General features: G+C 53.6%; 1 protein-coding gene across 3 annotated transcripts; it reads left to right on the plus strand.

Moving 5' to 3' along the window:
• Window positions 1-17,589: 17,589 nt before the first annotated feature.
• Window positions 17,590-51,771, plus strand: MAP2K3 (mitogen-activated protein kinase kinase 3). Of its 3 annotated transcripts, none has more exons than XM_017861378.1 (12): window positions 17,590-17,872; window positions 34,600-34,666; window positions 35,065-35,113; window positions 36,743-36,856; window positions 37,072-37,191; window positions 38,374-38,490; window positions 39,413-39,464; window positions 40,664-40,791; window positions 41,275-41,352; window positions 48,647-48,786; window positions 50,034-50,079; window positions 50,691-51,771. In XM_017861378.1, exons 1-12 carry the CDS (start codon window positions 17,824-17,826, stop codon window positions 50,772-50,774), a joined length of 1,044 nt encoding a protein of 347 aa, XP_017716867.1. In that variant the 5' UTR covers window positions 17,590-17,823; the 3' UTR covers window positions 50,775-51,771. The 3 variants fall into 3 exon arrangements, with proteins under 3 accessions (XP_017716867.1, XP_017716868.1, XP_017716869.1); XM_017861380.1 differs by lacking the exon at window positions 17,590-17,872 and adding an exon at window positions 18,132-18,232; XM_017861379.1 differs by lacking the exon at window positions 37,072-37,191.
• Window positions 51,772-69,864: the final 18,093 nt, after the last annotated feature.

Consider the following 69,864-nt stretch of genomic DNA (forward strand, 5'->3'; position numbering starts at 1 on the left):
AGTCCCAGCTATTCAGGAGGCTGAGCACAAGAATCGCTTAAACCCGGAAGGGGTAGGTTGCAGTGAGCAGAGATGGCGCTACTCCACTCCAGCCTGGGTTACAGAGGCCGGGCGCAGTGGCTCATGCCTATAATCCCAGCACTTTGGGAGGCTGAGGAGAGTGGATCACAAGGTCAGGAGTTCAAGACCAGCTTGGCCAATATGTTGAAACCTCGTCTCTACTAAAAATGCAAACATTAGCTGGGCGTAGTGGCAGTCGCCTGTAGTCCCTGCTACTCAGGAGGCTGAGGCAGGAGAATCGCTTGAACTCAGGAGGAGAAGGTTTCAGTGAGCCAAGATCGCACCACTGCACTCCAGTCTGGGCGACAGAGTGAGACTCCGTCTCAAAAAAAAAAAAAAAAAAAGATTCAGAAAACAGCACATAGCTGTGTGTAGAGAGGGGAGTGTGCACGTGGGCAGAGTGTCAGCACCGGGCAGGTTGCTGTGGATTCTGCTCTTGACTTACTGTGTGCTTAAATTTTACATAAATGAAAATTCAGAGGAAAAGCGGGAAAAAGTGACCACGGGGTGAAACAAAACATATGGGTGCTAGAAATGGCCCCTGGTTTGTGACATGTCATTCAGCCCAATCCTCCCCCAATGCAGGATGGGAAAACTGAGGCCCAGAGGCGGAGGGTCTCTTCTCAGAGCCGACTTCCCTCCCTAATTCTGTCTTCCTCATGCCGCGTGCAAGCAGGTGTTTGGGCAAGAGAGGCTGATTTGGCCCTTCCTGTCCCTTTGTCTTTTCTCTTCCTGCCAGAGCTCTGTGAGGGTGGTTCTGTTGCAGCCCATTTCACAGAGGTGGAAGCTGAGGGCCTGAGAACAGAAGTTACCTGCCTGAGCCGCACATTGAGTTGGGGTGGGAAGCTGGTCCCCAGGCCTCCACCTTCCTCTGATCCCTAGATCAAGGGCAATGGCTTTGGATTAGTAGGTCTGGCCCGGCACCCAGTTTTGCTGTGTGACCTTGGGGGATTCGTCTGACCTCTCTGTGCTGCTCCAGGGGTGAGGAGTTAATGAGGAGACCCATGAGAAGCTCCTGCCTTGCTGCTGCACACGGTCAGTTGTGTCACATGTTCCTCTGTCCCTGCAGTCTCTGGAATCTCAGAATCTCCAGGGATTGACATGGTCCCCGCCCCGCCTTGTTGCTGTTTCCCTCTAGCCTGCTTATCGGTTTCTGCATGTCTCCTCCTGTCAGGGTTTGCCACTAGCCAGGCTCTGGCCCTGAGGAATGGCATGAACTAGTGGAATTTCAGGCAGTAAGAGGCAGAGCGACTGGGGAGATATACGGGATATTCTCACCCCTTATCTGGAATGTCCTTTTTCTCACACTCCTTTTGGCAAACTCCTATTCATCCTCTGAAGCCCAGGTTAAATATCCTCACTCTGAGAAGCTTTTCCCCATCCTCAGCCCAGGTTGGGTCAGGCACCAGCCGGTGGCTCCCGCAGTCCCTCTGAGTGTCACCATTATGTGGGTGTGGGTTTTCCTGCTCCGTCGCCTGAGAGGGCCTGGGTTTTGCTTGTCCCCCTAACCATTTTAAAGAACGAGAAACTGAGACCAGACTGTAGTCATACAGCAAATGCAGGGCAGACTCCTGGGGGTGAGAGTGCAGGCAAATCCCGGTCTCACCACAGACTCTCTCTCTGCTTGACCTTGGGCCCATCATGTCACCCCCGAGCCTCAGTTTCCTTATGTGTAACATGGCAGTAATGGCCCCAAATGCTCACCGTTCCTTCCCTTCATTGAAAGGGCTTCTCTGTTCCTCCTTCAGCTTTAATGAAGGATAATTTACATATAATAAAATGCAGCCATTTAAGTGCATGATTTGATGATGTTTGACAAATGTATACAGTTGTGTAATCACCACTGCAACCATCATACACAACATTTCCTTTATTCCCACATTTCCCTGGGGCCCCTTTGCAGTTGGTCCCCTCCCCACCCCAGTCCCTTGCCACTACTGATGGCTCTGTGCCCCTGTGGTTTTGCTTTTTCCAGAATGTGCTGTGAATGGAATCATATTGTAGGCAGCCTTTTGAATCTGGCTTTTCTTTCGGCAGAATGCATCTGAGCTCCATCTGTGCTGTGGCATGTTTTGGGAGTGTATTCCTTTCCTGTCACTGAGTAGTATTGCATTGATGGATATATACCATGTTTTGTTTATCCCTTTCCAAGTTCATAGACAGCTGAGTTCTTCCTAGGTTTTATCTATAGTGGAAAAAGCTGTTACTGACATTTGTGTTCAGGTTCGTGTGTGTGTAAACAGTTATTTCTCTTGGGAGTGAAATGGCTGAGTCCTAAGTAGGTATATTTAACTTTATAAGAAATTGTCAAACTGTTTTCCAAAGTGATCCTGCCATTTCACATTCCCACAGCAATGTATGAGAGTTCTGGTTTCTGCACATCTTCACCAATACTTGGAATTATCTTTTTTTTTTTTTGTTTTTTTTTGAGACAGAGTCTTACTCTGTCACCCAGGCTGGAGTGCAATGGCGCGATCTCGGCTCACTGCAACCTCTGCCTCCTGGGTTCAAGCGATTCTCCTGCCTCAGCCTCCTGAGTAGCTGGGATTACAAGTGCACCCCCACGCCCGGCTAATTTTTGCGTTTTTAGTAGAGATGGGGTTTCACCATGTTGGTCTCCATCTCCTGATCTCGTGATCCACCCACCTCAGCCTCCCAAAATGCTGGGATTACAGGCGTGAGCCACCACGCCCGGCCTGGAATTATCTTATTATTATTTTTTTACACTTTATTTATTTTTGAGAGAGGGTTTTGCTCTGTCACTCAGGCTGGAGGGTAGTGGCACACTCATGGCTCACTGCAGTCTCAAACTCCCAGGCTCAAGTGATCCTCCTGCCTCAGCCTCCCGAATAGCTGGGACCACAGGTGGGTGCCACCATACCCAGCTAATTTGTTCTTTCTTTCTCTCTCTCTCTCTCTCTCTCTCTCTCCTTCCTTCCTTCACTTCCTTCCTTCCTCTTACTTCCTTCCTTCCTCCCTTCCTCCTCCCTCCTCCCGTCCTCCTCCCTCCTTCCTTCTCTCTTTGCGTTCTCTCTCTCTCTCTCTCATCCTCGTCTCTCTCTCTTCTCTCTCTCCTCTCTCTCTCTCTTTTTGAGACAAAATCTTGCTCTGTCACCCAGGCTGGAGTACAATGGTGCAATCTTGGCTCATTGCAACCTCCACCTCCCGGGTTCCAGTGATTCTCCTGCCTCAGCCTCTGAGTAGCTGGGATTACAGGCACCTGCCATCATGCCCTGCTAATTTTTGTATTTTTCAGTAGAGATGGGGTTTCACCATGTTGGCCAGGCTAGTCTCAAACTCCTGACCTCAGGTGATCTGCCCACCTCGGCCTCCCAAAGTGCTGGGATTATAGGCGTGAGCCACCGTGCCCGGCCTTTACACCCAGTGAATTTTTTATTTTTTGTAGAGATTGGGTCTTGCTGTGTTGTTCAGGCTGTGTCAGTCATTTTAATTTTCACCTAATAGGTGTGTAGTGGTTTCATTGTGGTTTTTTTTTTTTTTTTTTTGAGACGGAGTCTCGCTTGTCACCCAGGCTGGAGTGCAGTGGCCGGATCTCAGCTCACTGCAAGCTCCGCCTCCCGGGTTCACACCATTCTCCTGCCTCAGCCTCCCGAATAGCTGGGACTACAGGCGCCCGCCACCTCGCCCGGCTAGTTTTTTTGTATTTTTTTTAGTAGAGACGGGGTTTCACCATGTTAGCCAGGATGGTCTCGATCTCCTGACCTCGTGATCCACCCGTCTCGGCCTCCCAAAGTACTGGGATTACAGGCTTGAGCCACCGCGCCCGGCCTCATTGTGGTTTTAACTGCATTCCACTGATGACTCCCAGGGTTGAGTCTCTTTCCAAATAAGTGCATGGAAAAGAGACTCCCCATCCATATGTCTTCCTTGGGGAGGTGTCTGTTCAGATCTTTAGCACATTTTTCAGTCATTTTAATTTTCACCTTCGTAATAGGTGTGCGGTGGTTTCATTTTGGTTTTAACTGCACTCTGCTGATGACTCCCAGGTTGGGTCTCTTTCCATGTGCTTATCTGCCATCCACATGTCTTCCATGGGGAGGTGTCTGTTCAGATCTTTAGCACGTTTTTCTTTTTTTCTTTCTCTTTTTTTTTTTTTTTTTTTTGAGATGGCGTTTCGCTCTGTCGCCCAGGCTGGAGTGTAGTGGCATGATCTCGGCTCACTGCAACCTCTGCTTCCTGGGTTCAAGCGATTCTCCTGCCTCAGCCTCCTGAGTAGCTGAGACTACAGGTGCACACCACCATGCCTGGCTAATTTTTGTATTTTTAGTGGAGACGGGGTTTCACCATGTTGGCCAGGCTGGTCTTGAACTCCTGACCTCATGATCCACCTGCCTTGGCTGCCCAAAGTGCTGGGATTACAGGCGTGAGCCACCACGCCCAGCCATAGCACATTTGTCTTTTTCTTTCTTTTTTTTCTTTTTTTGAGACAGAATCTCATTCTGTTGCCCAGGCTGGAGTGCAGTGATGTGATCTCGGCTCACTGCAAACTCCGCCTCCCGGGTTCACACCATTCTCTTGCCTCAGCCTCCTGAGCAGCTGGGACTACAGGTGCCCACCACCACACCCGGCTAATTTTTTGTAATTTTTATTAGAGACAGGGTTTCACCGTGCTAGCCAGGATGGTCTCGATCTCCTGACCCCGTGATCCGCCTGCCTCAGCCTCTCAAAGTGCTGGGATTACAGGTGTGAGCCACCACACGTGGCCCATAGCACATTTTTCATTGTGTTGTTCTCTTACTATTGAGTTGTAGGAGTTGTTTGCATGCTCTGGGTGCAAGCCTTGCATCTAGGAAATATTCTGCCAAGATCTTCTCTCAGGGTTGTTTTGAGCATTAAATGACATCTTCAACACCCAGTAGTGGGTGCTCTTATCATTATTATGATTACTACTATTATTTATCACTTCATTTTGTCATTGTGGATATGATGATGTGTCTCCCAGCCCAGAACTGCTGGGAGCACCTGCCCATGGAGCTTCTTTGGTGCCCCATACCTACCAGTCGGGTCCCCTCCAGCAGGCCCCCCCGAAGGATCCCCAGTTTCCATCAGAGCACCGGGATGTGCCCTGTGTGTTGTTTATAATACTTACTTATCAAAACCAGCCAGCTGACTTAGGCTGCTCGGCTGCACTGCTCATGGGAGGAGAGGCCTGGGAGGTGGCCTCGCCCTCCCCGACTTGTGGGAGAGACATCATAGCCCTCCCCATCACCTGGCCTGCACCCACAGCCCAGTGTGCTGGGTGTCTGCAGACATCTCCCATTCATTAGAGCCATACCATAGCACCTGGGTCTAGGTTCTGATTCCCATTTGCCAGATGAGACAACAGTCTCAAAGAGGCCACGTGGTTGCCAAGAGTCCCACAGCCAAGAAGGTTGGCATTGAGATACGATTGCAGGGTCTCTGGCTCTCACGTCATCACTTGCTTACATTCTCACTCCGCAAACCCTCATCCACCTCTCCTGCTGCCCGCCCAAGTGGGAGAGCAGCCAGAGGCAGGCAGCGACTATTGAGCACCCAGCAGGTATGAAGCACCAGACTGCATAAATGATCTCGCTCCAGGGAGGTGGCTGTTATTGTGTTATTGTCCAGTTTTACAGACCAGGAAACTGAGGCTTAAAGAGTCCTAGTGACTCACTCAATAAATTAGTGGCAGAGCAGGATTTGAACCCAGGCGCACTGTTTCGTCAGCCAGAGTGGCTGACTGCTGGGCCAAACTGAATCCATGGGCTGTATCCGTTCAGTGGGATGGGCCCCAATCTGGCCCACAGTTCTGGGAGCACACAAACTGTGCGTGTGCTCTCACCAACCATCACAAAGGTCCTCCAGGAGGCCCTGCCATTCTCATTCACCCTTGAAATCCCCTTTCCTTCCCCACTCAAGCTCATGTGGCCCCATCTCTGAACCTTGTTCCGTGCAGGGCTGCTTCCTGCACCAGCGTCCCCACCCAAGCAGCTACTAAGAACCAGAACTCCATCTGGAGGCTCGCAGCAGCCCTTGAGGGAGACTGGCCAAGGCGGCCCAGCCCTTCCAACTGCGGGAGGCCTGGAGGCCTGCAGGTGCCTTTCTCTTCCTCTGGATGACACTAGGAACCCAAAGATACATCTGGCCTGCACCTGCAGGCTCAAGGTCAGTACAGGGTTTGCAGGAACCCAGAGGAGCCAGTGGTAATACCACCTGGAGCATCAGGGAAGGCTGCTTAGGGGAGGTGGTGCTGGCATGTGGCCTAGAAAGATGACGTGGTCATTAACCTATCGACTCCACATTTCTCCACCAAGCTGTATCTCCCCTTCCCACACCCGCTGCCCTGCCTTGTTTTAACTTTGTGATTGGCAGGCTCCCCAACCCTAATCTAGAAGAGGCTCCAAGCCTCCCCATCACCCTGGCCTCCTCTCTCAGCCTCCTTCTACTGCCCACCTGCCACCACAACCTCAGAATCTTTCTCAGGTCCCGTCCCCTCCCCACTGGAGGAGGAAGCCTCCGCCAGGGGCCCTGCTCTAGGAAACATGCTGACAGACTGTGAAGTGTGGCAGATGGCCCTGTGAATGGTCACAGTTCACAATAAATGCCAGGAGTGCGGAGGTTTTAGAGAATGGCTGCAAATTCTCTGTCATTCCTCCATTGAGAGGCAGGGTCTATGTCTCCTCCCTTATATCTAAATGGGCTACTTCAACCCACGGAGTGAGGCAGAAGTGATGCTGGGAGGCTGTCTATGCTACATCAGGCCATGCAGCTTCATCTGGTTCTCTTGGGACACTCGTGCTCCATGCCTGTTGCCATGTTATGAGGAAGTCATAGGCAGAGGCTGGGTGGAGGTGCTCCAGTCCGCTGTCAGGCAGGCCCAGAGTCCTCCTGGCCCAGGTGAGAAGGAGGTAACTATGCAGGTGAAGGAACCTGCACATGAATCCCGCCAAGGCTGGGACCTTATAGCACAGGGACAGGCCATCCCTACTGTGCCAGCTGTTTCATACCCCTGAGTTTAGGGTAGTTTGTGACACAGCAGGAGATAAGCAAAGAGGGGATTTTGTGACTTCCCCCAACCCTGGTCATCATTCCTTTCTCAACACGTATCTGCTGGAACCCATGAGGGGATAGGGGTTGTACAGGCAGCTCAAGGTCAAATCCTAGATCCACTGTTTTCTCTGTCCCTGTAAAACAGTGGGGGCAGGATTAGAATCAGGGCACATTTGACAGGACCCCCTGCACTACCCCCAAGCCACTGCACACACCCTAGCCCCTGACAACATTTGAGTCTGGGGTCTCAGGTCACTAGTTGGTGACATGTTCCTCCTGGCTCTGGCTTCCCATGAGGACCTCAATTTGGGTAATTCTGGAAGGCTGCATGGAAGAGGCAGGATTTGAGCTGTAAAGAATAGGCAGAGTTGAAATAATTGTGATATTGTTTATGTTAAAATACTATATTAACAATTATATTTATTGTATTAACATTAAAATACTATAAATTTAATATATCCTGAAAATAATACTTTTTGCAGAAATGTTTGACAGAAAAAGTATAAAGAAAAAACAAAACAATCTTTGTAATTTCAGTGCCCAGAAATCATCATGGCTGATGTGTTGGTGTATTTCCTACATTTCTACCATCCAACTCAGACCAGGCTGCAGCCTTTAGCAAGCTTTCCCAGCTCATGCAGGGCAGAGACCAGCTGGCAGGAGAGATCCCATCACCAGCAGAAGTGCCCATGTTTGGGCCATGTGGCCTCCAAGGAGGGTGCCAGCTCAGTGCCCTCCGTGCCCAGACAGAACTACTTAGGGTCCCCAGGCCAAGGCTGCTCCTTCTCTGCCCTGCACCGACTGCCGCAGAGGCTCTCACAACCATTCCTCCTGCCTCAAGCCATTCACGTCGGAATCACCTTGGGTAAGGTGGACTCTGCAACTTCGACCTCGACCTCTCGGATTCAAGCATTTCTCCTGCCTCAGCCTCCCGAGTAGCTGGGAGTACAGACTCGCGCCACTACGCCCAGCTAAATTTTTTTGTATTTTTAGTAGAGACTAAAAAATCCATGGGTTTTTGCCATGTTGGTCAGGCTGGTCTCGAACTCCTGAACCTCAGGTGATCCGCCTGCCTCGGCCTCCCAAAGTCCTGGGATTACAGGTATGAGCCACCGCGCCTGGCCGACTTGATCTGTTGTATAGGGACATCCTTGAAGATGGTGCATCCTTCCTGCTGCAGACTATTCTTGGCTCTCAAGTCTCCAAGCACAAACAATAACCCGTAGACTCAGGACAGTGTAAATCTATCCTCAGGAGGGCAAAGGAAGCCACTTCTCTAAGCACGCCGGGGCATCCTGGCGGCCGCTCAACAGATGTCTGGATCAGTCTGAATCCTGGGCACCCGGGAGAGGAAATGAATTCCCTTCATCAGCGGCCTCAAGAGCACCCAGCAGCCCTCCTCCACCGGGGACAAATTATTCTCTCCACCCAAGAATGTTTGCAATCCTTCGGATGGCAGTTTTCCAAGACCAACCACTTGAATGCCCTCTCTACCCTCATACAAGCAAGACCTATTCCTTGCTGGGAAAGTATGGGGTGTGTGACCGTCTTGAACCTTTAAAGGGCTGGACCCATAGCTGCTGCACCCGGGGGCACAGCTGATGGGAGAGGAGAAGCGGCCTCTTCTCTGCATGGGGATGTGGGGAGCCGCTCAGGGAGAGAAAACGAGGCCTTTACAGCACCGGTTTAACAGCGTCGGCCACGCCACTCCCCGCACAGATCTTAGGCTTCGCTTTGGGTCCGGCTCCATGCCCGCCGGACGTCCCCACGGTCCGCGGCCCTCGGGAGGCCAGGCCCTGGGGGCTGAGCTCTGATCTGGGACCGGAGGCCACACTCACAGGCAAGTCCGGAGGGCTCTGCCCGGGGCATGTGCGCTCCCTCAGCCGGCCCTGCGCAGACCCCGGGGCTCCACACCACCCCGCTAGCGGCTGAGAACCTGGAGGCGGCAGCTGCACACTCGCCCTTGCGGCTTGCCCTGCGACCTGCGCGGCCATGTGAGCCAGCGCAGCCAATCAGAGGCTCACCCTGGACTCCGTCCCGGGCTGGGGGGCGTGGCTGGGGGCGTGGCTGGAGCGTGGCTGGAGGGCGTGGGCGGGAGGTATCCGCGGCCTGTCTGCGCTGCCGCCTTTGCTCCCGCGTCTGTGTAGGAGGTTGTGGCCGGCCGGCGAGTCCGCGAGTGACTTAACATTCTCTAAAAATACTCCATTTTTGAACTTCGACTACCTGGGCTGGCCTGCTCACTGTGTCCCTGCTCTCCTCTGCTTCTCTGCTCCTTCGGTCTTGTGTGCTGGGGACAAGTGGGCCTTTCCAGTTTCCTGCAGCCGCCTTTGGTCTGTAGGAAGGCAGTGGCGCAGGGAGCGTTGGGAGCCCGCGGCTGCAGGGCTCAAGGCGGCGACGGCGAAGCGGCCTGCCCCACCCGCCACCCCTACCCGCAGGATGCGCATCGCCGGTGCAGCCCGGGTCCTGACCCCCACCCCCCCCAACAGACCCAGTTCCGCCGCGACCTGGCAGCTGCACCTCTTCGGCCCTTTGAGCTCTTCCCTCCTTATTTCTCAGTTGCATTCTACACTGAGATTCTTTTATTTCTTTGCGATTTTAGACGGTATCCGCCGGCTCTCTACCATGGACACTCAGTGAGGATTTGGTTCTCTTAGGTATGAACCCTGTGCTTCGCCTCCTGTGAGCTCCAAGTCTCATTTCATCAGTTTTGGGATGCATCAGTATTTGGTGTTTACACTATTATGGTTATGTAAATATTGTTCCCAGCTGAGCTGTGCAGTACACTGTGACAACATTTTCTATTTTGTGTTGTTTGTTTTCCTGGGAATTCGTAATAGCCTGTTTTCTTCTTGCATCAAGCTGGACACTCAGTGGATCCTTTCAAATATAGAGACATGACCTTCGGTTCTGGGAAGCTGGAAGGCTGTTTTTACAAGCTCTCAACTCATCTTGTTTCCGTCCCCACCTGCCCCTCCACTTCCAGAGGGACCTTGTGACTCCCAGGCTGTGTTTCTGGGGGGCCTCTGGCTTTGAATGGTCCCCTCGACATGCAGAATTTGGTTGCGGCTTCCTCCACTCTGCCTAGGTGATTGCTATTAATTTTCCAGCTTTGAAAATTCTGTAGGCTGGACACGGTGGTTCGCGTCTGTAATCCCAGCACTTTGGGAGGCTGAGTTAGGAAGATCACTTGAGTCCAGGAATTCGAGACCAGCCTGGGCAACGTGGCAAGACCCCGTCTCTACAAAAAAAATGTAAAATTAGTGGCACGTGGTGGTGCACGCTTGTGGGCCCAGCTACTCTGGAGCTTGAAGCGGGAGGATCACTTGAGTCCAGGAGGTTGAGGCTGCAGTGAGCAGCGATTACGCCACTGCAATCCAGTCTGGGTGCTAGAGAGAGACCCTGTCTCCAAAAAAAAAAAGTTCTGTAAACTTTTTGTCCTTGTCATTGACTTTCTTTGTCATTGACTTTCTTTATAAGTTTGCGACTTAAACATTTTTCCATATATTGTCATCTTAGTGGGATTAGGAGAGGGAAAGGAGAAAAATATCCTTATTCATTCCATGTTAGCTAGAAGTACCTCTCACTCTCTGAGCACCTGCTGTGCGCCACAGCCTATTTTAAGCCAGCCCTCATCCCCAGTTTCACATAGCTCTTTCTGTCACCCAGTCCTGAGCAGAGAAGACACTTCCTCCAGGAAGGTCTCTCTGACCACCCAGTGCTTCTCTGCTACCTCACTCAGCTCTACTTTGGTTCATACCCTTACTGCTATTTGAAATTATAGATTACGTTCATCCATGCTGAATTTGCCTTATTTCTCAAGCTCCTCCAGAAGACTTGCCCCATAAAGGCAGGAGGTTTTCACTGCCCCGTGAAGGCAGGGACCTGTCTGTCTTGCTTTTCACTGTATCCTCAGTGCTTCCCGTAGTGTCAGGCAAAACCAGATGCTGAGGAAGCACATGGAATGGATGGATGGGTTTGAGCATGACACCACTTCAGGATTGCTTAAGAAAAAGCTAATAATGGTCCAAGCTTACTGGGAATGAAAGACCCTGCCATGAAAGGGTGAGACATTCATCGTGGGAGGGACATAAGCACAGGCTTGGATGGCCGAAAAGGGACAGAAGCACTGATGGGAACGGATAGGGTGACCTCCAAGGCCTGGCTGAGACAAATCATTGGCTCAAGGTTACTTGGCTACTTCCTGGCTTAGATTAGAAAACAGCCCTTTGAAGGCAGATATGCTGGACGCACCTGTGTGGTGGAGTAAGCCCCATTGGGATGCTTCTGCCTCTCTGCTCCCTGGTTGTGTGATCTCGTGGGCAAGTTGCTTCATCTCTGTGTCTACAGTACTTCTCACCCATCACGGGGCAATAAGAACAGCCCTGTGGTCTTGGCATCTAGATATGAAGCACAGGCTTGAACTAAAAAGCCCGACACACAGTAGCTGTTATGGTGATGGCTTGGGTTAAAAATCTGGTGTCATCCTTCCTAGTGGTGGGACCTGGGCAAGCTGCTTGAAGCCTTGGGCCTCTGTTTCTTCATCTGTAAGATGAAGGGCTAACCACACCCACTTCCCTGGAGTGTGTGTCAAGTCACGAGGCCTGGCATGCCACAGGTGCCACTAAATGTTGTCCCCTTGACTGCCCCCTGCCTGCTGGGCAGGAAGTGCTATGTTTGAGAACCCTGGGCAGGGAGACACCATGTTGAGGCTCCTTGGACCCCTGGATTGGTGTTGGGGGCAGTCACAGGGTTGTCTGTGCAACCCTGCAGGGAACCAGGCAGGCCAGACTCAACTGCTCTGTTAGAAGCAGAGTTGGCGGCTTTCCAGAAAGCAGTGAAGGGAGCTCAAGGGGAGTTTGTGTTGCTCAGAAGCAGGGTGTTGCAAAACATTTTAATGGAAGTGTGGGCAGGAAAAGGCAGGGAAAACTGTCTCCATCTGACAGAACAGATTTCAAGCAATAGCTCTGCCATTACCAGCTGTCTTGGATGCTTCTGGGCACCTCTCTGAGCCTCGATTTTCTCATCTGTTTAGTGGAGATGATGATAATAGTGGACACCTTCTTGGGACATTGAAAACTTTCCTCCACTCTACAAGTATTCACTGAGCACCTACTGTGTGCCAGGGACACTGCAGTGACCAAAGCAAAGGCACTGCTCCCATGCAGCTTGCATCACAGTGAGTCCACAAGATGCTGTGCTTGGAGGGACTAGCACATAGTAGGAGCTGTAAAAAATGCGACTTGCTGTTTTGCTAGTGGAGCTAGTCACTTGTGTGAATTCATCTTTTGATATTTGAGAGTGATGACGATTTAAATAAAGCAGGTGAGCCTCTGTTGAGGTTTCTTTCTCTATATTTCGACTTCAGAACCGGCCCCTGAATAAAAGATGCTCAGGAACCACATATTGCTGCCTCCAGGCTTCTCACGTTTTCACTTTTCCACCACCTCCAGCATGGCCCGATGCTGTTCTGGGGAGAACCAGTCACAGGCCCTGTTTTCAAGCAGCAGGAGTCCGATGGGAGAGGCAGACAGGGGCACAGCTACTGACAGGGCAGGTGAGCCATAGTGAGAGGGGCTGGGGCAGGGGCCCTGGGCAGAGCAGTGTCAGACAGGGCCTCCTGTCCCGTCTTCAGAATTGGGCCTCAAAGGAGCAGAGGGAATGTGTCAGGTGGGAAGGCAGGAAAGGGCATTCCTGGCCGAGGGAACAGCCTTTGCAAAGAAAGGTTCAAGGAGGAAAGCTTGAATTGGGAGTGGCTGGACTGAGGGATGTCTGGAGAAGTCACCAGGGGTTGGAGTGTTGGAAGGTCTCCATCTACGGAGCCAGGGCAGGATTTAGAACTTGGCCAGCCGTGTTTGGGAAGGCTGTGGCTGCAGTGTGGAAGGCCTGGGGGCAGGAAGCTCAGAGAAGAGGAGGCTAGATGGCGATCAAAGCCGTGTGGGCAGTGAATTCTGAGCGCCTGGGCACTCTAGAGCACTGCTGTGCCCTGGTCACCAGAGGGCGCTGTGGGGCAGCAAGCAGTGGAGGCCCCAGCTGGCGGCAAGGCCATGCATATACTATGTGCACCGCTGTGCCTGTGGGTTGTGTCTGTGGACGTGCCCATGTGGTCCCTCCACATGCACGTACACGCTTGTGCACCCCCTTGTGTTCATGTGCGTGTGCATGTGTATTTGAGGTATGTGGACTAGCACAGGTGTGAAGGGGTGCTTGGGAGTATGTCCAAGGGGTGTATATAGGTGAGAACAGGGGCCCCTCAGCTCCCACCACCCAGTCACATCGGTCTCCTTGTTACTCACCTACAAGCCATCCACCTCAGGGCCCTTGCACGCTTCTCCCCTACATATCCTTGTGGGCCCTTCCCTTACGTCCTTTGGCTTACTTACGTCCTTTGGTCTCTGCTTATATGGCACCTTCCAGGGAGGCTTTTCCTGACCTCCCTCCTTAAAATTTTAGGCCCCATGTCCAGACACACACCCTGTCCCCTACCCTACTTTTCCCTATAGCGTTTGTCTTTTTTTTTTTTTTTTTTTGAAACAGGGTCTTGCTGTCTGCCAGGCTGGAGTGCAATGGCATATCCTTGGCTCACTGCAGCCTTGACCTCCTGGGTTCAAGTGATCCTCCCACCTCAGCCTCCCGAGTAGCTGGTGCATGCCACTATACCCAGCCAACTTTTTTTTTTTTTTTTTTTTTTTTTTTTTTTGTAGAGACGAGGTTTTGCCTTGTTGCCCAGGCTGGTCTGAAACTACTGGGCTCAAACGATCCACCTGCCTTGGCCTCCTAAAGTGCTGGGACTATAGGTGTGAGCCACCATGCCTGGCCTGTCATAATTTGACTTAGGCATTTTGCTTGTCTGGCTCCCACACCAGGGCATACCTCCCCAGGGAGTTGTGTCCATCTTGTTCAATGTTGTGTTCTCAGTGCCGGTCACACAAGTAAGTGCTCAACGAATACCTGTTGAATGAATGAAGGAGCTGCCCACATCCTGGGCTTGGGTCAGCAGCCTCTCTCTCTCTCTTTTTTTCCCATCACCAATATTTATTGAGCATTTACAGTGTACTAGGCACAATAGAACATACAGAAAACATTGTCCCTGCTGTTGAGGAGCTTACAATCTAAAAGAAAAAATACAGCTCTTTTAAAATGGCATTTTTGTTTGGTGTTTTCTGCAAAGTACCAAGGAAATATTTTGTAAAGTGAGCTTTGGGTATAACAGCCCCATCATTATTTAGAGAATAGAGGAAGAAGAAAGAGGAAGGATTTTAAAGGCAGACAATGACAGACCATTCAGGATAGGTAGGGTTTTAAAGGGAGATAAACACAATGCCATCAACTAAGGAGAGATTTGCTGCAGTAAATAGGATGAGGGAAATAGTCTGTGGGGTGCAAGCAAAGGAAGCAGGGTGTCGTAGACATTGAGTGGAGCCAGAAAGATCATGTGGCCTTTTTCCAAGTACGTGGCCACCAAGTAGGAATGGTTGGTGACAAGACAGAAGGCTAAAAAAGGAAGGTAATCTCGTGCACCTGACAAATAGAAAGAATAAAGGATCAAAATCGAAAGCAGGCTATGAGAGTATCAAGAAATTCTTAAAAACCAAAAAGTGATTTGGAAGCACAAAACTTATAGTTAATGCTATTGAGTCAGCCTCTTTCTACAGCCTTCTGTCACCCCAGGTCCTGCCCACCTCAGATCATGCTTGCATCCTGACTTTGGCCACAATCCTTCCCATCCAGAGACTGAGTTTCCTGCATCCGCAGAGAGCGGGTTTGGGACTTTTTTCCTAGGAGTCAAGGTAAGAGGCAGCCTCTTGTGACCCATGTCAAACATTTCTTCTGATTTCTGCGTGGTCATGGAGTTCCCCAGCCTTACTGTGCCACTTACAGACAGAAAGAAATCAAGAGATGTCACTATAGCAAGCCAGCAAGAGACCTTTGTCTCTGATGGTCCTTGATCGTACTTCTTGAGCTGCAGCAATGCAGCTGTGCATCCCAGTCTGGCCCCTCACCTTGTCCTCATGTGTGGCCCTTTTTACATCTCCAACCCATTGCCTCTGCTGTTCCTTTCCAGGGATGCTCTTCTTGCTTCTCTGCCTGGCAAGCTCCTACTGGTCCTTAAAGTTCCAGTCTCAAAATCACCTCCTCTGAGAGGCCTTCCCTGACCCCACCCAGATGGAGATGCCTGCATCACCCAGGCACCCTACTGGGATTTTTGCTCATGCATCTATTTATAGCACTCACATGGAGTTTTGTGATTCCTGGGCTGTTTATCGGGCTCCTGACTAATCCACAAACTGCTTGTATGCAAGGGCCCGTCTGAGTCATCTGGCTGCCAAGGAGGTTGGCACGGGACTGGAGTCGCTTCACCCTGGTCTGTGGATGCTTTCCTCCTTCCTTTTTTCATTCCTCAAATATTTATCAGGAACCTACTATGTGCCTGGTTCTGGGCTGTGCATTGGGAACACAGCAGGGAATGAGGTGCAGATGGTCTGGAGGGAGAGCTGTGTTAAAAACTGAGTCAGTAACAAAGGCATCAGCAGCATGAGTGTTGTGCCTCAGTTTGGGGACCATGATGGGAAGGCTTCTTAGGCGTGTTCATTTAGGAGGCAGTCTGAGGGATGAGAGGGAACCAGCCCCAGGAGGCTTGAGTGGAGGAATGTCCTGGGCAGGAGCAGCAAGGGTGAAGCTCCTGCGGCCGGACCATCACTGGCATATTTGAGGGGCAACACTAAGACTCTTGAACATCCCAAGGAGCAGAGTGCACAAGGCAGAGTGTCGGGGAGCAGAAGTCAAGGCTGTTGGCCGGTGCCTGAATCCAGAAAACTCGCCGGACCAGCCTTGCAGTTCTAGTAGAAAGGAAACTGCTACTAGATGCCCACTTTATGGATGGATAAGCGCAGGTCACCAGGGATGATATGGCCAGGATGGAGGCAGCCCACAGTGTTTTTGAACTCACATTTCCTGGGCACCTAGTGAGTGCCAGGCCCTAGGCCAGGTGTTTCCACTCCTGAACTCATGAAATGCTTTCAGAGACCTTCTTGTCCCCATGGGATAGGTAAACTGAGGCACAGAACTGCTCAGTGACTTCTTTAAGGACATCCAGCTAGTAAGTGGAGGAATTGGTATTGGAACTCATGCCTGTCTGAGCCCCAGACTCATGATTTTCCATCCCACTGCCTGGGAAGGGTGAACAGGGAAGGGTGAGCAGGAAGAGAATGGTGATGGCTGCAAGGCTTCCCTCTTATCTCATGTGGCCCTCCCCACTCTGTGTGCATGGGGCCCTGCATCACCCCCACTTTACACCTGGGCAAGCAGAGGTCAGGCCCTGCCTCAAGCGTTTCTAGCAGGTGGTGGAATCTGCTTCCCTCACGTGAGGTCCCTGACAGGGTACACACTCATGTCTGCCTGGAGGCCAGGAGCTGACCCCTTGACCTTTGCCTGGTACATTCTGCCTTCACTAGCCCTGACTTTACATCCAGAGTCATCTGATCCCAGCGCCAGATTGGTCAGCGGTTCCTGAAATCCCCCGAGGTTCCGTGTGGGAGCAGAGAGAGGACTGGTCCATCCAGACATTATGCAGATGGGCAGACTGAGATCTTAGGAGAGGAGAGAACCAAGGTCCAGGAGAGAGCCAGGATGGAGCCTCTGGGCTCGTGGGATAAAATGCGCCGCATGCTGCCTCACTCCCTCTGAGATAGTTTCCCCCTGTGTAGAACAGGGGCAGCAGCAACCAGCCACGACAACTCCTCGTGCTGCCTCGTCACCGGGCATCGCTGAGCTCACCACCAACCCCGCGCCCTGGCCGGGCGCCTGGAGCGCGGGCGCGGGTGGACGTTTGCTGGCGCCGGGCCCTCAGTGCGTGTCAGTGAGCAGCGCCGTCAGACAGCTGTCACCGCCGCCCGCTCACAGATGCGTAGACTGAGGCTCAGGTGTCACGACCTGACCAAGGCTAGTTCCGCTACAAAGTTGCCGACTCGGCTCTGAACCCGGGTCCAATTTACAGAAAAGGAAACTGAAGCCCAGAGACACCAGGGAGCTTGCTGGGGTGAGGCAGCTGCAGGTTCAGAGAGCCAGGAGGCAGCCTAGCAGCGCACTTTTAACCCCTGCCCGCCTCGCCAGGCCCAGCTGTGCCACCTTTAGGGATCTCGGGTTTTTTCCAGACGACGCACCCAGGAGAACGCGCCCACACATCGCACCAGCCGGGGCTGCGCGTCTGGGGGTGCTGGGCGGGGCGTGGCGCCTGCAAGGAGCAGCGAGCTCAGTGGGTCCCGGGAGTGGGTGGGGCTTGCGTGTTGACGGGCAGTGCGAGGGGCGCGGCTTTAGTCCAGGTGGGCGGAGCCTGACCGGACTTGGGTTTTTCGGGCGGCGGGCGGCTGGCTGACTTGACAGAGAGCGGGAGGGGCCCGGATCCTGGGCCCACGGAAGGTGGGGCGTGTAATTGACAGGCAGGGACACACCGGCGTCTGATAGGCAGGGGACGGGCCTTGGAAACGAAAGGGCCAATCGGGCACGCAGGGGCGGGGCCTGAGTCAGCGCCGTTCGGCCGGGGTCCCCCAGGCGCTGCCCAGTCTGGCTCCGGCGCCGCCCGTCGCGGACTCGTCCTTGCTGCAGTCGCCGCCGCCGCCTCTGCTCCTCCGCCTGGCCCGCGCCGTCTGCCCGCAGCCATGAGCGTGCTCGGCCCCGGTGGAGCCCGCAGTCCTCTAGATTAGTCCCCACCGCCGTCCAGGACCCGCTTGCAGCATGGAGTCGCCCGCCTCAAGCCAGCCCGCCAGCATGCCCCAGTCCAAAGGTAGGCGCTCCCGGCCGGAACCTCGGCCTGACCCCGCGCCCAATCTGGGGCCGGGCTGCAAACCCCGACCGAATTTCTTTGGTCCCACCCCATCCTGTTCTCGACCTGGCAGCGGCGTCCAGTCCCGGAACCCCTTCCTGTTCGGGGTCCCGGGACCGGCCGCAGCCTGGGTCCTCACCTGGACCCCCAGGTTAGGCCTTGGGACTGCATTCAGGCCCGAGATCACCCAGGCTGGACCCAGACTAGGACTTTGTTCTGCTCACCCCATCCAAGTCAGGAGCCTCACTCTGACCTCATTTGGGCCTTATGGCTGCAGCGTGGACAGGAACTCTCCCAGTCTTCTCCCTCAGAGGGACCCAGGTGAGATTCACACTGGCCTCCACCTGCGTCCTTGGGCAGCACACACTCCCATTTCCAACTAGGGGTCCCAGGGCTGTATCCAGGCTGGGATTTAACTTAAGTCTCCATCTGGGCCCCAGAGTGCTCCTGTTGTTTCGGACCTCACTATACCCGCTATGAGGGTGCTCTGGCTACACCCCAGCTCGGAACTCCCCGTCCTTCTCTCCCCCAGCTCTTATCTTTGTAGGCCCTATGTTGCCCCTTCCCTGGCTGGCCTGCACCCTGTCCTGCAGCCCTGTGCTCCCAGGAAGCTCCCTTGTCCTCCCACCCCTCCCTAAGGTACAGCCCCCTCACTACTGGCTTCTCTCTGTCTTGAGTTGCAAACTTCTCCCTGAACTTGGGGTTCTCACCCCATCTTATTCCTCTCCTGGCTGCCTGGGATCTGGGCCAACCGCCAGGCCAGGGTGCTGGCTGTGCAAGGGATTTGCTCTTCTCCAAGTAGCTGGCCTTCCTGGAAATTTTTGTGAGGTGGCAGCAGCAGGATTTGTCATGCGGAGGGGGAAGGATGAGACTCGGAGGGCAAAAGGGGAATTTTTTTTTCAGGAAGAGGAAAGGATGTTTTTGGTGCGTCGGAGTTTCAGTAGGCTGGGTTGTGTGAGAGATTTCCAAACCGGACATAGCCGTAATGAATGGGCTGCCTCCTGGCTCTCTGAACCTGCAGCTGCTTCACCCCAGCAAGCTCCCTGGTGTCTCTGGGCCTCAGTTTTCTTTTCTGTAAATTGGAAGTAATCACACTGGCTTCTGTGGATGCGCGAGTGTGGCGTGGGGTGGTGAATACAAAAGAGCTCTGAGGTGTTCGCTCAGCATAGAGCCTGGCGGAGAGCCGGTGCTCACCAGGGGACACTGGCTGCACACATCTGGCTATTGTTTCCATTCTTCTTGCTGGAAAGGCCTCCACTGCTGGAACTGCAGCCGCAGAGTGAGCAGGAGGAAGCATCTAGCAGCGGGCACCTAGTGGGCCCCTCATCGGGGATCAGCCGCTCCTCTGCTCTGGAGGGCGCAGGCCAGTGGGAGCCCTGTGGGGGCTTGGGGAGGGCATGGGCTCTTCCTGGCCCCTGCTGCTGGCTGCTATGGTGGCTGGAGCCGGGTGGGCAGGATAATTATGCCTTACATAAGTGGGAGGCCGGATCCCTGACCATTGCCCAACCACTGTGAGTAACTCAGGAGGCACTTGAGGGGGGAGGTGTCTGGGGAGGGACTTGCACTGCACAGACCTCGTGGAGCTTGGGAACCAGGAAATCAGACACTTCTCCACTCCGGAGAGCTTGGGGAAGGGTAGGAAGCCCTGTTTGTTTTGGAGGCTTTTTAGCTCTCCAGGCAGAGAATGCCTCATCAAAATAAAAGTTCCAGTCGCAGAGTTGCGAAGGGAGAGGGGTCGCAGATGTGGTGAGAATGCTGTGAGAGGGCCAAAATGAACTTCTAGATATGGACCCAGGTCGCAGATGAAATTGAGGGAGCTGGAGGGTCAGGGACTTCCCTCAGGCCCAGGGACCCTGTCGTCTCTTTGGGATCTGGGGAAGGATGTGACAGAGCCACAATGCCCTTCACCAAAAACCCTATGAGCTTCTTCTTTTTTTCCATATGCCATGCATTTTCTCATTTATTCCTCATAGCCCCATTTACAGATAAGGAAACTGAGGTGTTAAGTGCCTTGTCTGAGGCCACGCAGCTGTGACAGGCGGAGCTAGGGTCCCCCCTAGGACTGTGTCCCCACAGTGGCCTTCCCCATGCTCCCTTATGTGCCCCTCCCATGCTGGATGCCTGAGCTGAGCTGGTGGGGTGCCCCCACCCCTGGCCTTGCTCAGAGCATGTGCAGTGGGCCTGTGCTCATGGTCATGTCAGACCTAGAGGACAGACTGAGGCAGAGGTGCTGCTGCTTCTGTGCACAGTGCTTTACGCTGGGCCTGTTGCATACTCGCTGCAAAATCCCACTCATTTGACAGATGCAGAACTGAGCTTGGATGGAGGAGTAGCCGGACGGCTCCCACAGGTGGAGATCGTCACCCCGTGCCTGCCCCATCCTGGGCACTGGGCCTCCCAGCACTGAGCCCTTCTCCACCTTCTCAAAGGAATTTGAACAAAGCAGGGAGTGGCTGGCGCTTGACCTTACTGGAGCTTTACCTTTGAGCTTCCTGCCTTGCAGCAGGTACCCTGCCCTGTCCTTCCTGCCATGGGCCTGGGGAGTTTTCCGTGAGTGTGTGAGGCCCTCAGGCCCACAGCTCTGCTGGTTTTCCCCTGGCCTTCTTGCCCACATGGCCATCTCTGGCTGGGATCAGAGGCCAAGTGGCCGGCACTGGGGCCAGTGGGTGGGAGCATGTGTGCAAGCCACATTTGTCCTTGGAGGGTACCACGTGTGTCCTGTTGTCGTTCAGAACATGGGTTCTGCCCCTTCTGCCCTAAGAGTGCCACCTGTGGGGGCACTTCATGGCTAATCTTCACACAGCTTGGACTGTGGCTGTAGGACTCCTGACTGCCCGATGGGGACACTGAGGTTTCATGGAGTACTGTTGTATCCTAGCCCTGCCTATTGTGGCCATCCCCCCATCCCCCGGCTGTCGGAAAGACTGGAGGTGGCACCTCGGGGACTTCCCCCACCCCTCTTGTGACGCACAGGAAACTCTCTGTCAGCCAACCCATGGCCCAGGGCCCAAAGGGAGCAAAGTTCTCAGTTGGCCTGTGTGAGGAGAAGGCCGGGGCAGCGGAGGCTTCCGGCGGTGAGTCAGCGGGCACTGAGTGCTGACTCACCCACTGGGCATGCCAGCCGGCTGCCTACAGCTTAAAGGGGCAATGCCTGCTGGCCTGGTGGGTGGGGAGGGGGTTACGTCTCCTGCAGGTGGCACCTAGCCCTGAGCTGGGGCACTGGAGGTGGCCCCTTCCTGCACCTCGGACTAGGCTGGGAACCCCTGGGTAGGCCCTCTGTGCCCCACCCAGGAACTTCCTCTATTAGGCAAGGGGCTCTGCTTCCTCTTGCTCACAGAGCAGGAGCAGGTGGCAGTGACTGTTTACCACCCTTGGTCCAGGGGACACCTCAGGTTCAGCTGTGCATCTGGGACTCAGGGAGGGCGAGGAGCAGAGGTTGTGCAGGGTCGGCTGGGGTGGGACCCGACCTGAGCTCCTGGAAGATGGTGATGTGGAGAGGCTAAGACCTCAGTTTCCAGAGCCTGACTGCCTGGGTTCATACCCCAGCTCTGTCCCTTTTGCGATGTGACGTGGCACCAGTTGCATCTGGTCCACTCCCTGCACTCTGTAAAAGATTTCTGTTCCCTGGGCATGGCCCAGCTCTCAGAGGAGAAGCCTCCATTTCCTCATCCGCAGACTGGGAATGGGGACCCTGCCTGTCTGGATGTAGACAGTTCCATTCCACACTTGCTAAGTGTCAGGCACGAATCATAGTGAGACTGCCCTCTGCCCACAGAGAACCCAGCCGAGGCACGCCTCTGCCAGGCAGGAAGCCTGGGGCCTGGGCTCTGCTGGGAGGAGCCTGGGTTCGAATCCTGGTTCCACTACTTCCTTACTTGGGCAAGTCTTGTGCCCTCTCTAGCCCTCAGTCTCCTCTTCTGTAAAGTGGGAGTAAACACCCTTCCTTGCAGGGTAGTGGTCGAGACTGAAGATAGCATTTGTCAAGTGAATGGCATCTGTTATTACTTTATTATTGTTACTTTTGTAAGTGTAGTTCGTTGGTAGGTGGATAAACAGTGACAGGGCTTTGTGACGATGGGCTCGTAGGCGCTGTGACGCAAGGCGTCTTGGCAGCAGGGTCCTTTCATGCAGGCCAGAGTTTACCAGGCTTTAGGGCCTCTTAACCCACTGGTCCCCAAGGTGGGGCTGGGGACTGCCACTGGCCTCCTGGGCCTTCCTGGGGAGGGCAAGTGGGGAACAGAGAGCTGCCCTGCCCCTGGCTTTGGCATGCAGCATGAACAGGATGGTGCAGGGAAGGTGGGGTGGGACCTGGAATCAGGACGCAGGCCCCTGGGCCAGCCTGGGAAGCAGGAGGGCCTGGGATTGTGGTTCTAGGGGCTCAGTCCTGAGTCAGGGGTGTTGGTGGGTGGTGGGCCAAGCTGAAGGGAGCAACTGGGCACAGGGTCATGATGCCAGTGTCTTAGGAGGGGTCCCAGAGGAGGGCTGCCGGGCAGCAGCATGGAGGACACCGCATTGTGGCAGGGCCACACGACTGATGCCTGCATGCTGTCCATGCCTGCCCTTGGCCATACCTCCTGGCGCTGCCCACCTCCGTCAGGCCTGTCTGCCCAGTGGCTTCTGCAGATGCCTCCCCAAAGCAGTGGCCCTGGAAACCTCAAACAGCCTCATGTCAAGGGCATGAAGGCCATACAGGGCCAGGGGAGGCAGAAGCAGCTTGCTGGACCCCTTGCAGCTTCCAGATACCAGACCTGACTGCAGCAGCTCCAGAGAGGGCCCCAGGCTTTCTTCCCCTGACCCCAGTCCTGGGCATATGTCCCTGTCACCTCCCTGCCATGCATTCCAGGGCCACCCTCCCTGGTTTCTCTGGGGAGGCCATGTCCAGCTGACCCTCTCCCAGCTGGTCCCCTGCCCAGGGTGGCCGGCACCACCTCCTGCCATGCGGCCCATGGCCGGGATTGCACCTGGCTCTGCTGATACCTCCTGGTGGCTGTATGGAGTGCCCTGACTATCCTCGCCTGCATCACTGTGCTGATGCCCCCAAGAGCTTCCAAGGCCTGTCCCAAGGTTTGCATGTGCCAGTGTGTGCGGTGATGCCATGACAAACCAGGGGCCTGCCTCACTGGGGCAGGGCTGCAAAGGGCTGTGGATGCCAGCGGTGCATTCAGACCTAATCAGGAGGTGTGTAGGGGGTGGGGAGCACTGCTGCCTGGGAGGGTTGCTTTGGTGGTGTCAATTGGCAGCTGAGGCACACATGGGAGGCCTGCCCAGGACGGCTCTGGGTATGGGGATGGAGACAGCTCCCATCCTCTTGCTATTCTGCTCTCACCTGGCTTAGCCTTCTGGTCAACCCTATAGCCTCCTGCCGTTGGCATGGCACACTGCATCCCGGATGGCTGGGGCAGTCCCCAGGGTGGTGTGGGCAGACACTCGTTGGGCAAGTCTGCAGGAACTTCCAGGTGGCAGGGCTGGTTCTAGGCCAGCTCTGCCCTGACCCCTGTTGTGACCTTCCCCAGCCTTAGTGTCTGCTGAAGACAGGAGTGAATCACACCTACCTCTCAGGGCTGCTGTCAAGGGTGAGTGAGACCTGGCAAGTCCCGGGAGCCCCTAGGTGCTGGTCAGCGCTGAATTTGAACCTGATGTCTATGCTAGCATTTCCATCACCAAGATCCCCGTTTTTGATATCTCTCATCATCAACCCCATGCTGTATAAGATTTTGATAGAAATGATAAATCCCAGCCTTTGGGAGACCGAGGCAGGAGGATCATTTGAGGGCAGGAGTTCACGACCAGCCTGGGCAACACAGGGAGAGCTCATCTCTACAAAAAACAGAAAAAATTGGCTGGGCATGGTGGCACACATCTGCAGTCCCAGCTACTCAGGAGGCAAAGGTGGGAGGATCGTTTGTGCCTGGGAGGTTGAGGCTGCAGTGAGCGCCACTGCACTCCAGCCTGGGTGACAGAGTGATACTTGGTATCTTTAAAAAAAAAAAAAGTAGGCCGGGCGCGATGGCTCACACCTGTAATCCCAGCACTTTGGGAGGCCAAGGTGGGCAGATCATGAGGTCAGGAGATTGAGAACATCCTGGCTAACATGGTAAAACCCCGTCTCTACTAAAAACACACAAAAAATTAGCTGCACGTGGTGGCGGGTGCCTGTAGTCCCATCTACTCGGGAGGCTGAGGCAGGAGAATGGCGTGAAACGGGAGGCGGAGCTTGCAGTAAGCCGAGATCCCCCCACTGCACTCCAGTCTGGGGGACAGAGGGAGACTCCATCTCAAAAAAAAATAAATAAATAAAAATAGAAGTAGTGATAACAATGAAGCACAGATGGCGTTTGTTCAGAAGGTTTGTTTTCCATTCTGCAGCAGCAGCAGCACTGGCCTGTCGACAGTGCAGGTGGCCGGGATGGCCTTGCTGACCTCATGCTGGGCCCACGTGGGGACCTTTGGAGCACAGCCCACGATCCTAGTGCAAGGAATGTCCCATTCTTCTGATGCTCTGGGAGGGCTGAGCATCTCTTGTGGGTCCCCCTCCCCTGCATGGCCTCTTAAAGCCTGAGCATGGGGCCTACCCCACAGTGTGGGAGCCTGGGCCAGAGTCCCACCCATCTGACCCATTTTGTGCCAGGGATTTTGTGTGCATGGACTTTTTTTTTTTTTTTGAGATGGAGTCTCGCTCTGTTGCNCAGCTCTCAGAGGAGAAGCCTCCATTTCCTCATCCGCAGACTGGGAATGGGGACCCTGCCTGTCTGGATGTAGACAGTTCCATTCCACACTTGCTAAGTGTCAGGCACGAATCATAGTGAGACTGCCCTCTGCCCACAGAGAACCCAGCCGAGGCACGCCTCTGCCAGGCAGGAAGCCTGGGGGCCTGGGCTCTGCTGGGAGGAGCCTGGGTTCGAATCCTGGTTCCACTACTTCCTTACTTGGGCAAGTCTTGTGCCCTCTCTAGCCCTCAGTCTCCTCTTCTGTAAAGTGGGAGTAAACACCCTTCCTTGCAGGGTAGTGGTCGAGACTGAAGATAGCATTTGTCAAGTGAATGGCATCTGTTATTACTTTATTATTGTTACTTTTGTAAGTGTAGTTCGTTGGTAGGTGGATAAACAGTGACAGGGCTTTGTGACGATGGGCTCGTAGGCGCTGTGACGCAAGGCGTCTTGGCAGCAGGGTCCTTTCATGCAGGCCAGAGTTTACCAGGCTTTAGGGCCTCTTAACCCACTGGTCCCCAAGGTGGGGCTGGGGACTGCCACTGGCCTCCTGGGCCTTCCTGGGGAGGGCAAGTGGGGAACAGAGAGCTGCCCTGCCCCTGGCTTTGGCATGCAGCATGAACAGGATGGTGCAGGGAAGGTGGGGTGGGACCTGGAATCAGGACGCAGGCCCCTGGGCCAGCCTGGGAAGCAGGAGGGCCTGGGATTGTGGTTCTAGGGGCTCAGTCCTGAGTCAGGGGTGTTGGTGGGTGGTGGGCCAAGCTGAAGGGAGCAACTGGGCACAGGGTCATGATGCCAGTGTCTTAGGAGGGGTCCCAGAGGAGGGCTGCCGGGCAGCAGCATGGAGGACACCGCATTGTGGCAGGGCCACACGACTGATGCCTGCATGCTGTCCATGCCTGCCCTTGGCCATACCTCCTGGCGCTGCCCACCTCCGTCAGGCCTGTCTGCCCAGTGGCTTCTGCAGATGCCTCCCCAAAGCAGTGGCCCTGGAAACCTCAAACAGCCTCATGTCAAGGGCATGAAGGCCATACAGGGCCAGGGGAGGCAGAAGCAGCTTGCTGGACCCCTTGCAGCTTCCAGATACCAGACCTGACTGCAGCAGCTCCAGAGAGGGCCCCAGGCTTTCTTCCCCTGACCCCAGTCCTGGGCATATGTCCCTGTCACCTCCCTGCCATGCATTCCAGGGCCACCCTCCCTGGTTTCTCTGGGGAGGCCATGTCCAGCTGACCCTCTCCCAGCTGGTCCCCTGCCCAGGGTGGCCGGCACCACCTCCTGCCATGCGGCCCATGGCCGGGATTGCACCTGGCTCTGCTGATACCTCCTGGTGGCTGTATGGAGTGCCCTGACTATCCTCGCCTGCATCACTGTGCTGATGCCCCCAAGAGCTTCCAAGGCCTGTCCCAAGGTTTGCATGTGCCAGTGTGTGCGGTGATGCCATGACAAACCAGGGGCCTGCCTCACTGGGGCAGGGCTGCAAAGGGCTGTGGATGCCAGCGGTGCATTCAGACCTAATCAGGAGGTGTGTAGGGGGTGGGGAGCACTGCTGCCTGGGAGGGTTGCTTTGGTGGTGTCAATTGGCAGCTGAGGCACACATGGGAGGCCTGCCCAGGACGGCTCTGGGTATGGGGATGGAGACAGCTCCCATCCTCTTGCTATTCTGCTCTCACCTGGCTTAGCCTTCTGGTCAACCCTATAGCCTCCTGCCGTTGGCATGGCACACTGCATCCCGGATGGCTGGGGCAGTCCCCAGGGTGGTGTGGGCAGACACTCGTTGGGCAAGTCTGCAGGAACTTCCAGGTGGCAGGGCTGGTTCTAGGCCAGCTCTGCCCTGACCCCTGTTGTGACCTTCCCCAGCCTTAGTGTCTGCTGAAGACAGGAGTGAATCACACCTACCTCTCAGGGCTGCTGTCAAGGGTGAGTGAGACCTGGCAAGTCCCGGGAGCCCCTAGGTGCTGGTCAGCGCTGAATTTGAACCTGATGTCTATGCTAGCATTTCCATCACCAAGATCCCCGTTTTGATATCTCTCATCATCAACCCCATGCTGTATAAGATTTTGATAGAAATGATAAATCCCAGCCTTTGGGAGACCGAGGCAGGAGGATCATTTGAGGGCAGGAGTTCACGACCAGCCTGGGCAACACAGGGAGAGCTCATCTCTACAAAAAACAGAAAAAATTGGCTGGGCATGGTGGCACACATCTGCAGTCCCAGCTACTCAGGAGGCAAAGGTGGGAGGATCGTTTGTGCCTGGGAGGTTGAGGCTGCAGTGAGCGCCACTGCACTCCAGCCTGGGTGACAGAGTGATACTTGGTATCTTTAAAAAAAAAAAAAGTAGGCCGGGCGCGATGGCTCACACCTGTAATCCCAGCACTTTGGGAGGCCAAGGTGGGCAGATCATGAGGTCAGGAGATTGAGAACATCCTGGCTAACATGGTAAAACCCCGTCTCTACTAAAACACACAAAAAATTAGCTGCACGTGGTGGCGGGTGCCTGTAGTCCCATCTACTCGGGAGGCTGAGGCAGGAGAATGGCGTGAAACGGGAGGCGGAGCTTGCAGTAAGCCGAGATCCCCCCACTGCACTCCAGTCTGGGGACAGAGGGAGACTCCATCTCAAAAAAAAATAAATAAATAAAATAGAAGTAGTGATAACAATGAAGCACAGATGGCGTTTGTTCAGAAGGTTTGTTTTCCATTCTGCAGCAGCAGCAGCACTGGCCTGTCGACAGTGCAGGTGGCCGGGATGGCCTTGCTGACCTCATGCTGGGCCCACGTGGGGACCTTTGGAGCACAGCCCACGATCCTAGTGCAAGGAATGTCCCATTCTTCTGATGCTCTGGGAGGGCTGAGCATCTCTTGTGGGTCCCCTCCCCTGCATGGCCTCTTAAAGCCTGAGCATGGGGCCTACCCCACAGTGTGGGAGCCTGGGCCAGAGTCCCACCCATCTGACCCATTTTGTGCCAGGGATTTTGTGTGCATGGACTTTTTTTTTTTTTTTGAGATGGAGTCTCGCTCTGTTGCCCAGGCTGGAGAGCAGTGGCACGATCTCTGCTCACTGCAACCTCCGCCTCCCAGGTTCACGCCATTCTCCCGCCTCAGCCTCCCAAGTACCTGGGACTACAGGCGTCTGCCACTATGCCCAGCTAATTTTTTTGTATTTTTAGGGGTTTCACTGTGTTAAACAGGACAGTCTCAATCTCCTGACCTCATGATCTGCCTGTCTCGGCTTCCCAAAGTGCTGGGATTACAGGCGTGAGCCACACTGTGTCCGGCCCATGGACTTGTTTAGTCTTCATGGCTACCCAGCAACCTGGGTGTGTTGTCATCACCCCATCTTAGGAGTGAGTAAACGGAGGCCTGGTGGGACCGTCACCTGCTCAAGGTCACGAAGGACTGTCCTGGGAGCATGGCTTTGTCTTTACAACTCCTGACCCTTGCTCATCCTTTCCCAGAGGTCATGGCCCCTTCACCCGTTCGTGGAACATCAAGGGAGGAAACCAAGGTGTGCACAGAGAGGGAGAGCGGCTGGCTCCGAGGCTGGCATGGGCCGACACTGTGATGGTTGCTCCGCTGAGGTGTGGGGAAGGCAGGAGCTGGGGCCCAGGCTGGGGACCTGACTCTGCTGCTGCACTGGTGCTTCACCTCAGGCGTGTCCTGGGGCCCCTGGTGTCAGCGTCTGCACTGGGCAGTCTCTGAGGCACCGTCTAGCCCGAGCAGCCTGCTGCTGGGGCTCTGCTGTGCTCAGTGAGCCTGGCTGCCCCTTCAGACAGAGCAGGGCACTGGGGTTGGCTTAAAGCAGATCTCTTTGTTTCTTCTTTTCTTTAAATTGCCTGCGCTTGAGTAACCTTTATTGCACAGGGCAGGAATCTCAAAGGGACAAAAAGACAGTCTCTTGTTTCTCCTTGGAATACTCTGTACAGAGACCAGCATTTTCTTTTCTTTTCTTTTTTTTTTTGAGACAGGGTCTCACTCTGTTGCCCAGTGGCACAGTCATGGCTCACTGCAGCTCAGACGATCCTCTCACCTCAGCCTCCCAGGTAACTGGGACTGCAGGCACGCACCACCACACCCACTACATTTTTGTTTTGTTTTGTTTTTTGTAGAGACAGGATTTTTGTCATGTTGCCCAAGCCTGTATTGAACTCCTGAGCTCAAGTAATCCACCCACCCCGGCCTCCCAAAGTGCTGGGATTACAGGCATGCGCTACGCTATCACGCCTGGCTAATTTTTGTATTTTTAGTAGAGACAGGGTTTCACCATGTTGGCCAGACTGATCTCAAACTCCTGACCTCAAGTGATCCTCCTGCCTTGGCCTCCCAAAGTGCTGGGATTATAGGCGTGAGCCACCTCGCCTGGTCTGACCAGCATTTTCTTTCTCACACTGCTGTCCTCCTGCTGCTCTTGGCTCTTCCTGTCCCTGGGAGGCCGCTCCTCACATCCTGCTGAGGACCTGCAGGATCCTCACCAATTCCATGTGCCAGCCTTTGATTCTATAAACCCTGGGCCTCAGTTTCCCCATCTGCAGCATGGAGATCACATTAGTACCTGCCTCAAGGGGTTGCTGAGAGGATCAAATGAGATGTAATGAAAGTAATTTCCACAGGCCAGGAGCATAGTAGGTACTCACTAAATGTTAGTGGGTGTTGTAGTGTGGGGGTAAGCCTCTCAAAGTGGAATTTCTGGGTGCAGAAGGATGGACATTTTGATGGTCATGGGGCATGGAGGACCCAGACCGCTGAGGTCTGGCCATGGGAGGCCAGGCCGTACCCTGATGCCTGCAGCCACCTGCTGTGGGCCCCCTATCTTTCACACGCCTTGTGCCCAGGCCACTCTGCCCAGGGTCCTCCTGTGTTGCCTCCTTCTCTCCTCAGCAAGGCCTGTACCTCTGGCCCTTCCCTACATCCTTCCCTCCAAATCACAAGTGGTTCCATGTTGCAGGAGGGCCATGGTTGTCTCTGCTGGGCTGTGGGCATTGGGCGGAAGGACCCTCTGGTAGCCATGGGTGCCCCTGTGCAGCTTAGCACCTGGCCTCCCACTAGATGTTAGGGGTGCTCTCCTCGACGCATGTATGGTCCGAGCATCACTGGGAGGGGGCACTGCCAGTAGGGTAGGCTGGGGGCTCCCAGTCTCTGCAGCTGAGAAGTCCCTGTAGTGTGGAGAGGTGGGAGGGTGTGAGGCCCTAGAGCCAGGCCTGACCAGGTGGCCTCTCACAGCAGGCAGAGCTTGTGGAGGGCAGAGCCTTGGTCACTCCTCTTCACCCTAGCCTACTGCACTCCTACGAGGTGAGGATAGAGAAGGTAGGGCCTGCAGTGGCCGTGTGTGAGGCTGGATGGTACAGCCTGGGCCTGGCATGGAGCAGGCGCTTGGGTAGATGGGAGGACCTTCCCCTTGTCCTGCATCCTCTCCAGAGCCTGAGACAGGGGCCCCAGGACCTCAGGGCAAGGGGCCCTGCCTGAAGGTGCATGGCCACCCGCTACTGCCCGCAGGTGCTTGGCAGTGGCGCATGCAATGCCTCAGGACCTCTGATGGCACCTGTCCTGGGGACAGGGGCCAGTGTCTGGCAGATCGCAGCCAAACGCATTCACTATCGAGGTACCTCTGCCCACACAAAAGCCTGCGCCCACTTCTCAGGGCCTCAGTTTTCCCGGTGCCATGGAGTGGGCTGGCTTTGTTGCTGTCCCTCTGAGGGACCCTGCGGAATAGAGGTGGCCTAGGGCAGGGCAGTGCCTCTTGCTGTTCACATCTCCCAGCCCCTATGGCTCCTTCCCTGGCGGGCCCAGAACTTCTACAGTGGAACAGGGACCTCCTGGAACATCCAGAAGTCATGTGAGGGCAGTGAACTAGGAGCAGGGGTTACTTTTGTCGTCAGAAACCTGGTGATGCTCCTTCACATGGCATGGTGTGGCGCGGCGTGGTGTGGCGCGGTGTGGGGGCTGCCTTTATGAGTGGAGGCAGAGCAGAGGCTGTGAGGAGGGGTTGTCACCTTACCCCTGTGGGTGACCGTTAGCGGGCCACACAGCTCAGTCTCCCCAGGCCCAGGATGGAAGGAGCAGCCGAAGTGGGGGCCCTGCCCTCAGGCTGTTGCTGTTTGGATGTTGGAGCCAGGCAGACCTGCCTTTATGGCCACTCCTCACCAGATGCCCACCGTGTGGCCTCTCTGAGTCGCCTCTTCTCCCGCATGCTTGGTACAACAGATACGTGAACTTCCCCTACTCCCTCGTGGAGTCACTGAGAGGGTGGACAGGGATGGTCTGGGGCTGAGGGTGGTGTTATCTCTGGAGCTGTGCACTCCCAGATGGTCCCATCTAATCTCCACGCGCCAGGCATTGCTACGGCATGGCGCTGATAAACCCCGGGAGGTTGGTCTGTAGTCTCCGCTTCACATAGGTCCAGAGAGGTGAAGCCACTTGCCTGAGGGCACACAGCAGGGAAGGGGCAGAGTTGCCGTTGAGCCCAGGCCTTGACTCCAGAGTGTGTGTTCACAGGTGACCTGCCGACTGGCTGGCTGAGATGGTAACACAGAACAGCCACCTATGGGACTCCACAGCAGAGAAACCAGCGGGCCACAGGGAGAGCCGGTCACTGGGGCCTGAGCGGTCAGGCAGCCTCTCTGAACTGGTGAAAGGCAAGACCATGTGGGAGCTGGCACAGTCGCAGGGAAGAGCATTTCAGGCAGAGGGAAGGGCATGCGTGAAGGCCCTGCGATGGGAAAGCAGGTGTCTCATTCAGAGAAGGGCTCACTCAAGGGTTGGGTGTCTAGTCGGGCGTGAGTGGGAGGAGATAGGGCAGAGCTGCCACGTCCAGTGAGAGTTTTGTCCTAGTCTGGGGGCACCTCTCTTTACCTGTAGTGTAGCCTCAGGTCAGTGGCTGAATTCTGGTCAGTTTCCATTTCCTCACCCCTGCCTGGGGGCTGCTTTGAGGCTAGAGTATGTGGAGGACACCCCAGGACACCCCGTGCTGGGAACTGGGCAGGCGGGCTTGTCATGGGTTGCCAGTGGACGCCGAGAGCCTCTGTTTGTTGTGGTGACGGTCGCCACAACGGCTGCACCTGGGCAGCCCCGGGCTGCCTGGCCATCTGGGCCCAGCTCTGACGTCTGTGGCAGCCTGAGGCCTGTTTCTGGGCTGTCTCCATGACGGCCTCACCCACTCTGTCTGACAGCTGGGTGGCTTCCCTGTGGAGCCTGCGGCCCTCCTGATGCAAGTCCGGTGTCCCCAACAGGCAGGTGGATGCAGAGGCCAGGCCATATATCTTCCAGGCCTGTGAGGAGCGTGGTCCCCACCCATCCAGCCCATATGTGCAGGTGCCCTTGACAGGTGGGGAAACTGAGGCTTGGTGAAAGGGGGGCACATGATACAACATCCCCAAATCCCAGGGCGTGAGGTGGGTGGCAGGCCGGGCCAGAGGAACCAAGAGCAGAGAGAGTGCAGGGAGGGTATGGCATGGACCCCACAGGAAAAGGATGGGACTGCAAGGGGCTGGGGCAAGGTCAAGGCCCAAGGTCTCTGTGCAGAGCTTTAATTTTTAACAGAAAATATTTTATATTCTGATTACAAAAAGCCTGATATCAGGAATAAAAGCTACCTGTAATTCTCATTACGTAGGGCAGTTTTTTTTCTTTTCTTTTCTTTTCTTTTCACCTCTGCAGAGAGGCTGGTCATATCTATGGTGACCATTTATGGGCCACAACAGGTCCCCATCTGTGCAGTGAACCCTGTGCTGAGCACCTTGCAGACGTGATTTTGCTTCGTCCTGCAGCACTGTGCGGGGCAGGTGGGTGGCATTTCTGCCTCAAGCTGTTTTGTACATGAGGAACCCAAGGTGCAGAGTAGGGCACCTTGCCAGGGTCGCAGAGCTGGGGTTTACTATGGCTGCCCTACTCCAAGCCCAGAACCCCTGAAGTTCAGACACTTTGGCCCAGAGGCAGGATAGAAGTGGCCTCGGGAGCTGCTGGCCCTGTGTGCCATGGTTTTTCTTGTTAGAGTGTGCTGAGCCTCTGCGTCTCCAGACTCTGTTGCCGTTTGTTGTTGAGCATGAGACTTGGACCCGTCCTTCAGCCTCAGGGAGGCCTCCCTGTGGCAGGGGTGCTGTGAGCCGTAGCCTGGCTTGTTGGGGTCTCCAAGTCAACAAACTCAGGAGGGACTCTAGCCAGAACCCTGACTTGCTGCGCAGCCTGGGGCAAGTGGCTTCACCTCTCTGAGCCTGTTCCCCAAGTAAAGTGAGGTTGAGAGCCCCTCCCTGTTGGGCTGTGGGAGCATCTGGAGTCACAGATGAGAAGGGCCCTGCCTGTGGCCAGTGCTGTGGCTCTGACAGACTCACAGTGAGACCCGTGCAGTCCCTGACAGCCAGGGTGTTGCTGCATCTTAAAATGAGTTGAAAACGCCTCACACAGGGGTAGTGACTAGGCAATTGGTTCACCGGGTGAGCGGTTAGCAGGCAGGCACCCAGTGCATGTGGCGGCAGCTGCTGCTGGCTCTGTCTGTGGATGCCGTTGTTTCCTGAAGCCTCTGGGGCCTGGCCGCGGGGTCCCCGGGGCGGCTTTGGTGGAAAGGCTGCAGGTATCTGCTTGCCTGGCTCCTGCACTCTGCCCACCTGCCCCAGGATGGACCCTGGGACCCCAGTCCCCGCCAAGGCTATTCTGTTTCCTGTTGTTCTGGCCTTGTCTTCCTAGTGGCGGTAACCACCCTTTGCCCTCTGTCCGGGCTGGGTTGGCTACTGGGCCCCAGTGCGTGGCTCTCAGATGGGGCCACAAGTCTGCGTTGCACTGTGGCCAAGGCTGGATCTGAACCTGACTTGGAGGCGGCTTCAGAGACTGGGGTCTTCTTGGCAGATGGCAGCAGGGCCATGGGCAGTTTCCAGGCCCCAGTGCCAGCGGCCAGGCTGAGCCAGCAGCAGTGAGTGGGGTATGGTGGGTGAGGGCCAAGGTGTGGCAGGACCATGCTTGAGAAATGGGGCAGAAGCTCCCGCAAGGGCAGGAATGTGGCCAGCGTGTCTGTACTGGGTGGTCTCGGGGAGCTGTATCACTCCCAGCCCTGCTGCCTGATGGTGCCAGAGCACCAGGTGACCCTGCCATCTCTGATCCTTGCTTCTCCTGCCTGTGGAGTGGCGGCTATGCCTTCTTCAAAGGGCAGCCCTGACTACAGGGAGCTCCCTCTGCATGCCAGCCCCACTGTGCCTGGAGCCCCAGAAATGCTAGCCCTCCGTTAGTACAAGCTGAGTCTGTGCCCCTGGCCATGCTCCTGCAGCCAGCCTGAGAGGTGTGGACACTGGGGCCTCTCACCTGTCCCCAGGGGTGGAGTGAGGAAGGTACTGCCCCAGGACTGTGGCCTGCCCAGTGCAGGGGAGGGGAGAGAGCCAGCACTTTTCAGGGGAGGGAGAGAAACAGGCATCAGGTGTTGGCCTCCAGGGTGTGCAGGGCCCGGCAGAGCTAGCCTGGAGGGCAGCCTGGGCTGGAGTCCCTGCTTGCTCCACCACCTGTTGCCCTCTCTGGGGGCCTGGCCTTCCTCATCTTGGAGGTAGTATGAACCTCATCCTGCTACCTGCGGCCATGAGGCCCCTGCACATTGGCTGCTGCAGGTGCTGGCTGGACCCCTGCTGGGCCCCTCTCACTCCACGTCCTGTTGGCTAGTCAGGCAGGGCAGTGAGGACACCTCACAGATGGGGAAACTGAGGCCCAGGGAGGTACTCAAGATGTGCCCAGTGGGTAGGGCTGAGATAAGGCCCTGGGGTCCAGCCTCTAGGCCTGGGTCTGTCCTGCTCTGTTCACCTGCAGGGCTGGTGGGCCTCCTTCCCCCTTTGAAGGCCTCATGGTCTGGCTTGGACAGAGGGGGCTCCCGGCAAGGGTGATGGCAGAGGCTGGCATCCTTGTGGGCCAGGGCCTGAGTCATCCCTGTCTCCATCTTTGCCCAGCCCAAGGGGAGTGCAGGGGACATTGATGACTGAGGGATAGGCCGGAAGCCTCACCTTCTCTCCATTCTAGGAAAATCCAAGAGGAAGAAGGATCTACGGATATCCTGCATGTCCAAGCCACCCGCGCCTAACCCCACGTGAGTCTGCCTCAGTTTCTCCCTGGCTCACCCTGGAGAGGCTTCCCAAACAGGGCTCAGTGGAAGGAGTGAGAGGCAGGTGGGGCCAGCCCTGCTTTGCCTCGTCCTGTCCTGGGCAGCACCTGCTGTGGGTCCAGCTAGGTGACGGCTGCTGGGTTTCATGCAGCACCATCTGCTCTGCTCCGCTCACTTCTCACCCCGTCTTGGAGGCTCGATGAGGCCGTGCCCAGCTCAGTGTAGATGCTCAGCAGCCAATGAGAGGAGGTGGTCCGAGGAGGTGCCTCTGGGGCAGGATATACCTGGTTCCCACGCCAGGCCCCACACTATCCCATCTGCTGCTGCTCTTGGGGGAAGGGTGTGGTTCTCTCTGAAGCTCATGGAGTCTTCTTTCTCCACAGACCCCCCCGGAACTTGGACTCCCGGACCTTCATCACCATTGGAGACAGAGTAGGTGCCAGCCGCCACCCCTGCAGGGCCTCTCACTTCACCTGACGAGTGGGTAGAGCTGACCCTGCAGGGTCACTATGCGGGGAGGTGACTGAGGGGTCAGAGAGGGTCAGGCTATGGAGAAGAGTGTTGTCCTGCGCTGCTGGCTGTGTGGCCCTGGGCCACCCACTCTTTGACCCTCCTGGAGGGAATGAGGACCTTTGGCTGCCTGACTGGAGCTTGGCGAGCTCAGAGCTGGTAGGAAGGTTTCCGAGCTGAGAGCACGGCCCTGCACCTCATCCTAGCCCTAGCGGAGAGTATTGAACATGCAGGCTCCTAGGCCTCCCTGGACCTGCTGGATCATTCCCTCAGGCCAGCACCTAGGAAACCTGCGTTTTATGCTTCCAGAAGCCTCGGAAGGGCACTAGCCATTGAGAATCCTGTCTCAGGGACCGTGTTATGCCCAGGTCCTCCCAACAGAAACCCTACTCCCAGGCCAGGTGCAGTGGCTGACACCTATAATCCCAGCACTTTGGGAGGCCGAGGCAAGAGGATCACTTGAGCTCAGGAATTCGAGACCAGGCCTGGGCAACATGGCGAAACCCTGTCTGTACAAAAATAAAAAAATTGGTCAGCGTGGTGGTGCATGCCTGTGGTCCCGGCTACTTGAGAGGCTGAGGTGGGAGGATTGCTTGAGCCCAGGAGGTGGAGGTTGCAGTGAGCATGATCATGCCACTACCCTTCAGCCTGGGTGACAGAGTGAGACCCTGTTTCAAAAAAAAAAAAAAGAAAGAAAAAAAGAGCTGGGCGCGGTGGCTCACGCCTGTAATCCAAGCACTTTGGGAGGCCGAGGCGGGCAGATCACCTGAGGTCAGGAGTTCAAGACCAGCCTCGCTAACATGGTGAAACCTTGTCTCTACTAAAATATAAAAATTAGCCCAGTGTGGTGGCAGGCGCCTGTAATCCCAGCTATTCAGGAGGCTGAGACAGAATCGCTTGAACCCAGGAGGTGGAGGTTGCAATGAGCTGAGATCACCCCATTGCACTCCAGCCTGGGTGACAAGAGTGACACTCTGTCTAAAACAAAAGAAACCCCACTTCCTAGGCCTGTCCTTGGCAATGCCCCCTCCAGGCTGTCGCACCCCCTGACACTCACCACCTGCTGTCTTGTTCATCTACTTGCTTATTCCTTTTTGTGTCCCTCCCAAGAGAGGGAAACATCTGTGAAGGCAAGACTTGTTTTGTTGTCACTGTGTCCCCAGTGCCTAAAACACATTGTGGATGCTTGGTAAACAGTTTTTGAATGACTGACTCATTCCAGTCAGCTGAGTGTGGTTGGGGAAAGAGGGACAGGGCCCCTTTTTCTCAGAGCTCTGCCTGCTGGCGGGGCATTTCATGGGTGTCTTAGCACACTCCAGAGCAGCCTTGGGGTGTTGGCACTGTGTCTATTTTATAGAGGGCAACGTGAGGCTCAGAGAGGTTAAGTGACTTGCTGAGGGTCACACAGCAGGGAGTGGTAGGTATGAGGTTTGAGCCCAGATCTAACCAGCTGGTCCTCTTCATGCTGTCCAGCTATCTCCACTGGGCGAGGGGTGAGGACTGGCTTCCAGCTTGGTGGCCACTGACTCTCTGTCTTTTCCATCCCTCAAGAACTTTGAGGTGGAAGCTGATGACTTGGTGACCATCTCGGAACTGGGCCGTGGAGCCTATGGAGTGGTGGAGAAGGTGCGGCACGCCCAGAGCGGCACCATCATGGCCGTGAAGGTGAGCAGGGCCTGGAGGCACCTGGGAGGGCTCCCTGGAGGAGGTGAGCTGAGCCCTGCCATGGGGCCCTGCCTGTCCCTCTCAGTGACCAGTACCGAGCCCAGGCTTTTTGGGGCACACTAGGCAGTGGCCCTCTGAGCTCCTGGCCCTCCTGTCATGAGTGGGGGTGTTGGCCTCTGCCACAGCAACCTCTGAATGGCAGTCCTTCCCTGCAGCGGATCCGGGCCACTGTGAACTCACAGGAGCAGAAGCGGCTGCTCATGGACCTGGACATCAACATGCGCACAGTCGACTGCTTCTACACTGTCACCTTCTATGGGGCACTATTCAGAGAGGTGTGTCCTCGCGTGGTACAGCTGGGGAGCTCCACCTCCCACCTATCAGTCGCCTGCAACCCACTGTCACTCAGTCCCTCCAGTGTGCCAGGTGCTGGGGGCACGGGGAGCCACCTGGGGCCAGCACGGCTCCCAGGGACACCAGCCCTGCCAGACCACCGGGCTCCCCTAGCTCCTGGCTGTTACTGTCCTGCTCAGTGCCTCGGTTTCCTTGTCTGTCAAATGAGGCTGGTGGTTGTGGGTGCCTCCTAAAGTTGACACGGAAGTTAAATGGCATGGCCTGAGGCCTGGCATTTGGCTGCACTCAGTTCTGCCTGTGTGACCATTCGCATCCCCATGGCATACGGGGCGTGGGGTGCCTGAGCAGGCAGTGGCCGTGGAGATATGAGATCTGGGTTCTAGGTTTGTGGGCAGGATGGGGTGTGTGCTGAGGGAGTGACTGAGGCTGGAATGGTGGAGCTGCCTTCTACCAAGCCGGGTGGGTGTGGGTGAGCAGGGAGGCTGGGAGCCTGGGTGTTGCTGGGCTCATACTGGTCACTTGCCCCTCAAGGAGCTGTGGCAAGATCAGGGCATCTGAGTCCAGCAATAGGGCAAGGTCAGGGCTGCCTCACCTGGCCTCACTCTTCACTCATGAAGAGCTCAGCATCCTCTGTGCCAGCTCCTAGCCAATGGGGCCCCTGCAGCCTGCGGGTGCCCCCTGCGCATCTCCTAACTTTCCTGTCAGGAGGGTCCTCAGGAGTTCACTGGGGAAGAGGGAGCAGGTCCTTGCAGGCAGGGAGTTATCTGCCGGGGTCAGCCGGCATGAAGGTGTCTGTCGGTCAGCAGGGCCGGCTCTTGCCATGGAACTGATGCAGGTGCATCCTGAAACTCTGGTGGAGGGACCCAGTGAGGCTGTGTGCTAATCCCCCACCTCCCTGGAGACACCTGGAATTAGGGATTAGATGGAGGAGGCTGGCACCCGAACCTGGCAGTGCAGGCAGAGCTGGAGGGTGGGGAGACGTGGACAAGTGTAGGGTGGGGAGAAGCAGGCAAGTGGGGGGTGGGTGGGAGCCCAGTGAACTGTGGCTGAGTGGGTGGGCACACATTGAGGAGGGGGCTGGGGCTGGTGCTGGGGCAGGCAGTGCAGGTGGTGCCGACACAGGCAGCCCAGCAGCCTGGCTGAGCTCTGGGTGTCACCCACAGGGAGATGTGTGGATCTGCATGGAGCTCATGGACACATCCCTGGACAAGTTCTACCGGAAGGTGCTGGATAAAAACATGACAATTCCAGAGGACATCCTCGGGGAGATTGCTGTGTCTGTGAGTGGCCTGGGTGGGCTGGGGGTCCCAGGTGCATAGGCAGAGGCCCAGCCCTTCCAGCAGGCATGGAGCCTGCCAGATACTGGTGTCTTGGGCAGAGCTGGGCATCAGTGTGCCCCCTGAACCTGGGCAGCTGCCCTGGATAGGCCCTTCTCTTCCACCCCAGACCAGAGCTTTCATGCTTAGGAGACCTCAGCTCCTGGGGCTCCTGGAGCCCCACAGATTTGGCAGATTCAGGTGTCTGAGCCATTGATTCCAACTCTTAAGTTCCAGACCATTTTTTTTTAAAAAAAGGAATTTAGTATTTACAACAGCATCATACTGAAAATGCCCCGGGGCAGCTCACAGAAGTACAAGCTAAGTTGAGGGAAAGGTTAGCATCCAAAATGTGTGCTTTTTGAGTCTTAGAAAGTCCTTGAGGGAGGGCAGCAACACTGGGCTTGAGCATCCCAGTAGCCAAAGGAAAAAGGAAAATAGAACTAGTGACACTGGTTCAATCCTCACTGCATCTGGAAACATTTACAATATATGCCTGCCTCAGGCTCCCCACCCATCCTTCCCAAGGGAAATGGCTCCAAGCTGCTAGAATACTGGCTCTGCCATGGGAGGGGAGATGGGACAGGAAGGCTGCCAAGAGCTGGGTTTTATCCAAGAATAGCCTGGCAGGCAGTGATGATGGCTCCCTGGGAGGTGAGCCTGGGAGGGTGAGAGGAGGCAGGAGGCTGAGTGTGTCTGCACAGGGATTGTTAGGATGCTGGGGCAAATGCCAGGACAGGGCAGGAGGCTGGGGTGAGGAGGTGCCTAGCCTGTGCAGCGGGAGCAGGAGACAGGTGGACATCGATGGGGTCTTACTGCTGTCGTTGTTGATGTGACCAGGAATAACAGAGTCTTGTTTCTTCCCTCCTCCCCACCCCACCGCCAGATCGTGCGGGCCCTGGAGCATCTGCACAGCAAGCTGTCGGTGATCCACAGAGGTCAGTGCCCGGCAGCCACCCAGGCACGGTGCAGCCAGTGGGAGGGATCCCAGGCCAAGGCGGGTGGACGTCTCCCTATGAGCAACTGAGGCTCAGAGAAGTGATAAGTTGTGATGTGCCCGATGGGGTCCCAGCCGCTTTCCACCTGCAGCCCTGCAGCTGCCTCCCCTCATGTTTGCTGGTGTTCGAAGGAAGGACTGGCTTTACCTTTGTCCTGAGAAAGGTGGACCGGGTTCTGTTCTAACGTATAGTTTACAAATCGTGAAATTCCAGCACAGAGTACGTATAATCACATTCACACCCATGCAACCACCTCCCTCCAAGATGCAGGATAATTCCCTCACCCCAGCCCAGAATGTTCTCTTGGGCCCCTTCCCTGCCATCCCTCATGTGCCTAAGGCAACCACAAGTCTGGTTTTCCCATGGTGGCTTGGTTTCGCCCTTTCTGGAACATCAGCCTCACTAGCTTGATGTTTCTGGACCCACCCGGGTCTGGGGTGTTGTCGGTTTGTTCCTTTTTGCTGCTGAGCACAAGTCTATTTTTCCAGATTTACTGCTTTTCAAAAAATGAATTAGGCTTAGTTCCCGTTGACCACTGGGTGCCCATCCCAGCCCCCGCCTCCAGGTCACTGTGGTTGGCGTTTGGCACGGAACCTTCTGGTCCTTTTTATGTGCATTTCCATCTTTACACACATCCCCATGGAGGGCACGGGGATGCGAGTGTCCTGTGCGTATTTGCATGGAGAATCCCTGCTAGGCTGGTCTCCCATGCTGGTCTGTGGGGACTCCATGTCCAAACACACAGATCCTGCCTCCCAGGCTTTAATTGATCCTGCTGCCCTCTGGGAGCACCCACACAAGCCAGGCTCTCACTGGATCTCACGTCTGGAGGGTGGATGCAGGTGCGGCGCCCCCAGCAAAGCACCTGGAGTCCTGCCTTCTTTGCAGTGGCTTGGCTGGGCTGGGCACGTCCTGGCTGTTCCCTGAGGACCAAGTATGACCGTCAGCTAGCCCGACACTTCTTGCAGCCTCAGTTCCCTGGTCCGACCCTTGGGACCCTGGTGGAACCTGCCCACTGGGGCATGGGAGGGGGCACAGGAGGGGTCTTGGCGAGGGAGGGGGACACAGCTATGCAGAGCATGGCACCTGCCTCCAGTCATGCTCCACAGACGTGGCTGAGGCATGTCCTTTCCTGGCAGATGTGAAGCCCTCCAATGTCCTTATCAACAAGGAGGGCCATGTGAAGATGTGTGACTTTGGCATCAGTGGTTACTTGGTGGACTCTGTGGCCAAGACGATGGATGCTGGCTGCAAGCCCTACATGGCCGTGAGTGGTCCCTAAGCCCCCCAGGCTCAGGAGAGGATGGGACGGGGAGAGATCCGCCCAAATCAGCCACCCCGGCCATGCCCTCTACCCGTCGGGCAGAGCCTCCCCACACTGTGTTTCCTACCATAGTGGGGCCACCTGTGTCTTGCTGCCCAGGGGCAGCCCTTCTGTACCCTGTTGTTAACTGACCCCCACAGTGCCCCAGTTGGGTGATAAGCTGTATGAACAACCTCCACGGAGGACAGTGGTGGGCTGTGCCGGTCCTGCCCCACCCTCATTGTCAGGAGGGCCTTAGGGGCCTGCTCCCAGGTAGGGGCAGCCCGAGGCAAGGGTTGGGCCTTCTAAGCATGACCCAGGCCCTCCTAGCCTCAGTTTCTTCCCCTGTCACATGGGCAGGTGGGCTAAGCTGAGCGCTCAGTTTGGGGATTGGGAGGCAAGGCCTACCTGGGGCGGGTATTCACGCCTCACTGTTCCCTCCTGCAGCCTGAGAGGATCAACCCGGAGCTGAACCAGAAGGGCTACAATGTCAAGTCCGACGTCTGGAGCCTGGGCATTACCATGGTACTGTGTGGGGCCAGGGCCTGCCCTTAGTGGTCAGGTGGGGTGGGTGGAGCCGTGCCTGGGGCCCTGAGCTTTTGGGGGACTCCTCAAATAGTTTAGGTTCTGGAAAGAAGTATTGGCTTCAAAATCTGAGAAGAAAACATGCCATCAGAAATTACCGTCGATTTAGGGGAACGTCCTAGGGTCAGGGTCGCTCATCATGAAGTCCTGGGCGCTTTGTGATATGGTGGCCACAGGGCTTTCTCTGGAGTTCTTGGTGCTTGTTGAGAAATCACAGCCAATCCCAAATTATGTGAGTTCCTGGTATGTAAATCATGCAAAAGCAAGATGGTGAAGATCTTTTCAAAAATATTTCATAGCAGAAGGTTTGTTGCCAGTGGCGTCCTGGTACCTTGCTGTGGAATGGTAGGAAGGGTGGGTGGACTCTCAATCCTGGGCCTGCGGAGGCCGAAGGCATCCCTGGCTTGGGTAGGGTGAGAGCAGATGTGGCAGAAGTCCAGGTGTAGGGATGGGCCCAGAGCAATTGCTTCTGGAATTGCCTGGCAAAACCCCATGCCTTCCATGTCGGGGCTCAGGTCAAGGTGTGGGTGAGCCTGCTCTGACTCCCATGTGGATAGTGGATTGGAAGGATGGGAAGACCACCAGGATGTGTCCCCCAGCCAGGGCTAGGAAGTTGTGCAGGAGATGTGTGGAAGGATGATGCCATCAGCAGGTAGGGCTCAGGCCGGTGGCCTTGGCCAGCTGCGTGGCTTGGGACCAATGGAGTTTTCTGGGCATCAGCTCCTTCTCTGCCCAGGGAAGCCTGGCCCAGGACATTCCTGCTTGTCCCCAGTCCCTTTGACTATTTGGTGTTGGGGATGAGGCCATCAGATGAAATCAGTAAGATGTGGTGAGAAGCAGTGGCAGGGTGTTTTCCAACACCACAACTCATTCTCAGATTCTCCAGACACCCACCCAGTGTCCTGCAGTTCTGTTCGGTTCTCATGCTACCTGGAGTTCGCACAGACCTCACATGTTAAGGGCTCTCTCCCACCAGACTGCCCCCAACATCACACACCAGTTGGAAGTAGTGGGTCTCCCATACTACTGGACTGACCCGTTACAAATTGGGGTTTCCCACGACCCTCTCCTAAGGTTTTTGATAATGGCTCACAAAACTCAGGAAAACACTTGACTTGTGTTTACTAGTTTATCAGAAAGGATATAACTCAGGACCAGCCAGATGGAAGAGACTCATGGGGGGAGGGGTGTGAGTGTGGGGTGCAGAGCTGCCATGCCCTCTCAGGGCCTGGCACCCTCCTGGTACCTCTCTGTGCTTGCCCAACCTACAGGCTTCTCAAGCTCATGGAGTTTTATTGTTGTTTTTGACACAGAGTCTCACTCTGTCACCTAGGCTGGAGTGCAGTGGCACAGTCTCAGCTCACTGTAGCCTCTGCCTCCTGCGTTCAAGCGATTATTGTGCCTCAGCCTCCTGAGTCGCTGGGATTACAGGCACCACCATGCCCTGCTAATTTTTGTATTTTTAGTGGAGGTGGGGTTTTGCCATGTTGGCCAGGCTGGTCTCGAACTCCTGACCTCAAGTGATCTGCCTGCCTCAGCCTCCCAAAGTGCTGGGATTACAGGCATGAGCCACTGCGCCCGACCTCACATGGAGAAGTTTTTTTTGAGAGAGGGTCTCACTCTGTTGCTTAGGCTGGAGTGCAGTGGTGCGATCGCAGCTCACTGCAGCCTTGAACTCCCAGGCTCAAGCCATCCCCCCACCTCAGTCTCCCAAGTAGCTGGAACTACAGGTGTGTGCCCCCACGCCCAGCTAATTTTTTAAATGTTTTATAGAGGAGTCTCACTATGTTGCCCAGGCTGGTCTTGAAATCCTGGGCTCAAGCAATCTGCCCACCTTGGCCTCCCAAAGTGCTGGGATTATAGGCACAAGCTACCGCACCCACTGAAAGTTTTTATGGAGCACAGTCTGCAGCCCCCTCCTCTCAGTGTCAGTTGGCGGGTGATGCTGAGAGTTCCCACCCTGTATAATCAGCTGGGTTTTCTGGGCAGCAGCCCGGTCCTGAGGCTGTCTAGGGGCCTCACCCTGAGTCACCTCATTAGCATAAACTCAGGCTCCTTGTGGATAACAAAGCCACTCCTGTCACTCAGGAAATTCCAAGGGTTTTAGGAGCTCTGTGCCAGGAACAAAGACCAAATAAATTTCTTTTGATGCCACAGGGGTGGAGAAGAGTGGGGCAGGTGGGGGTGGCCCTGGGGACAGAAGGAAGGCCACTGTTGCAGATGTGGAGGCCTCTGCAAAGAGGGCACCCTGCTGACCTGCGAGCAGGGTAGACCGGGGGTGCAGGTGCAAAGGCCCTGAGGTGGGGCTGTGCCTGCTGTGTGCCTGGGTGGGGGAAGGTTGAGGGAAGAGAAGTGTCTGGTGGGTAGAGAGTTGACGCTGGTGTTGTGGGTTTTACTGGTGTTGCTGCTACCATCGTTATTATCATCATGTGGTTAGAACTTTATTTATTTTTTATTTTTATTTGTTTGAGATAGAGTCTCACTTTCTTGCTGAGGCTGGAGTGCAGTGAGACAATCTCGGCTCACTGCAACCTCTGCCTCCTAGGTTCAAGTGATTCTCCTGTCTCAGCCTCCCAAGTAAATGGGATTACAGGCTTGTGCCACCATGCCCAGCTTTTTTTTTTTTTTTTTTTTTTTTGAGACAGAGTCGCACTTTGTCGCCCAGCCTGGAGTGCAATGGCACGATCTCAGCTCACTGCAACCTCCACCTCTCGAGTTCAGGCAATTCTCCTGCCTCAGCCTCCCCAGTAGCTGGGATTATAGGCGTGAGCCACCACACCTGGCAAATTTTTGTATTTTTAGAAGAGATGGGGTTTCGCCATGTGGGCCAGGCTGGTCTCAAACTCCTGACCTCAGGTTATCTGCTTGCCTCTGCCTCCCAAAGTGTTAGGATTACAGGCGTCAGCCACTGCGCCTGGCCTTTTTTTATTATTTTTTTATTTTTTGAGGGAGTCTCACTCTGTTGACCAGGCTAGAGTGCAATGGTGCAATCTCAGCTCACTGCAACCTCCGCCTCCCAGGTTCAAGCAATTCTCTTGCCTCAGCCTCTCGAATAGCTGGGATTACAGGTGCCTGCCACCATGCCCAGCTAACTTTTGTATTTTTAGCGGAGACGGGGTTTCGCCATGTTGGCCAGGCTGGTTTCCAACTCCTGACCTCAGGTGATCCACCCGCTTTGGCCCCCCGAAGTGTTGGGATTACAGGCATGAACCACTACGCCCAGCCTTGAGCCACTGCGCCTGGCCTGTGGCTGTAACTTTATAAATAGTGTATCTGTAGACAGTGACTGGGAAAGACTCAAAGTCGAAATAATTTTGTCAGAGAGGTGGGACTGGGCCATACCTTCAATTTTCTTTAATTGGTGACATGTAATTTTTCAATTAAAGTTTTTTTTTTGAGGTGGAGAGGAATATTCAGCCTGAAGGCAGGTGCTGTATCTGCAATAACAGTTTTCCAAGTCCTAGGTTAGATGCAAAGGACAAGTTCTTGCTGTATTTAGACTGCACAGAACTGGTTGGATATTAGAGACCCCACTCATGACCACCTCACACATACACACACCCTTATGTCCCATCCCCACCTCTCTGTCTCCCTTCCATCTGTCCATCCATCATAATTATTGGGCCCACCACGGCTAGTGGCCTTCTGATGTAGCTGATGGAACTTGGACAAGTGTGTGCTAAGTGTATATTTTGGTTATCAAATATTGCATAGCAAACCACCCCGGAACCTACTGACCCAAACCAACGGCAGTTTCTTATTTCTCATGTTTCCAGCATTGTGGCTGGGCTCAGCTGGATGGCTCTTCTGCTGTACCTGGCGCTGGCTTGGGTCATGGCTGGGCTGGGCTGGGCTGGTCTGAAAGTCCCAACACGGCCTCACAAACATGGGCCTCCTCCGCCTGGCCTCTCCATGCGACTTACTCACATTGGCCTGCTCCCTGGGCTTCAGAGCATGGCAGTGTCAGCACAGTTGGAGTTCTTTCATGATGGCTGGCATCCAAAAGGAAGTCCTCTGAAGTGCTCGACCTGGAACTGGCACAGCATCACTTCTGCCTCCTTGTTTGGTCAGCAAGTCACAGGCCAGCTCAGGTTCAAGGACAGGGAATGCTCCCGGCTTGATGGAAGATCGGCAGGCGCATACAGGGAGGTGGAAGTGGAGGTGGCCTCTTTGGGCACGGGTTAGGTTTTTCTCCCACAAGTTACAAAAGTAGTGGAAACCTAACATAAAAATATAGAGGCAAAGTAAGGGGAAAATGACTGTAGTTAGCTACCTAGAGACACCTCTTACCCCATTTCAGTGCCTATATTGTGCATTATATAATATATATAATATTTTTATTATATATATGTATATAAAATACATTTTATTATAATTTAGAGAAATATGAACAATATGTAACGCTTCTCTTTTTTGTTGTTATTGAAACAGAGTCTCGCTCTGTCGCCCACACTGGAGTGCAGTGGTGTGATCTTGGCTTACTGCAACCTCTGCCTCCCAGGTTCAAGTTGTTCTCCTGCCTCAGACTCCCGAGTAGCTGGGACTATAGGCGTGTGCCACCATGCCTGGCTCATTTTTGTATTTTTAGTAGAGATGGAGTTTCACCATGTTGGCCAGGCGGGTCTCAAACTCCTGACTCTGATCTACCCACCTTAGCCTCCCGAAGTGCTGGGATTACAGGTGTGAGCCACTGCGCCCAGCCTCGTAATGCTTCTTTTTAAAAAACTTTTTTATTTTTATTTTACAGCATTACATATTGTTCATATTTTTCTCTCTCTGGTTTTTGTTTTGTTTTTTTTGTTTTGTTTTTTTTCTCAGATGTAGTTTTGCTCTTGTTGCCCAGGCTGGAGTGCAATGGTACAGTTTCGGCTCACCACAACCTCTGCCTCCCAGGTTCAAATGATTCTCCTGCCTCACTCAGCCTCCCAAGTAGCTGGGATTACAGGCTTGCACCACCACATCTGGCTAATTTTGTATTTTTAGTAGAGACGGGGTTTCTCCATCTTGGTCAGGCTGGTCTCGAACCCCCAACCTCATGTGATCTGCCCGCCTCGGCCTCCCAAAGTGCTTGGATTACAGGTGTGAGCCACCACCGCACCTGGCCAATTTCTCTAAATTGTGATAGACTCCTGTATGTATCCCTTCCAAAGACTCCATAACCATCTGCCACCATTCACTCACCCTGTCTGCTGATGTGGGATGTTTCCCTTGTTCCTGATGTTTTCCTTCCATTTGAAATTCTTGGCCATCCTGGGGAAGTGACTGGTGAAACAGAGTCGGGAGAGTCACCCTGGGTGGGACCCTGGTCTCGGCCTCACTCCATCCTGCAAGGGCCCCAGCGCTCTCTTGGCATTGGCTTTTTCCCACTCACTGCACAAGCCTCAGGATGCCAGTGGGAATCACCCAGAACAGACAGGGGTCATCCAGGGATGGCCCTTGGCCAGTAGCGAGTGCTGACTGGGTGCTGGCCTATTAGTGTTGTCGCTGGGGAGTCACAGGGGTGTGACTACGGTCCTGGCTGGGTCTCCACCCTCACAGTGGGGCCGGCCCCTGGTGCTGGACATTCAGGCTGCTTCTAAACATTTCCTGGCAGATAATACCATATGGCACATCTTTGTGCCCGGAGGCTATTTTTGTTGTTTTTCATTTTTTGAGCTTTTTTTTGAGACGGAGTCTTGTTCTGTTGCCCAGGCTGGAGTGCAGTGGAGTGATCTCGGCTCACTGCAACCTCCACATCCCAGGTTCAAGCTATTCTCCTGCCTCAGCCTCTGGAGTGGCTGAGATTACAGGTGCCCGCCACTATGCCCGGCTAATTTTTTGTATTTTTAGTAGAGACGGGGTTTCACCATGTTGGCCAGGCTGGTCTTGAACTCCTGACCTTGTGATTTGCCTGCCTCAGCCTCCCAAAGTGCTGGGATTACAGTCGTGAGCCACCACGGCCAGGTATTTTTGAGCTCTTTAGAAAAAATGAAGGAGTACGAGGTTGAGGATTTGGACACTTCTGCTTTTCTAATTATAACTCTCATGGCCACTGGCCCTTCTCCTGCAGCTCATATGGGGTACTTGCTCTACATATTGCAGTCAGTGAGTGCAGAGAAAAGCCCCCCAAATAGGTACGGTTTTGTCCTGTGAACACATGTGCACACACGCACACACACGCAGTGGGCCCTGCCTGTGTGGATATGTTTGTGTCTGAGCTGGAAAAGGCCTCTAGCTTGATGGGAGGCACGTTCTCAGCACAGTCCTTAGGGTCCTGTCCAGGCTCCAGTTGCCAGCGCCAAGTGTTTGTGCTGAGGTCTCTTCCGTTCATCATGGTGAGGACGGCCCATCAGTGAGGGCCCTTGTGCTGAAGCCTCGGAATTCTCTGTTCTTCCAGGCTGGAGCCAGGGCTGACATGACTTGTTTTTTTCATCCAGTCGTCATGACTGGAGCCCAGACTAGTCCTAGCTAGTCCATCCCTTCCATGATGACTTCTTGCCAACCACAGGGAAGACACAGGGCTGGGAGCTTGGAGCGATGACAGAGACCCACCGGCCCGATGTCACCCGCAGGAAATCCGGATCCAGCAGGGCACATGTGGCCACACAGGCCACTTGTCTAGGAGGGAAACTGCCGGGGCCCTGCAGAAGATGAGGCTGCAGGCTCATGGGTGCAGAGGCGAAGCAGCCTTATGGTCTCACACTCTGTGGCCTTGGGGACAGCCGTGTGTGTGTGTGTGTGTGTGTGTGTGTGCGCGCGTGTGTGTGTGTGTGTAGCATTTCCCACGTGCCTCCTCTGTGAAAACAGCAGCCCAAATAAATGACAGCAGATGCTGAAGTCTGAGATGTTCAGATGTTAGGGCGGGGAATGGCTGTGACCACCTGGGACCTGCCCACCTGGCTCATGAGGCTGCGGCCCGAGGTTGCCACCTCCTCAGATTTTTCCAGAGCAGCTGGAACCTGCATTGCTTTGTAAAATCTTCAGAATTCAGGTTGTCTGAAAACCCAGCGATGGTCCCACCAGTCGTGGCGTCGGCCAGATCTACTTCCTGAGCTGGGTCCTGCTGGCTGGGTCGGAGGAGCTAAGAGCTTTCTTGCCTTTGTTCTACTGGGATGGGATAGGGAGATGAGCTGTGCAGCTTTGAGGCCTGGCTCTGGGACCAGGATGGGTGGGAGCCCCCAACCCTGGCTCCTGGGTGCAGAGTGTGGGTGTATCTGGGGCCGGGGCCTCTGACCCCCCCCTGTCACCGCTGCAGATTGAGATGGCCATCCTGCGGTTCCCTTATGAGTCCTGGGGGACCCCGTTCCAGCAGCTGAAGCAGGTGGTGGAGGAGCCGTCCCCCCAGCTCCCAGCCGACCGTTTCTCCCCCGAGTTTGTGGACTTCACTGCTCAGTGGTGAGTCTTGGGTGCTGCTGAGCACCTGTCACTGCCACCCCACCCCCGCCCCCCGGCCAGATCCCTGCACCTTCCTGGGCCCTGTTCCTTTTTGTTTTAGCAAATAAACCCCCAGATGACATAGCATCAAAATATGTAAGGCAGAAACAGCTGGAGCATGAGGCGCATTTGACAAAACGATGATCCTGGTGGGAGATTTTAGTATAGTTCTTCCAGAAGTGGACAAATCAGATAGACTGAAAAGAGAACAAAGTGTATGGAAGATTTGAACACAAAAAACAAGTTTGCTTTTATTGATATCTAGAACTTTGTACCAAATTAAAGAATGCCCCACAGGAGCCTTATAAAAATCATGTTTGAGAGGCTGGGCGCGGTGGCTCATGCCTGTAATCCCAGCACTTTGGGAGGCTGAGGTGGGCGGATTACAAGGTCAGGAGTTGGAGACCAGCCTGATCAACATGGGGAAACCTTGTCTCTACTAAAAATAGAAAAATTAGCCAGGCATGGTGGTGTACGCCTGTAATCCCAGCTACTCAGGAGGCTGAAGCACGAGAATTGCTTGAACCCAGGAGCCAGAGGTTGCAGTGAGCCTGAGCAGAGATCATGCGACTGCACTCCAGCATGGGCGACAGAGCGAGATTCTCTCTCTCAAAAAAAAAAAAAAAAAAATCATGTTTGAGGTTACAGAGAGAATAAGGAAGAAGGCAAAGTCATACAGACCAACTTCTCTGACCATAATTAAACAGAGCGAGAAATGGGTAAGGAAGAAGCGGCCGGGTGCGGTGGCTCACACCCATGGTCCCAGCACTTTTGTTGTTGACCATAATTAGCAACAGAGGAGCCCAGCAGTGTCCCTGGGCAGTCTGACCCCTTTAACTGGGGACTAACCTCTCCCAGAACCCATGATAAGGAGTTTTCTCTCCTGACTGAGGATGCCAAGTGTATGCTTGTTAGGCAGAACATGGCAGTCCCATTTTGGTGTTGATATGAAAATTCCTAGGTCACTATGGAGACAAGAAAACCAGGACCCCAAGAGCCAGAGAAACTTGCTGCGAGTCTCTAGTTTGCCCCTATGAATGCCTCTCCACCCTGGGAGAAGCCCTGGACACTCCTGTCCCTTCTTCCCTGGGTGCACGTGTCCCCTGCTGCCAGGCCTGGGGCAATCCCAGAGTGGCTTGGCTGGCCCTCGGGGGCTGGGCTTCCTTCCTCCCTGCCAGCCTGGCCACAGCTGCACTATTCTCTCCTAGCCTGAGGAAGAACCCCGCAGAGCGTATGAGCTACCTGGAGCTGATGGTGAGTATGGGCGGGAGGTGCCTGCCTTGCTCTTCAGGGCTGGCTGGGGCTGGGTGGGGCTCTGGGGAGAGGGCTACATCCTGCACACAGATGGGTAGCTCCTCCGGCTGGTCCTGTGTTCACTCCTTTAGGTGCTTGGTCATTTGTTTGCTTCTGCATATCTGGCTCCCTCCTCCCTCCTTCCTGCATGCCAGGCCCTGGAAAGGATACACAGGCAGTGTGTGACAGAATGGGGCAGAGGGGCCAAGGGTGGCATCAGGGAAGGCTTCATGGAGGAGGTACCATTTGAACTGAACCTGGAAGGATGAATAAGGGTTATCTGCTGATGGAGAGGCTGTCCCAAGCACAAGGTCCAGCATGGGCAGAGGCCTGATGTGTCGGGGGAAAGGGAGGTCAGTGTGGCTGGAGAGTGACCACAAGAGAGCTGAGGAGGAGCCACAAATGCCATCTGTGACTGTCATGGAGGGCCTCCTGGGGGTGGAGGTCCTAGAAGGATGAGTAGGATTTTGCCAGTCAGGAGGAACACTTGGGCTGGAGCTGGTTGGGGAGGAGTGGCCACCTCCCCTTCCCGCTACCCCCTCCATGGTGACTGTGCCTTCTGTCATCCCCAGGAGCACCCCTTCTTCACCTTGCACAAAACCAAGAAGACAGACATTGCTGCCTTCGTGAAGGAGATCCTGGGCGAAGACTCATAGGGGCTGGGCCTCGGACCCCACTCCGGCCCTCCAGAGCCCCACAGCCCCATCTGCGGGGGCAGTGCTCACCACACCATAAGCTACTGCCATCCTGGCCCAGGGCACCTGGGAGGAACCGAGGGGCCTGCTCCCACCTGACTCTGCAGCGAGCCATTTGTCCCAAGTGCCAAAGAAGCAGACCATCGGGGCTCCCAGCCAGGCCCTTGTCGGCCCCACCAGTGCCTCTCCTTGCTGCTCCAAGGACCCGTCTCCAGCTGCTGAGATCCTGGACTGAGGGGGCCTGGATGCCCCCTGTGGATGCTGCTGCCCCTTGCACAGCAGGCCGCTGGTGCCTGGGTGAATGGGCCACTCTCTTGCCCAGCCTGGATGCCACCCAAGTTGTATATTTTTTTAATCTCTTGACTGAATGGACTTTGCACACTTTGGCCCAGGGTGGCCACACCTCTATCCCGGCTTTGGTGCGGGGTACACAAGAGGGGATGAGCTGTGTGAATCCCCCAAGACTCCCATGAGGGAGATGCCATGAGCAGCCCAAGGCCTTCCGCTGGCACTGGCGAACGGGGCCTCTGCGGGGCACACTGGGCCACCCAGTCCTGCCCGCCACCCTAATCGGTGTCATTCACCTTTTCGTTTTTTTTAATTTATCCTCTGTTGATTTTTTCTTTTGCTTTATGGGTTTGGCTTGTTTTTCTTGCATGGTTTGGATCTGATCGCTTTCCCCCCACCCCCTAGGGTATCAGCCTCGCCCTCTGCTCAGGCTGGGGTCCAGTGGGAGGGGCCCAAGATCTCTGCTCAGAGAAGTGCAGGGGGAGCCTTCCAGCTCACTCTCCCTGAGGACTGGCTCGACGGGGGCTATGGGTTTGCTTTGGTGGTGTTTTTAAAAAAAGAAAATATATTTTTTTGAAAAAACGACTGCCCATCCCGGGTCCTTTCCCTGATGGGTTGGGGCAGTTACCTGGTTGCTGTTTTAATTAAAAAAAAAAAAAAGGATTAAAGGTTGTGTGAGACTGCATGTGACACCTGTGAGCCCCCCTCTTACTTGGGGAAGGTTGTGGCCCCTCGAGGGACCCTTGCCTCTGGGCCAGGGCCAGGGTGTCGTGCTTAGGGGAGGGAGGGTTGCCGACCCATCAGGCCCTTCTATATCTGAGGACACAGAGGACCCCAGAGGGCTGTGACGAGGTAACATCCTGTGATCATCCAGGCACCAGGCCCTGTACTGACGCTGGACAGAGCAGCGAACATATAGGCCCAGCCCACTGCCGGTGGCCACCCATCCCACTGTCCTGGAGTAGTGACAGTCAGTCAGGTGCACAGAGCGGCGAGCACCCCAGACACTGCACCTGGGCTGGACACGGTGACCTCATGGAGGTTACGTGACCTCCAGTCTACAGATGGGGAAACAGACCCAGAGAGCTGACATCACTTGCCCAAAGCCACACAGCTTAGAAGAGAAAAACAGACTTGGGGACAGGTGGTGGGCTCCGCAGAAGGCTCCGGGGGGAGTGGGGGCAGCCTGATGAAGGCGCCCTTGCAGTCTGGCCCTGTGACACTGGCAGCATGGCTGGGGCAGCAGCGAATTTGCTCACGTAAGCAGGGTGTGCTCAGCTGCAGGTACCGTTGGGTTCGAAGTTCAGCTGATGGCCTGAAGGACTTGCGTCCACCTTGGCTGTTCATCAGTCTCAGATTCACCCCCTCATGGGGACCAGTCAGGACCCAGGGACTCCAAGAGCTCAGCACACCGTGCCCAGGGTACCCCGAAGTCCCAGGACTGGCTCTTACCAGCTGGGAAGGAGTCAGATTCATCCCCATGCCAGGAGGGTGGGTGTGATGGCTCAGGTCAGGTCAGGCATGAGGGACTCAGCCCACCACTGCTCAAGGTCTGAGAGCAGGGCCTCTGTGGCCCTCTGAGGAAGCTTAGGGTGTGTTCCCAGGAGGAGGGTCCCCATGGGGTCTGTCTCACCCTTGTCCTGCCGCACTCCTCCTGTCCTCCAGCCCCTGTCTGGATCAGGTCTCTGCCCACTAACCCTTCCCTGGCACAGGGGCTAATAGTTCCTGGGAGCTGTTGTCTCCCTCCCTCCATCCTTCAATCGTGAAGACTTGTTCTCACTCCAGGACCTTTGCACTGGCTGTCCACTCTGTGTAGAACACCCCCTCCCCCGTCTTCCTGTGATTGGCTCCCCACAATCCCATCCGGGTCTCCCATGTCACCTCCTTAGCGACGTCTTCCAGGACCACCCTGGCTCAAATAGCCTCCGCCCACCAGGCCCAGCCAATCTAGCTCATTATCCTGGGTTATCCAAGACGAGACCTGACTTGTCACTGTTGTGTCGTCAGCACTGAGAATGCTGCCGACACCGAGGGAGCGCTCGGCTTCGGCTGAATGAACACATGAAAGAATGAATGAGGGAGGGAGGGAAGCGGGGAGGAAGGGAATGAATCCTTTGATGGGGCGCGGCCCCAGGTTCCGTCTCCTGTAGCCGCCAGGGGGCGGTAGAGCTCGGCTTCAACCGCGTGCCCTGGAGCCCCGCCCGGCCCCGAGCGCCAGTCCGCGTCCTCGTGTGTCCTCGGCGCGGCTGGAGGCTGCGGGCTTGCCACGCGTCAGCCCAGTTCTCGGCCTCCGTGGCTGTCCTACCCGTGTGCACCCCCTGACCCGGCCCTCAGGGCTTCCGGGGACTCTGCAGCTTGCAGAGAGCAGCAGACCCAAAGCCTAGCGATTTACCATGCGCGCCCCTGAGGTTACCCAGCGCCCCGCAGCTCACCGCGCAGCTCGCGGCTCGCAGGCCTGGCTGGACGCCTTAGCCCTTCACAGAGAGCAGGCTCCTCCACGCACGACTGCAGCCCCAGTCGTTTCCAGTTCCCTTGCCATTTATTGGACACTTTTGCTTTTACAGAGCATGTCCAGCCATCAGAGTGGGGAAGCCAGTGTACAGTTCACTAACATTTACGAAGCCCAGGCCCTTGACAGTTTATACTACCCATGGCCTCCCTGGAGGTCTCAAGCGGCAGGGCCCCTCTCCCCTGTTCCCTGGCCCTGAAGTGGGCGAATGGGGATAGGGAGCGGCCGGGCCCCACCTCCCCCGGACGTCCGCATTTCCTGTCAGGCAGCAGGGTCCGGGCAGGCGCCTCTTCCAGGCCCGGGATTAATGAGTCTCTGGACCCGGAGATGGCAGAGGCATGTGGACTTTCTGTTCAATTACAGCCGTGAGAGCCTCCTCATCAGGCAGCATTAAAAATGCAGCAGACAGGCCGGGCGTGTTGGCTCACGCCTGTAATCCAGCACTTTGGGAGGCCGAGGTAGGTGGATCACCTGAGGTCGGGAGTTCGAGACCAGTCTGGCCAAGATGGTGAAACTGCGTCTCTACTTTAAAAAATACAAAAATTAGACGGGCGTGGCGGCGCACGTCTGTAATCCAAGCTATTTGGGAGGCTGAGGCAAGAGAATCGCTTGAACCTGGGAGGCGGAGGTTGCAGTGAGCTGAGATCGCGCTGCTACACTCCAGCCTGGGTGGCAGAGTGACACTCCTTCTCAAAAAAAAAAAAAAAAAAAAAGGAGAAAGAAAACCCAGCAGACAGGCCTGCTCAGGAGCAGTGAGGCTGTGGAGGGAGGATTTGGCGAATTCCCTTCTAGAGGCCAGGGCGGGAAGCCTCTCCTCCAGATCCCTGCTGCAGCTCCTGTCTTTGGTGGGGGCCTCCTCATGGTCCACAGTGCCCCACCCTGGGTGCCCGCCCCCGCCTCCCCTGTACCCTGAGCCTGGCTCCCTGCGCTTCACCCCGAGCCTGGCGGCGCAGGGCCTCTGCCCGGGCTGTCTTGTTCTCCGCCCGCAATGCTCTTCCCTGGATGTGCTCCCGCTCAGGGGTCTGCTCAGATGCCTCCCTGACCACCCTTGTCCTGCCGCACTTTCTTCACATTTATTTATTTTCATTCTTGCCCTGCTGACCGCCTCCCCCGCAAGACCAGGAGGAGCCGGCCTTGCTCACAGCAGACAGGGCAGGTGCAGGAAGGCTGCCACAAGGCTCAGCACAGACAGCAGGTAGCAAGGCTGTGCGGGAGGTGGTCTGGGGGCAGTGTTGCTGTTCTGTTTATTCCAGGTGTCCGCCCTGGGAAGGCTCTCTAGAAGCGAGCCGATTCACGCGTTGTGCTGGCTGAGGACTCTGCACCTCAGAGAAGGGAAGGCAGGAGCTTCAGGCCAGACAGCAGGCAGCACTCATGCCAGGGGTTAGCGTCGTCCGAGCTTCGCTCCCGCTCCCATGCCCTCCCTCGGAGCCGGGCTCTGCTTCTGAGGGCAGGTCCCAAGAAGGCCCGTGCTGCCCACCTGGCGGCTCAGGCTCCAGCAGCCCCGAAACAGTGGTCAAGTCCCTCTTCCCCCAGGGAATGGTCAGGGGCCAGCAGGATTGAATGTGTCCCCCAAGCTGCTGTGTTGGGGTGGGGCCTCACAGCGGGATTAGGTCCTGGGGGCCCGCCCTCCTGAATGGATGAAAGCCGCCAGCCATCTCCCAGTGGGTTAGTTACCCAGGGGGCTGGTTGTAATAAAAGGGCGTTTTGCCCTCCCCTGCTCCTTGCAGCACTCTCTTGCCTTTCCGCCTTCCTTCTGCCATGGGAGGACACAGCAGGAAGGCCGTGTCAGATGCCAGCCTGGATCTTGACTTCCCAGCCTCCAGAACCCTGAGAAATTTCTGTTGTTTAGAAAGTACCCAGTCTGGGCTGGGCACATGGCTCACACTTGTAATCCCAGCACTTTGGGAGGCCAAGGCGGGAGGATCGCTTGAGGCCAGGAGCTCAAGACCAGCTGGGGCAACATAGCAACACCCCATCCCTACAAAAATGCCAGATGTGGTGGTGCCTGTCTGCAGGCCCAGCTACTCCAAGAGCTGAAGTGGGAGGATTGCTTGAGCCCAGGAGATCGAGGCTGCAATGAGCGGTAATTGCCACTGCACACCAGCCTGGGTGACAGATTGAGACCCTGTATCCATTTAAAAAAAGAAAAAAGAAGAAATCATCCAGTTTGTGGTATTTTGTTATAGCAACAATGAAACAGATGAATACAGGCCCCCAACACCAGCATTATTATCTCATCCTGGTTTCCTTGTGGGCAGGGGCCATGGTGGGCAGGCAGGACCAGTCACCTCATCTTCCAGTAGGGGCTTGACCTCTGACCCCACCTCTCCCTGATGCACCAATCCCCTCGACCACGCCCCCACCAAGGCCTGCCGGCCTCTGCTTGCATACCTGCCCTGATGGGGAGCTCACTCACATACAGACACGATTCCTGGAGGGATCTGGACTCCATCTTCTTGTCCCTGCTCTAGTTCCCCAGGCCTGTGACGTGAGGGGCCCATGTGTAAACCCTGGCTCACTCTCAATGCTCATTTCTTCGCCTTTTGTGAAAGCTGTTGCAAATCCTTTTGGAAACCAGGTGGGAGGGTCTATATATACATCGGCTGTACTATGTTTATCAGAGCTTGTGTGTCTTCATGCCCAGGGCAGCCAGCTTCTCCTGGAGGTTACAGAGGCTCAGTGAGGCTCTGACCCCTCCTGAGGCCACCAGAGAGTGAGGCAGAGCCAGGGAAGCCCAGAAACCCAGGTGTCCTGCCCCTAGTCCCTACCCCAAGCTGAGGCTCTGCCCCGCCCCAATGAGCCACCTGCCAAGCCAGGTTTAGCTGCAGCCACCCACTCTGTCCTCACAGAAGCCGTGGGCTGCTCTATTCCTGTTCTGGGCCAGCCTTATTGGGGACTTGGGGAGGCCTGGGGAGGCAGCGGCAGCTGCAAGCTCTGGTTGGGGATGGGGGAGTTGCTCTGGGCACTAGCCTAGGAAATTCTTTCCTTGTCTGCCTCCCAAACCCTCCATGGCTCCCTATTCCCACGACATCCAAGGAAAAGGAGGCACAGCATGAACTTGACAGCAGAGCCTTATCTGGGTTGTTCTCCACAGGGCTTGGCCCATGGCACGCGTTATCTGAGCACCTCCTATGTGCCACGTTGTGTTCTAGAACCTTAGCTGTAGCAGGGCTCAGACAGACCTGGGCCTGCTCAGCCAGGGCATCAGGCAGGGAGGAGGCCCTCGCGGAAAGCCGTGCTTCCCCCATTCTTCCAGCATCACCCCATGATCACTCCCTAAGGAGAAGCAGTGAACTCGATCTAAGTTAATTAGTAAAGTCATTTAAACTAGTTAAGCTTAATTACCATTAAATGATTACATTTAATTAATTAAATTTTTTATATTTGAATTTAAAAGCCCCTGGGGCAGGCAGGGATTTCGTGCCACCCAAGAGACCAAGGGGTTGAAGGACAGATGGCATGGGCCCTGCAGGGCGTGGCAGAGAGACTGAACTTCATATTCAGGGCAAAAGTCACTGGAGGGCTGTGAGCCGGGGAGAGTCATCTAATTGCATTGAGAACAACAGTGGCAGCAAGATCACGCCTGTTTGCCCTCAAAGCCCTACTCTGTGCCTCTTCAGCCCCCACTGTCCCCAGCCCTTGGGTCAGATAACCTTGAATTTGACACTGTCACCCCAGGTTGTATGACCTTGAAGATGTCACTGCACCTCTCAGAGACTCAGTTTCCTCATCTGCAGATTGGGGCAGGATCTTGCAGGATTGTGGGTGGTTTCAACAGAACCCTGAAGCATGGAACAGGCTGGCACACAGTAGGCACTCCATGAATAGTGCTGTCCCTCTGGTCCCTGCCTCCACTGCCTCCTCTTGGGCCAAGCCCAAGTTTATTCTGCTTCCTACAGTCGCCTTCAACTATGATCTGTCCCCGTGGGGTCCCTCAGGACACACATCCATGGCAGAGCTGGGCTTGCCCTTAGACCTTCAGCTAGGAGGCTGGAGGCATCGGTCCTGGGACTGTGAGATTTCACAGGCTGTGCTTGCAGGCAGGCACAGACCTGCCATCTTGGGGTCCTGGAGCCCTGATTGGAGCTAGGGCAGAGCCTGGCGAGGTGCCCAGACCCCTTCTTGGGGCCCACTTGGTCCCTTCTGTCTGTGGATGACTTTCAGTGAGTCAGCACATCCCTCATAATTTGGTTGCTGTGAAGTGGAGCTGAGGGGTCAAGGATGCTTGCGTGAGTGCAAAGCCAGCCAGCTGAGGCTGGTGTTCCTCACGAGCATCTGTCCAGCCGAGAGAGGAGACCTGGAAGTGTATCTCCTGTGCCATCTCCAGGGGATGAAGCTCCACTTGCACCCAGCAGTAGCTCTGTAGATGACAATGGCCTTAGTTAGCTCTTCCCTGTCTCACTTCTCCACTTCCCTATGGTATTTCCTAGGATTTACTTGAGTCCAAAGCTTCTCAGTGTCTGAGAGTGTACTGGGAGAACCCAAGGAGACAGCGCCTCTGAGAATCATGGTGGGCAGTACAGGAGCTGACCACAAAGTGCTCAGCAAATGACGCCTGATATTGCAGGGATCCTTGCTGCCCCACTGGACCACGCCCTCCACATCACCGCTGGTACTTCCCCACAGAGTCTGAGGTCTACTTCCCCCAGCTTCTGTCGCACCTTTAGACTTCTCTGTGGCACTGCTTTCTCCTTTCCTCATCATCTCAGCTCCTCCCTCCTGTTAGCTGTGTGACCCTGGGCAAGTCACTGCACCTCTCTGATTCTCCACGTTTTCAGCCCAGTGTGCTGGCACCTGACACCCTCTCTGGGCAAATGCCAGCATACTTTGCTAAGCAGTCCTATCTCAGGTCTTGTGGTGTCTGCCAGAAATCTCCAGAAGGCAGAGGATGAAGGCCTGGGTGTTAGTGTGCTGGCTAGAGGTCCTGGGGACAAAGGCTGGTGGGGTGGGGGTATTGCACTCCCAGTTGAAGGTCCTGGGGAAGTGTTTGTGGGGCTGTCAGTCATTCATTTTGTTGGGTCAAGGTGTGAGGAGGTGGGCCGAGGTGGGTGGGGGAGGTTGACAGGTGTGGAAATCACAGAGGGCCTGGAAGGCTGCTGCGAAGAGTCTGGGACGGACTCCTGGGCATAGAGTAATGTTGGTACCTTGACCGGAGCCTGCAGACCTCCTTACTGGGACAAACCAGCTCCCTGTCTGCTCTGTGCTGTGTTGCTAACCCTTGCATCTCAAACCTGCTTCTGAGAAGTATGCAGCAGGGAAGCCCAGCCCCTTGCCTTAAGGCAGGACAAACTCAGAGGCATAATTTGTGCTGCAGAGCTCCCTTGGGCTCAGGCCATGGCAGGGATGGAAAATGAAGAAATCCTTCCTTGTCTTCTCCTTCTTTTCCCTTGGCTCCCTCGCTGGTTTCTGCTGGGAGAAACTCCCTAGGGAAACATTTGCACCTGAATCCTCCTCTCAGACTCAGCTTCTGGGAGAACCTGACACGAGACAACCTGCTGGCCCTGGGCACCATAGGCAGGTTTTAATAGAATGAGTTTATTGGCTAGAATGCAGGTTTGGTTACTTATTAAAAAACGAAACCAGCCGAGCGCAGTGTTTCACGCCTGTAATCCCAGCACTTTGGGAGGCCGAGGCGCGCGGATCGCCTGAGGTCAGGAGTTCGAGACCAGCCTGGCCAATATGACGAAAGCCCGTCTCTACTAAAAATTACAAAACTTAGCCAGGCGTGGTGGCAGGCGCCTGTAATTCCAGCTACTCGGGAGGCTGAGGCAGGAAGAATTGCTTGAACCCGGAGGGGGAGGTTGCAGTAAGCCGAGATCGCGCCACTGCACCCCAGCCTGGGCGACACAGCGAGACTCCATCTCGAAAAACAAACCAACACCAAAACCCGTTAATGATGGTTTAAACAAGGTAGACGATTATTCGCTCCTGTAACAGTCAGTGGTTCACGGGGGACGGCGGGCTGGGTTCTATCGCTCTTCTGCCCTTCGGGGTGTGGGTTCGTCCCGTTCCTCCAGCGCACCTACAGGAGGGGCGCCCCGCGCCGCTCGGACCCCGTTGGCAGTATTGGGTCACATGGCCAACCGTGGCCGCAAAGGAGGCTGGGAAATGTAGTCTTTTTTTTTTTTTTTTTTAATTTATTTTTTTAAAGGGAGCCAGCCCTCCCCGGAACAGTGGGGTCCGCGGCTGCGGGAGGGGAATAGAGGTGCGGGCTGTCATTCCGTCCGCAGGGAGGGGGCACCAACTTGAAAGCGGGGACAAGATTCTTTTAGGAAGAATGGTCTTCATGTAAGAAAATATGCAGAGGATTCTGTGGGTGTGGAAAGGGAGCTCTTGCCGGGGATGCAGGAAGATGTTTCTGGAAGTGGCCGGCCCAGGGCGTCCTGGGACAAGGAGTGGCCAGGCAGGTCCTATGAGGACCCTCCCAGGGAAACCCGACCTTCTTCCATCTCAGGGAAAGTGGACACAGGCAGCAGCCTGGGAGGGGCGTCAGAGGTGGGGAAAAGGAGCGAGTGTAGACGGAACTCTCCAGGCGAGCAGGGACAAGTTGCAAACGACAAAGCTAGGTCGCGAGTGTAACGACACGGAACATGGCAGCAGTGGGGTGAGGGACCCTAGGCCTCCTGGGAACTTCCGGGGCCGTTTGAGAAAGCCAGGTTCCCTCAGGAGGGGTTAGGGGCGTTTCCATTTTAAATACTAGCGAGGTGTCCCGGGAGGCTGATAACTGGCTTCTGTCCATTTTCCACACGTGTTTGCAAAACGAATGTGTCATATGTGCAGATGCGCATCCCTGGAGCCCCAGCGTCGTCTGCGGCCTTCTGCCTCGTGGTTACCGTTTTCCGTGGCTTCCCTGAGACACTCCCTGCCCTGGACGCGGCCTCTGACTCCAGCGTCCACTCCAGTAAATAGCCCCGACGTGGACACCTTGCGCAGGCAGTTTTGTTGGCATTTCAGATTTGAGATGATTTCCTCCGGCATGATTCCCAGAAGAGAAATCGTGTAGAAGTGCATTTGCCTGTAAGGGCCGTGGTTGGTACAGTTAAATATCTGCCTGGTCCAGTGGTGCCAATGTACCCGACCACCTGCAGTGCACAGGCAAAACCTTGCTTGCAGAGGGGTGGGATAGTTTGGTTTCATCTCTTTCCCAGATTTTTAAAGTACTGTTGAAGATATTAAGCAATTTTAAAAGTAATTTTACCTATAATCCTGTCTGCTAGCATTTTGATTTGTATCCTTCTAGCCTTTTTCCTAAATATAAATTTTTTATTGTGTGAAAATTTACATACACAAGCCTTTTATTATGAAAGGTTCAAACATACACAGAAACAGAGAGTCACATAAGGAACCTTCAGGAAGCCACCAGCAGCTGCAGCAGTGATGCCCGCACACAGTCCTGTCTCATCTCTACCCTCAGCTACTTCCCCTCCCAAATTATCTGAACATTCGTTCCATTCATCCCAGACACAGTATAATTTAATTCACAAATATTTCAGAGCATAGCTCTGGATGATTAGGATCCTAAAAAATGGCAATAACAGTCTTTAACATTTGCACAAGTAACAACCATCCCTTAATATCAGCAACCATCCAGTCTCTGTTCAAATTTCCAGTTGTCTCATAAATAATAGAATTAGCAAAAGAATGGTTTCATTTGGTATCTGAATAAGACCCCGCGTCTCGACTGGCTGATGGTTTGCCTCAGTGTCTTTCATTTAGTGGTTGCCCCTCCCTGTTTTCTTATAATTTATTTGTTGAAGAAACTGGGTTGTTAGATTATAGAGTTTCCCATAGTCTGTACTTCCGGTAAATCCGTAGCTGGTCTAGTGACTTGACCAGATCAGGTTGGACTTTTTTTTTTTTTTTTTTTTTTGGCAAGAGCACTTGGTGCAGAGTTCTGTGCTCTTCTGTTGGGAGGCAGTGTTCTGTCCTTTCTTTGTGGTATTAGCAGCTGCTGATGCTCAGTGCCTGGACTCATTAATTGATTAGTGGTTGCAAATAAATGTAAAACTAATGAGTGGTTGCGTAATGGTGATAGTCTATCATTCCTTCATGTATTTGCTGAAATGTTTCTATAGAGAGAAACTTCCCATCTACCAAACTTCTGCTATTTGGCTACCTGGTGGTAAAGTTTACAAACTGATACATGCTTGATCTGGTTCCTCTAACAGTTTTCTAAATTAAATTGTTCTTCCAGTAGTGATCAAGTAGGGATAAAAAAATAAGTACAAACTGGTGAGTTCAAAGACACTTTATGTGTTTTAATTGATTGCATTAATTGCCCTTATTGAAGTTCAACTTGTCCCATCTTTCAAGCTGGTTCTTGAGTACTTTGGACATGACCCCAGTAGTCTTTGAGAATGTACTTGCTCTCTGGTTTAGCAGGAAGCTGCAGGTTTATTGTGTGCATTTACTGCTCTAGACCTGGAGTCAGCCATTTCTCCTAGGAGCCCTAGTTCCTTTTACTGAGCATAATACTCAGCATAATGCAATGATTGAAACAGTTTAAAATGATTTTTTCTTTTTGTTTTCAGGGCATATTGCACTAGAAATGTATAGTCAATTTATGGTATTTTGAAGTTCCTTGGAATACTTCTTCTCAATGTGGTTGTAAAATGTGTATACACAGGCCGGGCACAGTGGCTCACGCCTGTACGTCACGCCTGTCACGCCTGTGATCGAGCAAGACTCCATCTCAAAACAAACAAACAAACAAACAAACAAACAAAACAAAAAACATGTATACAGAGGTTCATTTGTTTCCTTTTGCTTTCAATGTTTAGGGAATTTGTAAAACTTTTATAATTATATAACATACTTACATGTTTCTAAAATCAAATCTACGGATGAATTATATTCAGAGAAGCCTAACTTCTATCCCCGTCTGTCCCACCCTGTCTCCACTTTTCCCCATATGTAAGCATTATACACAATATACAGTTTATCCTTCATGGCATTTGTAAAACATGGCCACAAATCCTTGGATATTCATCCCGTTAAGAGATGTGTTCCATGTCTCTTTGCTTGTATCTGAAGGACTTGTAACCGCTTTAGCTAACAGTGTGGCAGAAATGATGTGCACAGACTTCTGAGGTGGGTTGTAAAATGCCTTAGTGCCTCCACCCAGCTCACCTGGGGCATTCATGCTTGGAGCCGCCTCAGCCACCGCGTGAAGTCCAGTCACTCCAAGACCCCTTTTTGGAGAGGCCACGTGTAGGCACTGGGTCCACCTGCTGAGCCCAGCCTTCCAGAGGTCCTCCCAAACACTGCTGTGTGAGTGAAGCCATCATGGAGCCTCCAGATCAGCCCATTCTCCAGCTGGATGTCAATGAGTGATCTCTATCAATACCGCATGGGAAAGAAAAACCACCCAGCCAGTCCTGCCTGAATTCCAGACCCAAATAATCACTTACGTAATAAAATGATTGTTCAGACCTACCAAAAAGGTAGTTTGTTATGCTGCTTCAGGTGATTAGAATGCCCTTCCTTTTCCATTTTCAGTATAAGATGGTTCATGTAAGTGTGTATCCTGCCTCTGTATTAGATAAATGGTAGCATATTAGAGTTACTTCCCTACGTCACACTTTTCACTAGACAATATGTCTGGCCATCACTCCAGAGAGATTTTATTTTATCTTATTTTATTTATTTTTTATTTGAGACAAGGTCTTGCTCTGTCACCCAGGCTGGAGTATAGTGGTGTGATCATAGCTTACTGCAGCCTCAACTGCCTGGGTTCAAGCAATCCCTTCTGTGCCTCCTGAGTAGCTGGGACCACAGGTGTGCACCCTTGAACTGAGCTCTTTTTTTTTTTTTTTTTTTTTTTTTTGAGATAGGGTTTTCCTATGTTGCCCAGGCTGGTCTCAAACTCCTGGGCTCAATCAGTCCTCCTGTCTTGGTCCCCCAGAGTGTTGGGATTACAGGTATGGGGGTCCATCTCAGCCTCCAGAGAAATTTTAAAGCACAGGTTTGAATTTTGTTTTGTTGGCCAATATAGAAATCTTTTTTTCTACTAATAGGTGAATTAAGACCATATGATCAGTATGTTTAACCTCAGTTCTGTCATATTGTTTTATGTTACATTTATACTTATGTAAGTCTTTTCAACAAATTGTTTTTCAGTGTGGCTTTTATTTTTCTCTATCTCTTATTGTTTTTTTTTTTTTTTTTGGTACTTAGGAAGGGTCATATTTTTGCGGAAATGATTACCTTTATACTAATATCTGTGCATAATGCTTTCAGGCCCCTTTTTTTTGTCTGTTGGTTTCCTATTAAGAACAATATTGAAATTTGCTAGTGTCCTCTTCCCTTTCCTTTCTCTCCCACAGCACCTGATTTGAATTAATATCCTTTTACTCCTAGTTATTAACTATAAGGCAGTCAACAAGCTTATTCTACTTTTCATATGCTCTTCCCATTTTCACTCAAATATCTCATAATCATACTGTAACAGCTATACTTTATTCCTTACAACCATTGTTTGCTCCTAATTGTATAAGTAAGTATAGGCTGTATATGTTGAATACTCACCACCAGCCCTTATGTTTATGTTTCTCTAGTCACTTTGGTTGCCTGATGCTTGTTTTCTGATAGGGTCCTCAGTAGGTGCTCCCAGGAATAATATTCTTGGAGTTTTTGCATGTTGATAATTGTTTATGGCCCTTATACTTGAACGTCAGTTTGGCTGGAGACATATCTTTCTTGGATCATACTTTACCCCTTTAAGAATGTGACCATACTAGTCCCTTGTCTTCTGGCATGAAGTATTGATGTAGGTAAGTCTGATGACAGTCTGATTTTCCTGATAAGTGACTTAATCTTTTTCTTTCTCTGTTTTCTTTTTGTCATGCCATCTTGTCTAAGAGTGACTTGATCTTTTCCCAGATTCTTAATGGCATCCATAGAATATGTCATAGAATACGATTCTCTGTTGGCTGTGCCGGCTCACTTTTTTAAGGTACACAATGTTGTTTCAAGTTTTTATTTATCTAAGGAAAGTGTTTTTAAATTGTAGTGTTTAGTCTTTCTTTGATTCTTTAGCTTTGGTTTTCTTTTTCAGCAGCTGCTATTATACATATGTTAGATCGTTTGCCTGTCGTCTACATAGTCACTTTCTCTCACTGCTAGTTCTTTGTCTTCCATTTTTTTTGTTTTAGAAATGTTCACCATTTTATCTTCTTTGTGTTCATCTGTTCTTGTGTTCCTTCTAGTTTAGTCGTCATTCTGAGAGTTTTTCTTTTATTTCTAATTATTTATTCAGTTCTAGCACATCTTTCCTGCAGTCTTCCAACTTTTGTTATTCTTTTATAACTTTGGTTACTTTCTTAATTCCTGTTGGCTCATTTTTAAATGAGTTTCTACACTTTGGGGCAGGTACTTTGGGGCATGTGTTTCTGGAATGCCTTCATTATCTGTGGGGACATTGTTCATCATTCTCATTTTTCTTACAATAGTTTGTATGGGGTTTAGCCACAGTCATTTTGTATTGCTCATTTTTTAATGAAATGAGTTTTCTAGGGCCGGGCGTGGTGGCTCAAGCCTGTAATCCCAGCACTTTGAGAGGCCGGAGAGGCGAAGGACGGGCGGATCACGAGGTCAAGGAGATTCAAGACCATCCCTGGCTAACCGGTGAAACCCCCCGTCCTCTACTAAAAAAATACAAAAAAAAAAAACTAGCCGGGCGAGTGCGGTGCTGTTAAGTTCCAGGGTAACTTGGGAGGCTGAGGCCAGCGGAGAATGGCGTAAACCCGGGAGGCGGGGAGCCTTAGCAAAGTGAGCTGAGATCGGCCACTGCACTCCAGCCTGGGGCGACAGAAGCGAGACTCCGTCTCAAAAAAAAAAAAAAAAAAAAAAGAGTTTTCTAAACTCTGAAGAAGAAGGTGGGTCAGACTCACTTTTCTAACTTTACGGCTCTATAGTTTCCTCTTCTGTTGTTTTTGTGAAGTGCTAAAAAATAGGATCTTGTATTTTATACCCCTTTTCCTTTCTACCTAGAGCTTTTCTCCCTTCCTCCCTCCTGCCCTCTCTTGCTGTTTCTTTCTTTCATTTCTAGTTTTTGGTTCCTGTTGTCTCTGTTCTGTCCATTTTGGATTCTACTCTCATGCAGTTCTTTTTTTTTTTTTTTTTTTTTGACAGTGTCTCACTCTGTCACCCAGGCTTGAATGCAGTGGCATGATCACAGCTCACTGCAGCCTTGACCTTCTGGGCTCAAGTGATCCTCCTGCATCAGCCTCCCAAATAGCTGGGATTACAGGTGTGTGCCACCATGCCCAGTTAATTTTTGTGTTTTCTGTAGAGACAAGGTTTTGTTTTGCCATACTGGTCTCGAACTCCTGAGCTCAAGCAATCTGGCCACCTTGGCCTCCCAAAGTTCTGGGATTACAGGCATGAGCCACCATACCCCACCGACTCTCAGTCAGATCTCAGTGTGGGCCCTGCCCTGGAAGGGAGTTTTAATTTATTAGCATGGAGAGTTCATGGGGCCTGTACTCTTCCAGCCCCTCTGACCTTTCTATGAACCCCTTGTAATCACCCATGAGTGGGGCGTGTAGCAAGTCCTCCCAGTCTCAGCAATGACTGTTACTTCTAGTTGGAAGCAATTAAGACCTGGTGTGCCTCCTCCTTCTTTTTCTTCTACTGCTGTGGTGATCTCCAAAGACACAGTGGCATCTAAGGTAGAGGGAGCCTTGAGCCCCCATCATCCCTATAAGGCACACAGAACAGACTGGAGGGAACTGGATCAGAGTCCTACAGGATGTTTAAAGGGAATGTGATTCCAGGGAAATCCCATGCCTGGCTTACAAAAGCCTTTGATGACTTGAAACTTAAAAAGGGATTAAATGACATTAGGACCTTTGCCCTTCTAGGAGAAAGGAAGTGAACTGAGAAAGTGGGAAATCTCACCCCAGATAGGGACAAGAAGTAAAAGGAAACAGGCAGAAAGAGAACACCCCAAAAGGCAGAATAAGGGGCACTGGAGGACACTGGACAGGGAGTTTCTCCCCTGAGAAGCATCAGGGCCTGATGAAAGGCCCATCCTCATCCTCAAGGTAGGGGCTCCCCACAGTGTGCCTGGTGGGCTCTCAAACTCACTATGAATCTTGACATGTCTGCACAGGCTCTAGGTGGGAAGGATGCCCGTGGTATCCACCAGAGTATACTGGGGAGTGTGGAGAAGGGTAGGTAACCAGTCATTTTAGTTCAGAAGGCCCTAGACAAGAGGACGCTCACAGACATAGACCTGCACATCACCCTGAGCTGGAGGCAGTGCTGAGTGGGACAGGTTTCTTCCCCTTAGGGAAGAGGGGTGTGTTCTCTGTATAGGAAAAAGGGAGCAAGAGGTATCTGGTGACTGTAAGGAAATACTACAGCAAAGACAACCAGCACTCGCTACATATCCATGGTCTCCTTCCTTTCCCAGCCTCCCTGCCTGTTGAGTTGAGGTCACATGACTCATCCTGGCAGATGGCAGATGCAGCGGGGAAATGTGCCAACCACAGTAGAGACAGTTAAGAGCTGGGCCTTCTCACATCCTCCTCTCTTGTTGGCAGTAACTGTGGAAGTCACATGTTGAGAGGGTGGAACTGCAGGATGGATGCTGCTTGGATGCCAGCATCACTGTGTGGAGTAGAGCCGCCTTAGACATTACCCAATTTATCTTAGACTGGGACATGATGAGGAAATGAACCTTAGTTTGCTTAAGCCATCAAAATTGAGCGGGTTTTGTTACCACAGCTTGTCTTAATCTGTCCTGACTAACACAGGTATATACTTCTTTTTTACACAAAATTGAGACCCTACCAATCATGTTATTTTATTTTATTTTATTTTATTAATTAATTTTTTTTGAGATGAAGTCTCGCTCTTGTTCCCCATGCTGGAGTGCAATGGTGTGATCTCGGCTCACTGCAACCTCTGCCTCCCAGGTTCAGGCAATTCTCCTGCCTCAGCCTCCCGAGTAGCTGGGATTACAGGCGCCCGCCACCACACCCAGCTAATTTTGTATTTTAGTAGAGATGGGGTTTCACCATTTTGGCCAGGCTAGTCTTGAACTCCTGACCTCAGGTGATCCACCTGCCTCGGCCTCCCAAAGTGCTGGGATTATAGCCGTGAGCCACCGTGCCTGGCTCAACCATGTTATTTTATAACATGCTTTAAAAAACTCTTAAAGAATCAGTTTAATTGAGGCATAATTTATAGGCTTTAAAATTCACCAACTTGAAGTGTCAGTTTGATAAATGGAGACAGTTGTGTAACCCCTGCCATGCTAAACATTTAGGACCCTTCTTTCACACCCCAGAGACCTCACCTGCATATTTGCGGTTGACTTCCATTTCCACCCCACCCCTCCCACGCCCTCACCAAACATGGATTTGTTTACTGTCACTAGAGTTTCGCCTTTTCCAGAATGCCATACGAATGGAACATAATGCTTTTGAGCTTAAGCCAAAAGTCCATTCCTTTTTATTGCTGAGTCGTATTTCATGGTATGGATGTGCCAGGGTTTGTGAATGATCCATTCAGCAGTTGAGGGACACTTGGGTTGTTTCCAGTTTGGGGGCTATTGTGAATTAAGATGCTATGAACATTTGTGTACAAGTTTTGTGTGATCACATGTTTTCACTTCTCTTGGGTAAAGAGCTGAGAATAGAATTTCTGGGTTCTGTGATAAAGGTAGATTCGACTTTAGAAAAGGCTGCCAAAATGTTTTCCAGAGTGGCTGTACCGTGTTTTATTCTAATCAGCGATCTATCAGAGTACCACCTTCTTCTTCATGGAGCTACGACCACATCGTTATTTCTCAACTAAAGGAAAGACTTTTTCTGGAACATGATTTCAATAGTTTTGATAGTTTAAACCATCCCATATTTAACATTTAGGTCACTTCCATTTTTTCCCCTGATTTTAGGTATGATTGTGAAGGGCATTTTGTAAAGGAATTTTAGTGCACATCTCGGGCCATTTCCTTAAGCAAAATTCCTAAAAATAGGGTTACTAGGTTAAAGGGTGAGCTTTTCTTTCGCCTTTGGATATACATTGCCCTCTTTAACTGTTGAACCAACTTCCATTAGAACCAGAGTGAGGGGCTTGTCACCCTTTTCCTGTATGGTTTGGAAAGGGCCTCATCACGTAGTAAGGATATTCATCTTTCCAGTGCCTTATTTTCAGTTTTGTTTGCCCGTCCTACTCTGCTTGAGGTGTTTTTTAATCCACAGGCTTTTTAAGCTGTTTTGTCATGAAACATGTCAGTCTATTCTTTTGTGGCTTGTCTTTGGTGATACGCTTGGACAGGGCTTCCTCATCTGAAGACCATGAAAACAGTCACTTAAACTGCTTTATTTTTTTAAGACTTTGAACTTTACATTTAACACTGTGTGTATTTATTTGTAACTGTTAAGTGTATGAGACATGCCAAAGAGAACATGGCATGCATGCAAGCTTAACAGATAATAATAAAAATGCTCACCCCAAGATACCCAGGGAGAAGAGGGAGCCGCAGAAGCGATCTAGTGTTTTCTTTGTTACATTTATGTGGAGGTGAAAACCAAGCAAAATTGAACTGTATATTGTTTAAGAATACACCTTCAGAACTGTAAAAAGCAAGGGAGTTTGTTTTGAGGGGAGAGGGCTTAAAGCTGGGTGGGGACACTCAGGGCCTCCATGGGACTGGAATGCTCTGTTTCTTCAGGCGGATGATGGGCCTATTGGAGTCATTCTGGTCTAAACTGTATCCAGTCATTTAACAAACTCTTTGAATATGTGTCTTTCTCTGTGGGTATACGAAAACCGAAACCAAAGTGCTTTCTCTATCCTATCACTCAACAATCAACACAGAACACTCTGACCAAATGTTGGGGGATTTCTCCCCACCAGCAAGCAAGCACTTCTGCAGCAGACACCAGCTGGGTTCTGACACCATCGATCTGAAGACAGCATCAGACCACAGACTGAGGAGGAGACAGAGCAGAGACCCCTCTTAGGGGCACGTCAGCACTGCCACCCTACCCCACACAAGGAGATAAAGGAAAATCTTGAGTCCTTTCAGGGGAACTTCCAGGTACCCAGCTAGGCTTGAGAAGTAAATAAGCAACTTGGTAAGCAAGAAGGTAATAGTAACATAAAACGATAGCCAAGGAAGTTAGAGTCAGGTGTTTGGTTCCCTATAGAAACCGAAGATAAGATCTTCACATATGTCCCTAAGTTGTTTTTAAGCACCACACTCTAACCAACTGAGCTAACCAGTCCCTGAGCTTTTCA

The sequence above is a fragment of the Rhinopithecus bieti genome, unplaced genomic scaffold, assembly GCF_001698545.2.
Source record: "Rhinopithecus bieti isolate Rb0 unplaced genomic scaffold, ASM169854v2 scaffold_62012, whole genome shotgun sequence".
NCBI lineage: Eukaryota > Metazoa > Chordata > Mammalia > Primates > Cercopithecidae > Rhinopithecus > Rhinopithecus bieti.

Coding starts and splice junctions, on each gene's coding strand:
- MAP2K3 (XM_017861378.1), top strand. CDS start 17,824: ATGGAGTCGCCCGCCTCAAGCCAGCCCGCCAGCATGCCCCAGTCCAAA. Junction 34,667..35,064: donor CCACCCGCGCCTAACCCCAC/GTGAGTCTGCCT, acceptor CTTTCTCCACAG/ACCCCCCCGGAACTTGGACT. Junction 37,192..38,373: donor ATGGGGCACTATTCAGAGAG/GTGTGTCCTCGC, acceptor TGTCACCCACAG/GGAGATGTGTGGATCTGCAT.